The 69,292-nt window shown below is 45.5% G+C and overlaps 6 protein-coding genes across 9 annotated transcripts; all 6 read right to left on the bottom strand.

Annotated features, from left to right (window-relative positions):
- Nucleotides 1–9,758: 9,758 nt before the first annotated feature.
- On the bottom strand, nt 9,759–17,126 carry LOC137895219 (trichohyalin-like). Its single transcript, XM_068740703.1, has 15 exons — nt 17,064–17,126; nt 15,709–16,533; nt 15,084–15,509; nt 13,646–15,001; nt 13,470–13,556; nt 13,203–13,358; nt 12,888–13,004; nt 12,232–12,354; nt 12,066–12,122; nt 11,505–11,975; nt 11,049–11,292; nt 10,313–10,963; nt 10,100–10,230; nt 9,951–10,004; nt 9,759–9,866 (listed from the first exon to the last, which is right to left on the bottom strand). Exons 1-15 carry the CDS (start codon nt 17,124–17,126, stop codon nt 9,759–9,761), a joined length of 4,869 nt encoding a protein of 1,622 aa, XP_068596804.1.
- Nucleotides 17,127–18,591: 1,465 nt separating this feature from the next.
- jakmip1 (janus kinase and microtubule interacting protein 1) lies at nt 18,592–29,705 on the bottom strand. Its single transcript, XM_068740013.1, has 21 exons — nt 29,550–29,705; nt 28,951–29,283; nt 28,268–28,429; nt 27,483–27,695; nt 26,559–26,672; nt 26,254–26,400; nt 25,832–25,978; nt 25,317–25,376; nt 23,746–23,874; nt 23,538–23,666; nt 23,274–23,357; nt 22,456–22,518; nt 21,933–22,031; nt 21,024–21,125; nt 20,890–20,943; nt 20,755–20,820; nt 20,550–20,618; nt 20,383–20,460; nt 19,595–19,804; nt 18,843–18,908; nt 18,592–18,642 (listed from the first exon to the last, which is right to left on the bottom strand). Exons 1-21 carry the CDS (start codon nt 29,703–29,705, stop codon nt 18,592–18,594), a joined length of 2,532 nt encoding a protein of 843 aa, XP_068596114.1.
- A 6,117-nt stretch (nt 29,706–35,822) lies between these two features.
- Nucleotides 35,823–40,640, bottom strand: wfs1b (Wolfram syndrome 1b (wolframin)). The gene is made up of 9 exons (XM_068740417.1): nt 40,274–40,640; nt 39,931–40,010; nt 39,689–39,833; nt 39,395–39,568; nt 39,219–39,299; nt 38,908–39,056; nt 38,503–38,739; nt 38,241–38,359; nt 35,823–37,825 (listed from the first exon to the last, which is right to left on the bottom strand). The coding sequence occupies exons 1-9, from the start codon at nt 40,638–40,640 to the stop codon at nt 36,280–36,282; spliced, it is 2,898 nt and encodes a 965-aa protein (XP_068596518.1). The 3' UTR covers nt 35,823–36,279.
- Nucleotides 40,641–43,808: 3,168 nt separating this feature from the next.
- Nucleotides 43,809–57,941, bottom strand: LOC137894630 (serine/threonine-protein phosphatase 2A 55 kDa regulatory subunit B gamma isoform). Of its 2 annotated transcripts, none has more exons than XM_068740080.1 (9): nt 57,866–57,941; nt 50,551–50,648; nt 50,098–50,263; nt 49,414–49,526; nt 48,895–49,072; nt 48,054–48,218; nt 47,032–47,201; nt 44,794–44,885; nt 43,809–44,103 (listed from the first exon to the last, which is right to left on the bottom strand). In XM_068740080.1, exons 1-9 carry the CDS (start codon nt 57,939–57,941, stop codon nt 43,809–43,811), a joined length of 1,353 nt encoding a protein of 450 aa, XP_068596181.1. The 2 variants fall into 2 exon arrangements, with proteins under 2 accessions (XP_068596181.1, XP_068596180.1); XM_068740079.1 differs by lacking the exon at nt 57,866–57,941 and adding an exon at nt 55,255–55,336.
- A 4,311-nt stretch (nt 57,942–62,252) lies between these two features.
- On the bottom strand, nt 62,253–64,854 carry LOC137894563 (uncharacterized). Its single transcript, XM_068739994.1, has 4 exons — nt 64,405–64,854; nt 64,171–64,298; nt 63,935–64,037; nt 62,253–63,837 (listed from the first exon to the last, which is right to left on the bottom strand). Exons 1-4 carry the CDS (start codon nt 64,706–64,708, stop codon nt 62,873–62,875), a joined length of 1,500 nt encoding a protein of 499 aa, XP_068596095.1. The 5' UTR covers nt 64,709–64,854; the 3' UTR covers nt 62,253–62,872.
- Nucleotides 64,855–65,472: 618 nt separating this feature from the next.
- LOC137894564 (zinc finger protein 569-like) lies at nt 65,473–68,493 on the bottom strand. 3 transcript variants are annotated; one of them, XM_068739996.1, is made up of 5 exons: nt 68,293–68,493; nt 67,674–67,801; nt 67,514–67,577; nt 66,311–66,961; nt 65,473–65,670 (listed from the first exon to the last, which is right to left on the bottom strand). In XM_068739996.1, exons 1-5 carry the CDS (start codon nt 68,423–68,425, stop codon nt 65,558–65,560), a joined length of 1,089 nt encoding a protein of 362 aa, XP_068596097.1. In that variant the 5' UTR covers nt 68,426–68,493; the 3' UTR covers nt 65,473–65,557. The 3 variants fall into 3 exon arrangements, with proteins under 3 accessions (XP_068596097.1, XP_068596098.1, XP_068596096.1); XM_068739997.1 differs by having other exon boundaries at nt 65,473–66,569; nt 66,755–66,961; XM_068739995.1 differs by having other exon boundaries at nt 65,473–66,961.
- Nucleotides 68,494–69,292: the final 799 nt, after the last annotated feature.

The following is a 69,292-nucleotide window of genomic DNA, read 5'->3' as shown; positions in this document are numbered from 1 at the left end:
AGAAAACTCAGCCTGATCTCAACTCACCATCCAGGATCACGTCCAGGACTTTGTTGCCCGATCTCTGTGTGAAAGAGGCTCGATTCTCCCTTCAAGGACGCGGATCTCGTTTTGGTGAGTATTTTATAAAGATTCTCTGTTGCACGCTGCCTCCACACTTCAGGTCTCATAAACTCCACGCAGAAACCTCATTCACGTTTGTTCCGGCTCTTTAAACCGCTCGAAGACAAATTTATGCAGGATTAAACCAGTAAAGAAAACAAACACAACCTCTTCATCTGTTCATTTTACCAACTGAGTTTGAATATTTTCTATTTGTTGGTTGCCGTAACTGTTTAACAGGCAGTCACCTGCTTGATAAAGAATCTAAAATAAATTAATTATACAACAAATGAACAATCGTAAATGTCGGACATATAATGGCATTCACTGCAGCAAGGCCGGAGTTTTCTATCTATACCCCTGTGAGATCTGTGAATGGAGTCCCCCCCCCCAGCAAATGGGAGTCATGGAAGTGATAATTGTATGCAGTTTGAGGATTGATTGCAGTGTCGATGGGGGAAGAAGGGCACCTCATCCTCGAAGAGCCTTTTTCCATACGAGTCATTATGCGTTACGTTTTGTATTGAACATGCACTCCGTCCCCTATGGCACATTAAAGTCACACAGAGAGAGAGAGAGAGAGAGAGAGAGAGACTCCCTTCCACTCTGTTCACAATTCTGCTCTCTGCATACAGAAGTGCATCCAAGTCCACCTACCGGAAGGAGGTGGGGGTGAGGAGGTGTGAGGAGAATGTTTCAGGGTGAGGAGTCGGTGCTGCTAAATATTTCATAAGTACTTATGACCAAACACCTTGAATATGAGTCCTGGTGTCTCTAAATGCGCACCTGCAGTTAGAAGCTCTACCTCAGCCTCTGTCACCTCTCTTCAAGCGTCAGATGAAGAGCTGCTTCATCATCAAGCACTTTCAGACGCTGGATATTTAAGGTTTATTTGTTTAAAATCAAACTTCACTTTTCCTCTGATTTGACTCAACAAATTTTAGAGCAAGTTGTGAGAAGCGGAGGAGGGATCTGGCGCCCCCTGCTGTGCTGCGTGAGAAACGTACAAATTAGATGCGTCGGCGCCACAAAAAGAGTTTGGTTCAAAAATATCAACAATATATCAAGTCTTGACGTTACAGTGCAAAATGCTAATTGAAATGTAATGTTACATTTTAGAATAGTGGTGCCAACAGGTTGGTGTTGTTCATTTTAAAATCCCAGCAATGCTTTAAGACTCCTCAGCAGAACGCAATCCTCCAGTCGTGATCTCTTCAAATTTATTTATTTTTATTGTTAAAACTGTAAATAAATACACGGTTTGGGATAAAAGAAGAAACTTTGCATTTTATACTAGCTGCGGAAAATATCTAACATAGCATTAACTAAAAAATATAGCTTAATATATAGGTAATGTGTGTGTAGTACAGTGTATCGACTGTATTCTACTGGACTGTCTTTGACGTTGAAATTTAAAGCACTGATATTAAGCAGAATAATAGTTCTGTGGATTTGTAGTTGCTCTGAGCGTCCAGCAGGGGTCAGTGCTGCTCTGCAAAGAGAACCCTGCTGGTTTTGCCTTTCAGAATAACAACACGCAAACGTCGGTCTGCGCCCATTCAGCAGTCATCTATGCACCGTTTGTCTTACTACTGGTAGAAGAGGATGAATGTTGATGTTTCAGATAGACAGATATATAGACAGACGGATATGTGGAGACAGAATCTGGTATATTTTACTTATAATAATCAGATTTGATCTAAACTGGAATAAAAGCTTTATATGTTGGGAGTGAAGCTATTGTACTTTGGTCTTTACAGAAGTTCATCCCAAAAGGCTCCTAATCTGTATTGGATTTTGGATTCTAAAAGTGACGGTTTATCACAGACAGCAGCAGTCATTTCTGCTATACTGGTTAGATTAACTAATTGACTGGTTAACCATGTCAGCATTTTAAAGACCTCGTAAGGGCATGTGTGTTTTTACATGTGTGCATATACTGTATGTTTGTTTGTGTGTTTTGATTGTGATTGTGTAGGTTGCTTATCAACACGCCTAAAACAATATGGATGATGCTTGTTTCATCACATCAGGGAATAAAAGTCATCAGCCAATGACTTTGTTTTATGCAGGGCTCACGTCGTCTTCAGATGACTTTTGCTTTGAATTTATATGTGTTTATGTTTTTTTTTCTAAGGAGTCATTTGTTACGCAACCAAAGCACAGCAGCAGGTCCCTCATGACTTGTTTGTGCTTGTGTGTGTGTGTGTGTGTGTGTGTGTGTGTCTGCAAAATAGCGAGAGAGACCTCAAGGGCAAATCTGCCCACTGTGACTCAATGCTATAACCATCCAAGTGTGTGTGTGTGTGTGTGTGTGTAGGTGTGTGTGTGTGTAGCCATATGTCTTTGTGCATTTATTGTATGTGTGACTGACTTCTTTGATGCCTCCCATCCCTCTCGACACAATGTCATGTGGCTCAAAAACCATTATACTGTAACTTTGCGTGTACAAGTGCGTCTGTGTGTGTGTGTGTGTGTGTGTGTGTGTGTGTGTGTGTGCGCGTGCATGCGTCCCTCCAGGCTGCTGCTGTGCTGCATACAGTTTATGCAGCATGTTTTTTGTGTATTTCCTTAACTCCTTCCCTGTTTCAGAAATAAAAGCATAAAAGTATTATTTAAAATTGCTATTTTAATGCAGAGTATGCACGCGCACACACACACACACACACACCAGAATAACAACAAATCAGACACTATGCCCTTCCTCTTAGTATTGTGTGTGTATGGCTCCTCTTCTTCACTGCCACACCGACTAGTTTTATTGCTCACATTCATCACAAAGAGAGAGAGAGAGAGAGAGAGAGAGAGAGAGAGAGAGAGAGAGGGAGAGAGAGAGGGAGAGAGAGAGAGAGCAGGACTGTGCTTTTGATCAACTTTATATTTTCTCTTTATTAGCTGATCGCTCCCTTCATCTCTGTCTCCTTCACTCCTCCCTCCAGAGAACTGAACACAACAAGGTCAGCTGCAGACTACACTTCAGAGGAAAGTCGTTCTAACAGGTATTTGTGACTCCGGATTTAGTGTCACTTATGTTCATGTAAAGACAACATAGTGGAGGTACACAAACACGCACACACACACACACACACACACACACCTACAGTCAGTGACGGCAACTTCATTCGTCCACGACAATTAAAGGGTCATTCAAGACCTTACCTTTAATGAGAGTCCCGGACACGAGTTTCTGCAAGGACAAGGCAAACTTGACGAGTCCCTGTTTGCAGCGCCGGGCACATCCCATCATCCTGGCCGTGACCCGGGACACAGCAGGCTCAGCAGGGCCGGTGCAGCAGAAGAGGGTTGCAGGTCCAAATCCGCGGCTGCAGAGCTGGAGTGGTAATCAGTGCAACTTCTCTCTCTGATGAAGTGTGTATGAATCCTAACTCGTGGGGGGGGGGGGCGCTCTTCTTACTACGTCGCCTTTCGTCCTGCCGAGGGAGGAAAAAACAGAAGCCGTGATCTCCCCTCCCCCCAGTCCTCCCCCGCCTTCTTCATCCCACCTCTGAATGTGTCCAAATTAGTGACTGCTTGAGAGCGAGGAGTGCATGCAGAGAGAGAGAGAGAGAGAGAGAAAGAGAGAGAGAGAGATGAAGTGTGTTAAACCTTTCCTGTTCAATAAAACAATAAACAGCCGTTTGGAGGTTTTTCCAGAAGCCAGGTTTTCAACTTCCTCTCCAGTTGTCGACCCAGCCTCTGTTTGCAGTAATAAAGCAACCTAACCAGCTCCTCTGTTATCTCTCTTCTTCCTCTTGCCCCCCCCCCCCCCCCCCCCCCCCTTCCCCCCTTAAGTGGGGGAATCAGTAATCCAGTTTCAGCACCAGTGACAATGGACAGCTCCCTACGACAGCACAAAACGCACCAAGCTCCTTCTCTCTCCAGGAAAACGGAGATCCACTCCCCTCCAGCCACAACAAGTAAATGCCCTCCACGGCATGACGAAGCAAACCGTCTCTGTTTATGAAAGGAAACCAATGTCCTGAGAAAACTTCTTCTTCTGTGTGGAGATGGCCTGAAGCAGAGGCTGCATGTTCTTACTAATGAAAGCACGTTAGGCTCAGAGGCGATGGAAACGGAGACCGGGTTAGTGTGTGCGTCCGCTTCGCCGTTCTTCTATCAGTCCGTCATTCCTTTTTGTCTTTCAGTTCATCTTGTTTTTATCACATGGATTTCTAGAGACTATATAGCCTTAATTCATGCTGACATAACTTTGTTTATTTACCACATAGAGACAGGCTTGGAAAAAAATTTGAAAGTGCAAAAATAGTTTGACTACTTTCTGATTTTAATCTTTTACCTTCTACTAAAAGAAAATATTTTATATCCTGGAAAATCTCCAAAGTGGTCTTACTGGTATGACTAAGATAAGCAAGTAAAATGTTCTAACAGAAAATTGTACATGTATTTATTGTACTCTCTCCCAATGGAAGTACATAATTAACACTACAACGTTACAATGAATTATGTATTTATTGATTTTCTCAAGAGATCAAGATCACCTTCAGTGATGTTTTTTTTTTTTAACCCTCGGCTAAATCATCAATATGCGTCCAGCCAGAGTTCAGAGTCATCTGATTAAGTTGTATTTGGCCAAGCCAGCAATCAATCATCAGCTGCTGACCTTAAACATTCCAACTATCCATCCTGACCAGGCTTTACACCATGTTATCATCATCATCTTCTTCATCAGCTAAAACTTGCACATAACTCAGGAGAAATGCCAGTTCTGAAAGAGTGGAGTGGGAAGCAGAAAGAGGATGCAGGAACATAATCTTATCATGTCCGACTGGGCTATATTTAGCTCTAAATCACATATGGCTTCTGAACGGAGGGCTAGAATGCAAAAGCCTGGAAAAAACAGCAATAACTGCAAAGTGTGGAGGAGGAGAAATGAAGATTTAGATGTAAACAGATGCTATGGGGGAAGAGAGAGAGAAAGGAATGGAATGAAACAATAAAAATGCAAATGAAAGGCATTAAAGAAAACAGCAGGAATAGATAGAAGTGACAAAGGAGAGGAAGAATGAGCTATGGAGTCTGCATAAAGAAGACGGGGTGTAAACCTTAGAGTCCCAAACAGTCTCAGTTTATATCAAGATGAAAGCTTCCAACAGGAACTGGGATCAATGCTTTTCCTCAGTTTCACACTTCATGAAAGCAGGAGGAAGGTGGAAATAAGAAACGCAATAAAGGTGAAAAGCAAAAAAAACAAAAAGAAGAAAGAGAAAATAGGAAAGAAAATGAAGTCAAATGGTTGATGGAGAAAAAGCAGGATTGATTTCTAAGGTGCCACCACTGTTTTGGCTATTAAGGATGAAGGAGATGACTGTCGGGGAATTTGCATAAACATGGTTCTCCATCACGAGCCCCATTGTTCAGGATTAATGAGATTAGGGTTGCCTTCGCGCAGAGATTCAAGGATGTAACAGCAGATAATTGCTTGTCTCATCCCAAATCGTTTAATGTTCGTTCCAACGTGGATTTGTGCGACGTGACGAAGCTCTCGCGTTCCGCCCTGGTGGGATTGCATGTAGCTGATACGCACTGTGGATGATGAAGATGTGGAGGAGAGCTAGAAGAGGCTCAGGGTGAGGAAGAGAAGGTAATGAGGCGCAGCAGCAATAAAGCATTTCAGACTGAACGGGAAAAGCTCGAAGAGAAGAACACGGAAAACTGTAAAGTACCTAGGGGAGAAAATACTAATGAGAAATAGTGATAGACGGAAAAGGACCATGTGGACAAAGGGAGATTTAGGCGATTGAGAAACAAAACAAACAGAATAAAACGTGAAAAGAAAGAAGCGGTTGGAGGAAGACGAGCGAGACAGAAAGAGAAGAGATTGCTTTGAAAGCTGTAGGTCTGTCAGAATTGAATCGCAGGCAGCCAGCTGTACGCTCCGATAGTGCTTTGCCTCTAAATATAACAGACACTGAGAGAGACTCGTAACAACAACCAGATAGAGAGAATAAAGGAGGCTCCACAGCCCGGCGGAGAGAAAGACGGGATTCAGAACGACAGATCTGAACACACACGAGAAGCAGCATGCTTATAAACAGCGTTGGTACATTTCATAGGATGATAATGTGACTGTATACACAAGCTGCGGTTCTTATCCCCCCCACACACACACACCCACACACATACAGACACACACACACACAAACACACATACAGACACACACACACACGCACGCACTCCACAACAAATCAAAACACAAAGCCCCTCCAGCATTAAGACCCATCTGCTGAGACACAACTGTAGGATGAATCCACTTTTAGACCTCAACTCTGGCTGTGAGCAGGAGGCTGGTGGCCCGGAGGTCTGGATGGCGAGTCCAGACCCAAACCCCCCCCCCCCCCCCCCCCCCCGGCCCCCCACCTGATCCCCGAGGCCAAGATGGCGTCAGCAACCAGGATGGAGGGGTGGAGAGAGACTACCGTTCCTTCAGGGTGAATTTAAAACCTTGGCACAGTCTTTCCCTCTCTTCTTTATCACATCAACCCTTTTACGGAAAATCTCTGCTGCAAAGACACGCACACGCACACGCACACACACACACACACACACACACCTCCAGAAGTGACTCTAAACCCAACTGTTGCGCTGCCGCCTGTGTGACGTGTCCACGCTCACCTATCTCTATCTGGCCAGAGATGGTTCTGGAGACAGAGCACTCACTCGGGCTCCAGAACCAACACACACAGCACAACACAATTCACACCTGCTTAATGCAGACACTGTTACTGGCTGGGGGCCCGAACGTAACGCTGCCCCTCCTCCATCCCTCTCTGACCGCCGCTGGCCCGTGTGAAAAGAAGTCAGGGCAGCGCCTCGCATCATCCACAGCCACACGGAAAATTCATTAAGGGCAAGGTCATTAACTCTCACGAAAAAGACGCTACGCACACATCGCATGGGCAAAGCGCGCGCCCCAGGTGTGCTGGTAATGGAGGTGCGCGTGTAATGAGAGTCCTGCTGGGATTCTTTATGCTGATTCAGTTGCATCAAGACGACGCAGCAGTTTTAAAGCTGGTTTCTGCACTGCATTTATAGTTTATTCTTTAACAATGCATCATATGTATGTAGATGGTGGAACAACATTCAAGTTTAATACAAATACATATCTCTCCTTTACCAGTTAACTTTATTACTACCTAATGATACTAGGTTCATTTGATGTGAAACGGAGGGAAAAACATATTCATGTGAATAAAAGATAAGAATGAAAATATTTGTTTTTGCACATACACGATGCTCAAGGCATCTTTCTCCTGAACTCGCTCTCTCTCACACTCACACACACACACGTCATCCACCTGGTAGTCTTTCTGCTGAGTATGACAGAGGATGTGCTCTAAAAGCTGCTGAGCAGCAGTGAACACCTTTTTCCTTTTTTTAAATGTTTATGTTGCTTCTTTTGTCTCACTTCAGTTGTTTTGGGGGTTGAACCTGCTTTACACCGAAAAGGAAAATGATCAAGAAGTTTTTAGCTACTTGAGGAAACTCTTTCCACAGACATCCGGGAAAGGCTGCCATCTAGCGGTCATTAATGGGACAACTGTAAGGCTGAAGGAAAAACTAAAGGAAGACAAGGGGAAATTTAAAGATTGATGACTTGAAGTATAGGTTTAAAAAAATATATTTATTTTTTCCCCTCTTTTTGGCAGTAACGTATTATCCATGTTGCCAAAGCTGAACTCTACATTTGAACAATAAGGTTACAGACGGACACAGAAAGGACAATTAATATCATATAAACATTTATTCTCTGTACAGTCAGGAGGAATCAATATTCTCAGTTACTAATAGAAAAATACCTTTTTCAGCACCATCATTACTTCATGTTCATACATACATTAGGTAGAAAAAGAACATTGTTTCATGAGTTTTCTATTAGTGAAAAACAAAGACTACGTGGGACATTGGTGTGTTTATATCCTGTCCTCTAGATAAAAATAACAGACTCTTTTTTTCTCCGTTTTATATTTTAGATATCAAAATATGCAAAATTCATAACTTAAATAACATCTGGCTTTTGGGTTTTCGGTAACTCAAGGACACACAAGGTGAAGGAAACAGAAGTCTTTGGAGGAAATCATCTTTTCTCATCTTTGGCGAGATGATCTCATGTCGCATCGGCACACTGTCGTTTTCAGACAATGAACTTCCCTTCAGCCAGATGTTAGTCTCAGAGTCCAAAAAGGCCGATGAAGACGTGTGACACATGAACTGTGTCCTATCGCATGTCTCAGATTCATCTTGGCTTCACACAGTTTGCAGTGAAGCGACCCGTTTAATCAGTTTGTCAGGACTTGTTTCATTGGCAGCTACTCACAGTGTCCAGTCCGTTCAAGAGGCCAATCCAGAGCAGTCCTTCAAGGATCGCGATCCTCTTCACCTGCTTTTACGAGCAGATTCACTCTCAGGAATCTGACAACTCTGATTTGTTCGGATCTACAGTTGAAGGCGTTCTGATGTTTGGCAGCAAGTCGCTTCGCCTGAGCCTGAGGGCGTCCCAGCCGTGGGCCGTCTGCTGAGGAGGAGGTTAAGAGAGTCCCTCAGAGAGCTGCAGATATACATGGCTCTGCACTGGAGGACAGACACAAAAGGACATAGGAAAGAAATGTTTACGAGACAGGTTTCAAGAGAAAATATTAAGTAATTAACTAGAAAAGCACTCCGGGAGCACAGACCTCCGCCGAGCACCTCAGTCCCCCTATATTGCGATTTACACCAAGAATAATAGACCTACATTTATTTTATTTCTATTTTTAGATTCCTCAGCCATGAAAACAAACCTTTGGCAATTGGATTCACATTGATATCATTATTAGTTTAGAAGTTATTCACAAAAAGCACACGTTCAGTACTGGCGGATCCACTCTGGCAGAGAACTGTCCGGGGAGGCGGGAGCTGATCAGGTGAGATGTGTAACAGGTGCGTCCTGTTCAGTTCAACAATGTGCAGGGGGGAAAAATCAACCTGCAGCCAGTCACCATAGCAACCCTCACAAATGGGGTTTAATGTTACAATTTAATATTTTTTCCTGACCTCATTCTGGATCAGATCCAGAAGACATTCTGCATGATAGTTCATATCGGACCCCTTTGTGACTGTGTGTGAATTGAATGCATATTTTACAAGATTTCTTTGAAAAAGCCTCCATTATAAGAAAAAGGGGCGAATCCGGATCGCGACAGTATCCAAATTCCAGATCCAATCCGGATGAAATTCGGTGGTGAGATAGAGACCCCCACCCTACATGATTGTGTCAAATCCCATAAACGTCGGTCAATAATCAACCGAGATATTGAGGAACAAATCTTGAAGCTCCATTGACTGCAATGTTACAGAAATTTCAAAGTAATCTAGAATCCAGGATCTCTTCTGGATCATCACCAAAATCTAATCAACTGTTCCTAACATTTCCTGAATTATCGAGATCCGTCCAGGCCTTTTTGAGTTATCCTGCTAAAAGGAAGACAAATAAACCAACGCCGGTGAAAACATAACCTCCTCGGCGGCGGTAATAATCCTACATACCCACACACACTTAAACAGGAAATGGCGCTGTCTGACAAAGATAGATTATCACACCGTAGTGGAGCCGCGCAAGCATTACCTTTGCTGTATTAGGGACATTGTCCGTTCTGACTCAACCTGTCCACATGGTGCCGACGATGTTTGAACTGAGACCGTTACAGCCGAGTGTTTGGACACTGATGTCGACTGGGACAGTGAGATCCACGTTCTCCAGAATACACTGTAGAAGGAAAAAACAATATGCAGGCTATAAAACTGTTGTTTTGAATGTTAACAGGATGCAACGATGCCGAGAGGTTGGTACCTTGGTGCAGGCTGCGCTCAAGACAGATTTGTGGAAGTCCCCGTTGACAATCACCTGACGAGGGACAATCACAGAAAGCTTTCAACAAAAAATTAATCTGGCAAAACTCAAAGCGTCGGTCGTCCCTCTGCTGGGTTAGCTCTGCCCACCCTGTATCCATACACAAATGTGCCGTTGCTGCAGCCCAGCTCATCCAGGGACGGCCTCTCCCAGCCAATCAGGAGGCTGCCCTGTCCCACGGTTCTGATGACCTCAACGGAGCAAACCTCAGCTGGAGCTTCTGGAGGTGACCAAGCGAAGATTATTCAGATCTTGTCTTCTGCCATCGTGTTAATTATGTGACATCCTGAATAACGCGTTACCCGGTTTGGGTCCTGCCGTCATCGTCTCTTCTCGTGCGGCAGCAGACTTTCTTGTGAACTTGTAGGATTTCTCAGGAGTGCATGAGGCAGCAAATGAAGGCGCATCATAGGCAGGGTCAGCACTATCCCTTTTAAAAGGTGTGTTAAATTGACTTAAGTCTAGATCAGATGTTATATTATGGGCAGTGATTTTTGGATTTGTCTCAGAACATCTTGAGGTATCGGGGTTAGAGATGCTAGCATTAAGGGTAATAGCTGGACCTTTAACATGACATGTGTCAGCTAATGTTACAGTTGGCCCAGAAGCGGCCATGGATTTGGCTTGGACAGGAGGAGGAAGATGAGAAGAGCTAGAAAGAGCAGATGTTGTGGTTTTAGAGATCCCTTTTAAGTGTTGGCCAGTAAACATGTTGGGATTGAATGTAACGTGAGCCGATCTAGAGGCGACCGCTTTCAAAAGTGTCATCGACTTAGAGGGAACGGGTGCGGCCGTTAGAGCTGGAGTGATCGTCGCTGGGCGAGGGTTGGCATGTTGAGTGCTAGGACTGAGGTCCTGCTTTTTAGTCAGGCAGGCTTGTCCCAGGTCCACAGCCGAAGACAAAGAGAGCTTTGTCCTGGGCTGCTCTCCTCTTCCTCGGCTAACTGGAGCCTAAAAATAAAGACAGACGCGTATAATGTTATTTTTCTTTTACACACTTCCAACTCTGACCTGCATTTCTGTAAAGCTTCCCTCTCTGCACCTCGTAGACGCTCTTTAGAGTCTTGTGCAGTTGCTCGTGCAGCTTTAGGATCTTCTCAGGACTACTCATCCTCCGTTTGGGACTGACGTAAGTGCGGACAGAGGGAGGAGCCGGACAGACTGAGGACCCGGACAAACTGCTCGGATCTGGGGAGAACTTCCCTTTCAGATCTGGATGATTCAATCGGAATGGTTCTGGTCTACTGGTTGCTTGGACTGGGCCGCTGGCGGAGGAAGAGAGCTGTGGTGGGATTCAGAAACGGTAGATCAAAGTTGTTCGGTACCTAACACAGTTATTTTATTTTAAAGTATGTAGAATTAGCTCAGACATCAGTTGAGCTGGATGAAAACGCTTTAAAAAGGCAGGAACTGCAGCCTTTCTGAGAAGTATTACAGTATTACAGTCATGGTTTATTACTGTTAACATGTTAAGTATTTCCTTGCTTGTCCTACCTGTGCTGTATTGGTCACCGAGCCCTCTTTCAGTGCTGCACCAGGTAATGGCATCCCAGGTGAGTCGACATCTTTCTTCAGCATCCCTGCTAGTGAAGTTGTGACTTCGCTGCTGCGGGTTTGACTTCTTGTGGATTCAGAGGAGACACGTGGCGTGTATTTTTCTCTTTTGAGTTCTCCGTTTTCCGCTAGAGAATCCGGTGAGAATCCATTTCGCTCAGACGTGGCTCCGGCGGAGAAACACTGACATTTTGAAATAAAATCCGGCATCAGATCAGAAGTGCGGGTCCAGCTCTCGTTCCCTGGTGTAAAAGCTGCAGCGTAGTCCCGGAGGGCTGCGTCGTTGAGCAGCTGTTCAACCTGCCGTGTGAGCGCGGCGTCCCGACAGCCCCGACTGTGCATGGCCTCCATCATCTGAACCAAAACGCCGTTCCTCTGCCGACACTTCGCCACCAGGCAGGACAGCTTGGCCTGTTATTGGACCAAAGGCCTGTCAGTCAGACTCGACGGCTGTTGAGCAAAGGCGTTAAAGAGTCACGCAGGAGGCATCTCTTCGCTCACCTTTAATGGAGCCGTATCCAGCTCGTTTGGGCTCTTCTTTTTCAGGAGGGCATCATACTAGAGCACAAGCAAAACAAAGTTCCAAACACACAGCCTCAGCTTATGTGTTACTACTAACTGCTTTGACTGTCTTCGGCTACGCAGCCGGAGCTGGCTGGTTGCTCACTTTGCTCCTCATGTTGTTGTAACGCGTCCCGAGTGAGACAAGGAGAGTGTCCAGATCCTCCCGGCCGCCCCGCCCTTGTTTCAGAGCAACATACTCCGAGTTCAGTTCCTCCAGAGCCGCCGTCTGTGAAGATTAGAAACGCACACAGGAACGCATTTGTAGCTCCTTCGGTGGTTTCAGTTTTCATGTGTTTGAATCAGCCATTGTTCTTGTTCCGGTTTGCATTAAAATCAAATAGTTGAACAATCATTTAAAAAACAGTTCTTGATTAGTGGCAGCACCGCGGTGCAGTGGTTAGCGCTGTTGCCTCACAGCAAGAAGGTTTGGATCCATCTTGGGGCCTGTCTGTGAGGAGTTTGCATGTTCTCCCCGTGTCTGCGTGGGTTCTCTCCGGGTTCCTCCCACCACCAAAAACATGCTACATTTAGTGAATTGGTTTCACTAAATAGCCCAGGGTGTGTGTGTGTGTGTGTGTGTGTGTCCCTTCGATGAACTGGCGGCTTGTCCGGGCTATACCCCGCCTCTCGCCCGTTGACTGCTGGGATGGGCTCCAGCACGACCCGGTAAAGGACTGAGCGGTCCAGAAGACGAATGGATGGGTAGAGGTGTCTGTAGTTTATTCCCAGTGTGCCAGAGACACATTCTGCCGCGCTTACCTTCGCTCTGAGCTGAGCTGTAAGAATAGTGTGTTGCTGCTCTGTCTGTGCCTTCAGGGACAGAGCATCAGTCTTCTCCCTGAGCAGGGCTGTCAGTTTGCTCTGCAGCTCCTTCACCTGCAGCCAGAACAAACCGGAAAACGCCACCGGTTACAGATAAAAAGACAATTATTATTATTTACACCTGGCGGGACAGTTCCTGGAATTATTTAACGTTACCATGGCCACTGTAGGCACTGTCTGTTGAGTTTTTTCTGAACTAAACACACAAATTAACAAGCAGAAAAGTCAAGATGATGTCACAACATGAAATACCTGGGTTACGAAGGCTTCATTTTTCTTCCGGGTTCCTTCTATCTGATTGGCTACAACAGTCAGTCTGGACACCTCGTCAGCCATTTGGACGGCCTTCGTCTCTGCCTCCTCCCTTCTGGTCTCTGACTGACAGAACTCCTGCTGCATCCTCCGGGCCTCAACATAACAGAACAAAACAGAACAGGCAAATATAGAACCTCGATTCCATTTGTAGGTTCCTTCTGATGGAACCTACAAATATTACACAGTGACGTTGTGTAATCTCACATCTTCATGGCTTTTGTCCAGTTCGTCTCGAGACTTCTTGAGCTCAACTCTCAAGCTTTCAATCTCCCTCATCCGCTCATCGTTCTCCTGTTTTCCCATCAAAAGCACGTTGTATTAACCGTCAGTATTCCAACACAAGATGAGGCATAACGTTTTCAAACGGCCACTGCTCATACCTCTAAATGGTTTCCTCCGTCTCGGATCTGATGACGTCGTGCAGCAAGCTCTCCCGTCCAGAGAAGACAATCGGACGTCTTTGTCGTAGCCGCTCTGTTTGCGGCCGGTGGATGCTGACTCCTCCCCTCTCTGTGTGATTGGCTGGACAGAGTCGCTCCGGGGCCGCTGCTTTCCTCTCTCAAGCCCTGAAGGAGAAGCTTTCTCTGCTCCTCTTCCCGTTTCAAGTCGCTGATTGAAAGTCCAAGCCTTTCTTTTTCATCTCTCAGGTTGCCAACAGATTTGATCAACTTATCACAGCCGTCTTCTAAAACGTGAGATTGGCCGTGTTGCCCGGGCTCCTTCAGATGCACATGGGAACGGGTTAGTTTGCTTTTCTCCTCTTTCAAATCAAGCACTGCCCGACTTAACTGGTCTGACTCGGTCTGTAAAGTCTGTAGGGCGTGCCTGATTTGGTCTCTCTCTTCTGTCACACATGAGAGAGATTCTAGCAGCGTCTCTTTTTCTCTTTGAATAGCGGATAAAGACTTGGGGACAGCTTCCATGCTGCAGGCTGCTTTTGTAAGTTGCTCTCTCTCGTATTTTAGACTGGCCAGAGATTGAGAGACGATGTCTTTTTCCTCCTTCAGTCCCCAAACCACGCGAGTTAACTGCTGCTTTGCTTCGGTCTGTGTTTGGACTGACGCAGCTACTTCCTCTTGCTGCGTTCTGAGAACATTTACTCTTCCTGACAATTCCTTTTGTTCCACTTTGAGGCTCTGGACCAATTTGGTCAGCTGGTCCACCTCATAAGTCACTTGGAGGCTGCTTTGCTGGCTGTTCTGCAACAGATCATTTTCATGTCGTAAAGCTGTAGTTTTAGCACCTGGTTCTTGAAAGGACTGCTTTTCCTCTTTTAGCACACTTTCCACCAATCTGTCCACAGATTCCTCGAGGTCGTCCTGTTGTAATGGTCCTGGTATTGTGGTTACATCTCCACTTTGACTTTGAGATTCACATTGTTCCTGGCCAGCCTGTAATTGCTCGATATGCTTTTCGCCCTCGACCAACTTTTGCTGTAGTTCCATGATGGTATTGAGATCGTCCTCGGTCTTTTTGGTGAGTTCTGTAATCAAGCACCCTTGTTCCTGGCTCTCCTGCTCCAGCCTGGCTCTATCCACCTCAAACTTTGAGATCTGGTGCCTTAGCAGTGTCTCCTCACTCTGGATCCGCTCCTCTCTAATCTCAATGTGTTCTAAAAGTTCCCGGAGTCGATCCGCCAAGGCCCCGTTCTCCTGATTCAGGGCCTGCATAAGATCATCCTGGGTGAGGGCCAGAATGTTATCTTCAGCTCCATCATTGGCGGGTAACATGTTCATCTGAATCTACAAAGCATTTGATCAGTGATGAATAAAAACAATGACCTCTATATTTGGGAATGCTGCAATCACCGTGACTTACCTTTTCTCCTGAAGGCTGCTGCTTCATCTCTATTTCTTTTTCCTCTTCCTCTTTCCTGATCGGTAATTCCGGTTGGGTTTTCTCTTGACCCTTCATCCGCAGCTGATCCGGGGCGATTTTCAGGTTGCCACATTTTTCTTTCAGTGCTTCAGGTTCCGCCCCCGATTGTAAGCTCCTGTATGCTTCCCTCAGGGCATCAGACTCCTCGCTGGGGCATTCCTCCAGGTTTAAGAGCCCTCTGGAGCACCAAGTGCCCATTTCAAACTCATCGACTGTCTCTGTAGTCAAAGACGGTGACTGGAGGCAGAGATTGGCTTCAGAATTAAGGTGGTGAAAGCGATTCAAAGGGACATTGTTGGGTGGAGGTACTGATTTGGCAGATGAGGACTGACCCTCCTCCTTCTTCTGTGCGTTCTCTGCTGCAACCTGGTGGTGAAAAGATGAAACTACAGATGAACAAATAATACATTAACTTAAAACACATCTATGATGTCCCAGATGAGGATCACACACACTTCCATAAGAATGTCAAATCAGAAGAACTAGAGATCTAGCTGGCTTTGTTTTGTTTTTCTTAACTATTAACTAATGGCAGTTATAAGTACAGTAATCATGTTTTACAAACCTTCCCCAATGAGGAGCGTCCCATGGCAGTGGTGTATGAGAACGCGTTGGAGGACACAGGAGGAACAACAGGACTGCTACTGGGAGCTTGGTTGGCGATATCCCTAAAGATCTGCTGCAGTCTGTGGTTCTCCTCGCTCAGATCTTTGATTTCCTCCATCAAGGAGCTTTCAGACTCCTTCAGAAGGCGCACCTCGGCCTTCACGTCCTCCACCTTGCAACACATCAACTGGCTTTTCTCCTGGGCCTCCAGGAGCTGCTCCATCAGTCCCTTCCTATCCGCCGTGCCATTCTCCTCTCTCTCCAGCAGCACCCTGAGATCCTCTTGCAGGCTCAGGATGAAGTCTTGCAGTCTGGCTTCGTTAGATTTTGTTTTGGATTCTCGCATCTCCCTCTCACTGTTTTTGACCTCATCATCCACTCGATCTCCTCCTCTCTCGGTTCCATTATCGCTTGGCTGCCATAGCCCCCTCCTCTCCTCCTTTCTCTCTTCTTCTCCTTCACCCTCCCCTCTCGTTGAAGGCAGCCTCTGTTGCTCCTCCCAGTGTGTTACAGTGGAAGCAGTGATTCGAACCGCGCTGCTCGTTGCCGTGCCCACGGCAGCACTCACAGTCATGTGAAGTAGCTGCTTTTCTAAGACGTGGTTCCGGTTCCGTGAGCTCTGCTCCCTGTCCCAGGCAGCGCTGAGCTTGTGCTGGAGTTGGCTTTTGAAGCTCTCAAAGTGCTGGGATTGACGACTCATCTCCTCCTCTTTGGCCTTCAGCTGCCTCTGACAGCACTGCAGTCGATCCCTCCACACCCAATCGCCTCTGTCCTTCTCCCGAGTCTGAGCAAGACATGGGGGGGGGGAAGATGGAGGGAAAATATTACAGAGATACTCCGATGACACAGAGTCCAGATTCCTCACTAGGAAGTATTTTTCAATTTAACTCCCACAATATAATTACTTAAAGGCAGATTATAGAATGAAAAGCTTAAATGAAAAGCTTAAACCCAACCTGGCTTTAGTCTGGGGGGGGGGGGGGGGAGAATCAATTAAATAGTATTTGTTTCCTTGTTTAATATCAGTAATGTGTGATAAGGTGCCATCTTCTATGATGGTTCAGCATGAAGTTTATATTTGATCTTGTCCAGCGTGTGCCGCTAGCCCTTGTCCAGTTTCTATTTATATTAGCTCAACCAATCTCACACTGAAGGTACAAGAAGACAGACAGAAGAAAAGACTTCTGATGTACTTTGATTTATATTTAAATGATGACATTTAAAAGCATAAAATAAAAGTTCCAGAATTATTAAAGCCGCACAAACACACAAAAAAACAATTGTCCCACATTTCAAAAGATTTTCAATCCTCACCATTGTCCTGACCTCCTTCCTGAGGGTGTTCAGTCTCTGGTCCAGCCTCTGGGAGTGCAGCATGCTGAGGTGTGATGCACAGAAAACTTCCTCCCCGAACGCTCCGTCTACAACGCCACAGGAAAGGCGACAAAAACACGCATAGAAAACCTCCCACAGCGAGCTGCTCCAGGAGAGAGAGATGTTGGCAGCAGCATGCTCACATGCAAGTGTGTGGGGCACTCAGGTACACGTGATACATGATATCACCTTGATCAAAAGTGAGCAAACCGTGTGTGTGTGTGTCACTGGATACCCTCTCCCCAGTCTCTCACCTGTTCCTTCAATAGCCTCCAAACTCGAGGGTTGAAACTCCAAGACCTTCATTCTGTTACAAAGAACCCATCCATCATTCAACCCAATCCATTACCATGGTAACGACACTGCTCCTGGTTGGCATCATGTCTGATAAGGTCATGTGATCCTTCACTAGTGCACTTGCTCCCACCGGGTGAGGTTTGCCTGTGGCACAAGAACTAATGCTGTCAGACTGACTTCAGTTAACGGGAAAACCTCTCGTCAGTTTTCTACATGTCTATCAAAAGCAAAAGACAAAGCTCTCACACACACACACACGCACACACACACACACACATCAATAATTCACAGTCAACAGCTTGGTAACCAGTCGTCCAGCATGGGTATTTCTCAGGTTACCCCACCTCCTAATCATCCTGCCCCCCACCCTCTTTAAACTGTACACACATGCCCATATGTGCATTTAGAATTTTTTTGTATGTTACAACCCTAACCCCTTTAAAAACAAATCATTAAAATAAAGATTTTTTAAAATGTATTCTTGAACTTTAAAAAGATCAGAAAGTTGAGATTATTTTGCTGGAATAATAAATGTACAAAATGCAAAGTCTCAAAAAGGTAAGATGGAGGATAACCTGTTCTTTGTGCATCAACAAGCAGCTTCCAGTAAGTTCAGTCTCCGCTCTGAAAACTTGGTTGCCATGTTGTTTCCTGGACACGCCACAGGGGCTGCAAAGATCCTCTGTATCCAGATAGCATTCAGCTCGGCCACCGTTTCACTCAGCCCTGCTCTTTTGGTCTCTGCTTTTGTGTTCCCTGGCTGGGCATTCCTTTCCTCCCCCCCTCAATAAATCCAAGTTTGCTTCTCACAGAGGAGTTAAAGGACGACCATCCTAAACGTCCTCGATAAATAAATACGACTGTAATCTCATGTAAATATGGTCATCGATTACACTTTATATAAATATATATATATATATTTGCACTCCAGGTAAGTGTCTTCTGCAAAAGTGCTTGGTTATCAAAAAGGCCATAGGTTTATGTGAGCCGTCTACAAATACATTAAAAACAATTAAGTTTTGTTTCATCCTCGCTTGCCTCCACAGCACCTTAACACCTAAGAAAAGGGAGAAAAGATACATTTCTTCCTTCATTATTATTATCATTACTATTATAACTGTCTTGAATGCTGATGAGGATGCTACCTGATGTGGGTCCAAGGTCACTTTCATTAAGGCCAAAGAATAAAAGCTAAAGAGAAAAACAAAAAGAGGAACAAAAACTAAAGGAACAAAAGGGGTTTAATCAACAGGTGAAAAAAGAGAGGAGAAAAAGAGTGTGAAGAAGTTAATAAAAACACAGGTTCAGAACACGACTGTAGATGCAGACTCCCACTCTCTTCCTAATCGAGTTATAGTTTGCACTTCATCTCCTGACAATGAGAAGCTTTCTGAAATCAAAAAACGAAATGTCACCGTGTACCTTCTCCTCTATGTCCTTTATTTGTCTCCTTTGCATGTCAAGCCTGTCCTCCAGCGCTCTAATTCTCTGCAAGGCAAAGACAGATGAGGTTAGAAGGTAAAAGCCTGCTCAAATGTCATGCAAGATGATTCAGCAAGATTTGATTCCATCATTGTCTCTGTTTCCATGGTTGCAGTGTGAGCTCAGAATATTCTCAGACATATTAGTTTCTGTCTAAACGTCTTTAAGTGCGTCCAAGGTTAAAAACAAAAAGGAGAAATACACATGATGGTTTATAGTACCCTAAAACAGTCATATTATTATTAGGTAAAAGATGGGGCACAGTTAGATTGTGACCACATTTTACCACTACATGCATGCAGTAAATCACTATATTTCATGAGTAGCTGGTTAAGAATGTGTATACGTTGGTTCAGCGATTAGAAAAACCATGCTGGTGTTAACAAATGAAGTTGAGGGCATCATGGTTGATGCGTTCAATGAATAACATTGGCTGAACAAGCCATGGGTGTAAAGCTACTGTGGAGGCTGCAGAGGGAGGAGGGAGGGACAGTGAATGAGTGGGGAAATATTCAAATCACAATGACACACACACATTCACACAAAATCAGTAGAATAAGAGGCTGCACACACAGGGATACTGCATCTTTTTCATAGAACCAGAGGTCCGGAGGGTTTCAGAGAAGGGCTGAGGGTCAGAGTAAGGGAGTGTTGGGCTCAGTAGCCGAACCAGTCGTTGCTTTATGCCTTACCTGCTGGGCCTGCTGTAGGAGCTCCATGCGCTCCTGTAAGATCTGACTGTCAAACTGCCGGCTCTGCCGGAGAATCTGGCGCCGCAGCTTGTCCACGGCGAGCCTCAGCTCCTCCCTCTGCCTGTCTGTCAGCGACTCGGACACCGCCCGGCATGCTGGCTGCTCCTGCTGCAGAGCGCTATACAGGGTGGCTTCCAGCTCCTCGATCCTCTGCACAGCCGGCCACATAACACATACAGGTACACGAATACACGCACACACGCAGACAGACATGCGCATGCGCGAGCACGCACAGGCATGCACAAACACACACTACTGTGACCAAGGTATAGGGAACAATGTTCCACACCCCACTGGGAGTCATTTAGACTTTACATTAAGTTTCCTAGTGAAGTTAGGGAGCTGGGAACATGAACTAAAACTGACGACATAAGCATAACATATTCAGAAAAGATAATAATCTATTATTTTCTACAACTTGATAAACAATTAAGCTAATATGCATCAGGCCAACAGCCAATCCAGCAGCTCAGACTTCTCAGTTTAGACTTCAGTGGTAAAAGATGCAGTATCCCAGCACAATGCGACAAAGTTTACCTTCATGGAGGATGTTTCAAAATGTTTGTGTGTCATGCCAGAATGACAATGATGCAGGGGCTGCAGTCGTGAATCACATGACCAGAAATCATCACTAGCCTTGGTTGCTGTTGCATGTAAATGAGGACACTCTGTCTATTTGAGCGGTAAACTTTGGATTGGGACAGATTATAGTGCTCTTGGCTCCGTACCATGTAGGCCTGGTCCAAAGTCTGCTTCCTGTAGTCCAGCTCTTCCTCAAGGAAGCCCTTCTGCTTACTGAACAGGTCCTGTAAGAAGACGTCATAGAATATGACACAAGGCACCGCTGTAAGAACAACCTTTTACATTTAGCGTCTTTTTCTTCCGGATCTGATACCTTATCATTTTCCAGGTCGATCATCTTCTGCGTGAGGGCAGACTCTGTACTATCTATCTGCTTCAACCACTGTGCAGAGAGGATTATCAGAAGTTAAAACAAATTATTTTAACATACAGATACAAGCATCTTATGCATTGCGAATAAATGAGTTGTCATGACAGCAAGTGTCCACTAGGTGTCAGTAAAATAAAAGGATACTCACCTTTTCACACAACGAGATCACAGTCCCAGCCTGGATCACGGTGACCTGCTCCTCATTTCTCAGATTCTTAATAAAGTACAACAGAATTACTGTATTACTTATTACTTATCACAACTAAAATGTGCTAGACCTTACCCCATTATCACCCAGGATATCCAACCTCTTCATCAGCTCGGGAATGATGACATCCTGCACAGAGGTCCAAATCCAATTGACTGTACGAAGACTTTAAAGAATAATAAATTGGTTTTGTACAAATAAATTATCACCTTGACTCCTTCCTGATGGCAATATATCTGCAGGGCACTGCTGCTGTTCTCAGGGAACGCAGACATGTGCAGATTGAGGGCAGGAGATCTGCGCTCCCTCTCCTACAGGGTACGCATGTCAACAAAAACTGCCATATAAGCAAGTTCTGAAGTTGTGTTAACAGTTCCTCGTAGCATCAGCGGTGGCGCACTGAGACACAGCATGCAAATGATCGGAAGGGGAATGAATGAGGGATTTACTTACAGGGAGGCGAGAACCCAGAGATTTCAAAGGGAAAGCAAACCAAATGGGTGTTTGGAAACATGCTGGAACTACCGGTACAGAATGAATGGGATCTCAAGCAGATGCTACTCCATCTACATTCACACACAATCTTCATAAACAATGGAAACACATTTGAGTTACGGGTTATTTAATTGATATTCCGAGTGCTACATGCGTCCAAACTTCGAGGTACTAAAACCATACTTCCTTTGGTGTAAATGTATTTTAAGAAAAACACTTGGCAGATTATTATTATTACCACGGATATGAGCTTCCTTAATATGAAAATGTAACTAAATGTTTCACTCACACTCACACACACACACACACACACACACACACACTTGAGACAAAATGAACAAAGATGGGATTGGATCATGAATGTAAACTGGTTTTTATTCAACTAAAATTGCATTCATGTTAACATAAAAAAATGCATTAAAAAATGTTCCAATTCAGAGGAGGAGGTAAAATTACAGCTGCCATGCAAAACAGACACAAACAGAGGAGAACCTGAAAATGCATGAGTGAACTCTACGTATGGCCGTCAATTCGCTGAGTCACTGTATGCAGGCCTTGCATCGAGAGCCGAGATCATTGTTGTCAGTCCCGAGTGACAGTTTGACATTGGTACAGTCTCTTACTTCCAGCTCCAGGACCCTGAACTCCAGCAGCTCATTCTGATCCCTGGCATCCTGGACCTCTGCATGCAGCCTCGTCTCCGTCTGCTGCAACACGCACATCTACAGACACACACATCCACAGACCACATACCGGTGTCACAGTGGCAGCAATTTACACAAACGCTGCTTTAGTGCCCCGTAAAGTCGGCCATATTGCCCTTTGCTGTAAGATACTCCATCACTGCACTTTGTCAAATCAATATTTGTTGGATGCAATATTGGATAAAATATATCACCAGTGCTGAGTCAGCAGAGAGAAACCACCTTAGACTAATAAAAGTACATTTATCTGGCAGTACTTGAAGTATTATGTGTATATAAATACATTAATCCCAAACCTCCAGGTTAAAGTACCTTTATCGTTCATCATCAGGTCCCACTTTTATTTTTCCTTTTGAAATGGTTCCCAGTAAACATTGTATTTATAATAATAATGTTTAAGGTTATGACACATTAAAAGTTATTATAGACTATTTCAGTATACCTTTTCATGAAGTTCCTGGATGGTCCTGAGCATATACTGCTTTTCCTCCACCCATTTTGAATCCTGTATAACAATCAAACAAATCATCAGCAAGAACTGTCCCTGCCAAGAACAGGAAAGTATCCCCATGAGAGGAAGAACTGAATAAAGCAGTCAGAAACACAAAACCTCCCAAGACAAAATGTCCTGTATTTACAAAGGACACATGCAAATGCCCCACAAACACAAAGGAAAAGAGTGGCAGCATTAGTTTATTGACAAATCAAGATCACTGTGGATGAATCAAACCAAATTATTCATTCAAAGGCCCCAATAAAGACAGCAATAAACAGCAATCCGAGGTGAAAACAAGCAAAGCAGGACATCAAAACGACAAAGATGGATGAAGCAACATGCAGAGGTGAAGAATTAAACAATTAAAGGAAGAAAATGCAAAATCCAAAAAAAATTCTACTTAGACTTGACAAGATAGCAGAGCCTTTCCTCTACATAGACTAGGTTTATTTCAGAGTAAAATGTTTACTAGAATTTTGCAAATAGTGAATAAACTAAAATCAATAATAAACTGTATTGTATGATCAGGTCACATTACTGGATTAGAAGTGGTTTCTAATTTAGCCTCGTCTCCAGGCTCACCGCACTAAAAGGTCCAACAAACAGAGGCAGAGCATGCAGGCACACAGTTGGACATTACGTAAGGAGGACGTGACATCAGAGGAGTTTGTGTAGCGGCAGCCCAGAGCAGCCAGAAAGACATGCATGATGGTCAGCGAGAGCAGGACCACGGAGTTCCCGTCACTGTCCCATGTCTTTGTTACCTGCCCCCGCTCGGCCAGGGCCTTCTCCAGGTCGACGACCTTGGCCTGGCACCTGCTGAGCTCCACGTGAAGCTGCTCGCGAGTCTGCAAGGAGATCAACCGTCACATATGAGAAAAAGCAGCATTCTAAGAGCTTCCTTTGCTGTTAATACAAAACAAAAATTCAGCTAATTTACTACACTTGGAAGTTGGATAGTTTTGGAGGACAGCCGGATGATTACCGTAGTAAATATGGTGGACTTGAATAAAAAGATGTGCACGAACCCTGGCCTCCCGCTCAGCATCCAGGGAGCCTCCCGTCTGCTCCTGGAGAAGGGCGTAGGCTCGCTGCAGAGCCTGGTACTCTCGGGTCAGCTGACGGAAACGAAGCTCTGACTCTTCACGGGAAACCGTCTGGATTCAAGTAAAGAAAATAGAGATGGCGACGTGAGACAAATACAACCCTATCAATATAAATGACAGAGTTTCTTACCTCTTCCAAATCCTCCTCTGGAGTTGCAGGTGTGCGGTCAGTGAGATCAGTGTTAAAGGAGGTCAGAGAGGAGGTCTCAGAGTCGACAGACTCCTCATCAAATCCAAAATATGTCTCCACAACATGCCTCTGTGGAGAGGAAGAGCAGAGACATAAATAAAAGTCAAACCTTAAATGCTAGTCCCAAATCTAGAAACCCAAAATTCATGAATATTTCACGTCGGATTTCAGACTGAACAAATTGCAATCACTGATTATTCCACTCCACAACATGTTTATAAAAACTGCTTCCTAGTTTTAAAGGTAAATCAAATCAGATCAGCTCCATTCCATTGATTATGTTTAAGCATCAACTGATCTGCCAGTTAGTTTCACAATTGTTGACTAATCATAAAATATTGTTACAAATTCTAAAAATCACAACATCCTGAAGCCCAACATGTTTTGTCCAAACAACAATCCAAAAGTCCAAAATGAAACCCAAAAGGGGACCCGGCGAATATCTGACTGTTTAAAAGCAACTGAAGGATATTATTACAAAACAATCGACTGAGCAATCGATCATGGCAGCTCTACTTCCTTGTTGCTATGGACCTCCCCAGATCCCCGAGTAACTTACCATCGTGTTTATAAGTCATCTCCTGGCAACCAGAGAAGTAGAGGCAGACGAGAACACAGAGGCAAATGAAGGCAGAGAAGTAGAGGATGAGGAGGATGAGCTCCGTCATGTTGCTACTAGATACAAACACGCGCTCTACCCTAGAAAGAACCCCCCCCCAAATCATTCATCAACCCTTAAACTACGCTGGCTAATCCATGTAGGCTTCTGCAGGTCTTCAGCAAAGTGCACCTGCTTTCTGTTAAACTACAACACAATGGAAAACAGACAATAACGCTACAAGTTCTGGTTTTTCCGTAGGAGCGGTTTGACCATACGCATCTGCTTTAGTCTCATCTGTTCAACTTCTGTCTGAAAGTGCCCAAAAGACTCAATTCAGGATGAAAGGGCCGAGCTGCTGCTCCCGCTGCATCCACCTCGCCAAAGTGACACACGGGAGAAAGTATCCAGCAGCATCCATGAAGCTCCTCCTCCTAGCAACATCATGATCAGCGCAATCTGCCCTGATGCATTACCCGACGCACGCGCGCACGCACACACACACACACACACACACACACACACACACACGCACGCACGTCTGTACATGAGCGATTAGGTATATGCTTTGTTATCAACACACAAAGAGCGAAGAGACAATTTAGGCAAATAAATGTTGTAATGGTCCAGCAATAACACTAAATCTACAAAATAAAGTACCGGTAAAGAACGGGGGGGGGGGGGGGGGGGGGTGTAATTCTCCACTAGCTCTGGCCGTGGTTTATGTCAGAGATGCATGTGTGCACAGCTCAAAGCTCCCAGCTGAGAGAGATCCTGTCATTATTGTCCCCCGAGCCCAATTAAACATAAACGTACGAAACAGAGACCCCTCCACAGATCCGCACGCCACACAAGGGGGCGCCGCTTCGTTAGCCAGCACTGGATTCAAACAGGTTCAATCGTGCTCACTTACTTTGGCCAGTTTGATTGGTTTCCTCCTGTTCTTTTTGTTCGTCGCCAATCGATCACGTTCCTGGAGACAAACACAGCGATCATCGTCTCAACCTGCTCCAGCAGAGTCCGGCCTCACACCGGAGATCTCGGGACGACTCCACGGCTCACAGAGTTCAATGCCGGGTCTCACATGTGTGTAATTTCCTCGTTTAATCAATGTTCACCTTGAATTTAAATACTGTATATTTCTTTTACAGAGTAAAGCTCCTATCTGGATGTTTTTTCTTCCTTTATAGTCTTACTGAACTGCAGCGGTGACGTACGCCCCCTTGTGGTAAGAAACGTAAACCTATCTGTGCTCCAGAGAATCATTAGCATCCATTCACTCAGCGCTGCTTTACTTATTCAGTTACAGCATTAAATTAATGAACATGAAGACGTTACATGTTACAAACACACATTTATTCTTCATAAACCAGGAACAGATATTGTTTATTTCACATTCGACCCCGGTGGTTGGAGCCGAAGCCTGACCTGCGTGAGCGCATCGATGACGCCACGCTGCTCAGACACCTGCAGCTTGAGGAACTCCACTTCCTGCTCCTCGTGGGCGTGGCACAGGTCCGTCAGGGAGCTGGGCCGCCTCAGCTGGAGCTGAGAGGACTGTTGCTGAGGCGGGGGCTGAGAGGATGAGGTTTTTACCTTCTGAGAGAGGAGGAACGAGTTCTGGTCAGAGTCAGAATTAATCGAGGCGTGTCCTTAAATGGCCGGTCATTGTCCCGTTTCCTTTTTTTCATTAACATCTCAGCAGGACGCTCGTGAAGCCGTGCGGTCCCTCTTCCTCTGGAGAACTCGACGTTCAAACGCCAGCGGAACATCCACACTAATTTCTGCTGGTGTTTGAATGTTGAGGGTCAAGAAGAGGAATTTAAGAGTCCAGAAGGAGTTTCTCTCACCATCTCGGCATTTTCTCGGCTCAGATTCTTCAGTTTCTCCTCCATTCTCTGCAGCGTTTGGAGGAGGTCATCGTTCTTCTTAGACAGCCGCTTGTTCTTCTCAAACATTGGCTTCATCTGGCTCTCAGCCTCTCGCACCCGCTTCAACTGGACAAAGGAAACACCGTCATCTCAAGTCTCGACTTCTAGTGACGCAAAGATGGAAGACTTTTGTTAAACGCATCTTTTTTTAATGTGATTTGATTTGTGTAACAATTTGCAAACATTCGTGCGGCTGTGATATTTGTGTTTAGGTACATCCTCACTAGTTCATTCCTTTCATCTGCCAGCAGAGCATTCCTGTCCTCGAGCTTCCTGATGACCGAGAGGAGCTCCGCAATCTTCAACTGGAATCTCCTCATGTCACGCTCCTCCACCTCCTGTGAAGAAGAGGGAGCAAGAGAAGAGGAGCAAAACCAAATCTAAAAAAAAAAAAAAAGGTATTGGACAGAGGAGGGCAGGTGGGTAATTGAAGTGGATGGATAGAGCGGGTTAATTCAGACAGAAGCAGTTCTTTACTCAGGACACAAGAACAAAAGAAAGAGAATAACAAAACAGTTTAGTCTCGCTTTTAGTTCCGTTGATTTAGTTCCAAAAAAGAAACTTCAACATAATGTTGGATCAACAAATGTGGGAAAATCTGCTGGTCTGGGGTCAGGTGAGTTGGTTTTTAACCACAGCCCCTGACCTGATTCTCCGATGCCCAATCAATTATGTATTGATTGGGCTTTAGCCCAAACTAATTTTATTTTTTTTCTTAATAAGTCAGGTGCTGGTCCCACTATTCTTAGCATGCTTTATTATTGTGCTTTTATCCTTGAGTCTGACCTTACATACCGTACATCCTGCTCTCTGTTATTGGAGGGGGGGGGGGGGGGGGGGGCGCTACAAGACAACTTCCTACGAAGGCTGAGGCCAAGAAACACCCCCAACAGAAACAATAGTACCAGCAGGAGCAACAGGAAAATACAGGCACATCCAGAGTCTCAGCAGATAACTGACACTTCAATGCATGTACTGGGACCCATTTTATACCATTTTGGATACATATATATATATATGTATATTATTTTGCAGCTAGTGAAAGATCAAATTCAATCCATTTCTTTCTGCATTATTAAGGTAAAAAGGTAAATGTTGATTTGATGTATCTTTCATGTAAACACTGGGTACGCAATCAGTCCGTGTACCTGGTTGTTCAGAAAGTCGGGGTTGTCCCCCAGCACAGGAACCGCCTCTCTCTTGGGACTGCTATGGTTGTGTCTCTCAGCCTCTCGTACGTGGCCCAGCTGCTCATCCAGGGCATCCTTCTGAAGCTGGAGCCTCTGGGTGTAGCCCGCCTGCAGTCCCAGCTCCTTTTCCAGGGCACACACCACCCGGTCCTTCGACTTCAGCTCATCCATCTTTGAGGGAGGAGGACAGAGTGAAATGCAGTAATAAAATATAGTGCCTCCGCTGGGACTAATGCATGGAGCTTTGTTCTTGCTCTATGTTCACACAATGTCTTCTGACAAATTGGTCCTTGTTGTGCTTCCTTCCACATTTTCTTCTTTAGTGCTGGTATTTCCTGCACTGCCTGTACTCCATCAATCAGCCACCTTTTACCTCAAAATAAACATTCTCTAACATTAACGCCGGTCATTGTAGCCCTTCTGTATGTAATCAGGTTAAAGTCGACCTGCAGAAGACTTGGTTTAGCAGATAAGCAAGAAAAAGATCAGGAAAAGTGCAGCAATTAGGCTGTAATCTTCATACATTAGTGGAAATTAACCGCAGAAGCATGAAAGCAGATGTTGTGAGTGAGGAACTCAAATGTGGTTGGAACAAACAAGCAGCGAGTGATTTCGTCCAGATAACATATCAAAAGGAGATCACACTAATTTAAGGGTTCCAGGGTGAAGTCTGATCATTCTTTTCAGTATCGCAGCACAATATTTGATTATAGCTTCAGTTTATAGTGTGCATCTGGTCTCACCAGGCGCCGGATGTCTCTCTCACAGTCCCGTTTGATGCGGTGCACCTCATCCTGGTGGTGTTGGTAGGCGGTGCGGAGATCTGCTGCTTTGGCCTTATCTGCCTGCTGGGCATTTCCGAGTGCTTCCTCAGCCTGCTTCCTGGCTGCCTTTTGCTCCTGGATCTGCAGAAACACCCCCATACAGACAAAAAATAAATAGTAATATTAACCATGCAGTGAAACAAAAACAACAAAGTATTACTCATTTATAAACACATGTCCATTCCAATCAGATTTACTTAATGATGAATGCTCCGTGTGTCCGGAACGGCTGTAATGGAACAATAGCTTGGCGAGGAACGCTTCCCCCCCCTGCTTCCTGTTTATCAGCACCAAGTTTACAAAAGCTTTACACAGTCCTACAGTAAAAGTTGGCATATACTAAAACATAAACACATGCACGCACGTGATGATTTCTGAATGCTCTCTTTCCAATCAAAAAATAGAGATTGCCCTTACCTATTGCACAAATTTGAGATACAGTTAGAAGCAACAGAAGCGAGCCAGTTGATCGTTGTTAGAAAGTGTTGCTACGCCACAGAGAGGAAGATTTTCTGACACGCAGGCTTGCTTGTATCTCGGGAACACTCGCATGTCGAGGTATTACTGCACTGACTTTCTCCTGCATATAGGGCGGAGCCTACCTCTTGCTGTAGCTTCAGCCTCTCCCCATCAAAAGCTCTCCTGGCTTCTTCACGCGCTTCACAGAGAAGAGCGTTTTTGAGCTTGTCTGCGGCTCCGTCTCTCAGTGCATGTACGAGCGCCTGGAGTCTCTGCACCTCAGCGTCTCGGATCTTGATGGCGCGGGCCAACTCGACGTCGTGCTGCCGCGCCTGACCCTCGCGGATGGACGCCAGCTCACGTAGCTTCTCTTCGTGGAGTTTGGCGCGCAGGTCGGTGAGCGCAACGGCGTGTTTGTGCTGCTCAAGCTCCCGAGCCTGCCGCTGCTCTTGGAGCCGCTCACGGAGCTTACACACCTGAAACAGCAACACATTCATTAATACGAGCCGTGGCAGGCGTGGCACACCCTAGACAAGTCGCCAAGTCTACGCAGTGCCACACAGAAAGACAAACACCCACTCAAGCGGGTTGGGATGGTGGGAAGAAGCCAGAGAGAACCCAGAGAGAACCCACGCAGACTCGGGGAGAACATACAAACTCAACAGAAAAAAACCTCTGTCATTATGTCATTATGTTTCTGCACATAAAGCCTCCATTTCTTCCTCCTCTTCTTCCTCATTACCTTGCCCCGCTCCTGCTGCAGCTCAATTTGGACATCCATGAGTTTGCTCCTCAGCTCCTCATTGGTCACCTGCACTGAATCAGTCATAACCTCAGATTTGTCTGGCTTCCTTCCCTTCTTCAAGGGCGGGGCCGCAGTGGGCGCGGTCGAAGACATAGCACTCTGACTGGCCGATAAAGAGCGGACGCAGCGGGCCGGCCGGGGATGAGAAGGAGGAGTCAGATGCTGCTCCTCCTCCCTGCAAGCGTCATCTTCACAGCCATGCCCAGTCTACATCATCGCTGGATGGGGCCAATGGTTTCCACTGGAGAGAGACGGAGAGACAGAGAGAGTGAGTCGGCTGTAAAAACTGGGTTACAAGACGTGACTGTGCGATAGTGTTGGGCCGCGCACGTGGCCTGCTGGCGTCTGGAGGACACACACTATTTCGGGACTACAACACTCTACTCTGATGCTCTCTTCTGCCCAACACATCCCCACCTAGGAAATGTATCATCATCCTGTTCCAGTCCCAGGGCGGGACTTGGAAGACTCGTAGTGCATGAAGGCGTGTCTGCCCCACAGAGGTCATGGTCGCTGGCCTCACACACCAACAGCACGGCTGCTCTGTTCTGGGCCTGCGAGATTATAAACCTTTACATAAAACAGTTCTTTGTTCATCTTCACACGTTCTCATCATGGAATATATTAGTTTCAAATATCTGATTGATTTTTTTTTTCCCTTTAACTCTTCGGGCCAGGCGACTCCTCATCCACTGCCAATCGATCCTTCCCACTTTCCCCCCCTCAGCACGGTGCAGGCTGTCATTCTCTCACGTTGCGCATTTATAGATGTCTCCTCTCATCTCTAGACATTAGTGTAACCCACTAACGTCAGTCTCCCCCCTCCCCCAACTATAAAAAAATAAGATAAAACAAAATAAGATAAAAGAATGCTGAAGCATTACGTCATACGACATACTCGGATGGCAGCAATAGTTACCAAGGCAACCCTTGCTCGCCAATTCTCGATTCCTCTCATAGCAAAGGATGATGGGAAGCAGGATTCTCAGGGTGGATTTGAGAAACACACACACAAAGAATCTATTAAATAGAAGATGTCCAGGCGACAAAAAAAAACCTCCATATGCACAAAAGATTCTGTTATCTGGTCCGATCTGAGGCGTTGCTGCTGCTGGGGGGGGGGGGGGGGGGGGCTTTCTTCCACAAGGATTTCTACACAACATGCAGTCAAGCAATAGAACCAGTAGAGAAGGGAGAGAAAAAGAATGAGAGGAAAGCGCAGAAGGGGATTAACCCGATGAGAGAGAAGTAGAAAAGGATGAAGCACAATGGGAAAAGGTGCTCAACGAGACCTTCCAGGTGTCCCCTCGCTTCAATGGGTGATCTCATGCACAGACACAGGACAACCAGGGACAGACGTCTGACAGCTCGTTCGTACAGACACCAAAAGGTCTTTGCATTTATTCACATTTAAAAACAAATGTGCGTTTAATAAGACCCAGACTACGCCTGGCAAAAACATCTGCATAAGAACAGGCGATATATTCCATCAAAGCAGCCACGTGATCCCACGCTGGAAGCCATGAACTAACTGAGAGATTTTATAGGGGAAAATGGAACATTTTATAGGAACGCCAAGAAGCTCACAAGAAACTTTAATGTTCATGGAAGGATGTAATAGACCTCCATTACCCAGCAGTCACCAGCGTGAAGCGCCTCGGTGTTTAAACAGAAACCTTTCAGCAGAAAGACTGACGGCCACGATGAAAAAGGTTATCACCGCTCCTATGTAGCAACGAGACAATCTGTTCAAGAGTTAAGGCACTTCATGGAGGCTACAAGGAAGACGTTTTGAAACGGTCTGCAGTTGTTGAGGAGTTTCACAAATCGAGCAAATTGCTGATTAAGAAATGGTGTCAAGAACAAATCAACATCAAAAGCAAATGAGATAATGACTGTAACAGGTATAGCATCCACAGAACATGAGGACGGTACCTGGATACCATGAGCTGGTGTTCATAGTAGTACCTGTGGAGCGGCAGGCCAGGGGGCTGGTTCACATTTTCAATTATCGGGGCATTATAATGGGGGGGGGCCTCAATCTGAGTCTGAAGCCTTATTACACACTTCTAGATGGGCCTCGTCAGACCTACAAACAGCCCCCCCCACACACACACACACACACGCAGCAGATGGACTCACTGCTGTGTTTACTGAGGGTGAGGCCAGACAAACAGAAATGCTTCTGTTCACGTCACACATTCATTACCATCATTCTATGATTCTCATGTGTCTTTTATCTGAACACAGCATCAACAAAAACAGCTCGAGCCCCACTCCACTCCAGACACCCCCCCCCCCCCCCACACACACAGCAGTTTTCTAAATTCCCACTGAAAGCCTGAGGAACTGAGGTAAGTGCAAAACGAGTGAATCATGAGACCGAAAAACTTCTCAAGTTACAACTAACCCCGATGATTAGCCAAACATCAACACGATCTCTGTCTCTCATTGTGCCGCTGTCACAGTTGCTAGTTTGATTGCTACCGTTAGGGCTATAAAGACAGCTAATGAATTAACGTGGACCTTCGTTGTTGAAGTGACTCTTTGCCCTCTGAATGCAACAAACATGGAAACCCGTCTTTGTATTAATAACATGGGATGGTTTATGTCTTATAATGAATGAAGCGACGTGATGAGAGGGGCATGCACATGTGGGTTAAGGTCCCGAGGGATTAGCTGGGAGCCAACCCACAGTGGGAGGATGACAAACGCCAGGGAGCGGTGGGAGAGTCGGGATTCTGAATGAAGAACGAGTGGGAGGATTTGGGATGTGGGAAAGGAGAATAAATACAACGACCATAACGAGTGGAAAGCTGCTACGGCATCAAATGGATGTTTAACTTACATAAAGTACACTGTCAGGGTGAGGTCAGGGGGGGGGGGGGGGGGGGGGGGGTTGTAATTAAATAATAATAACTGGTGACGTGCCCCAGTAGACTCGCCTGATTACAGATACCCTTCATCAGGATAACTTCATCCACACACACAACGAGCAGTTTACGTTAACATGCCCTGAGCAGGCTGACGTGCGACACATGTGCGCGTCTGGGTCCAGAGCCGGTGAACCCGAGCCCGGTGGACACGGCGGAGGCCACGCGTGGGGGGGGGGCACGTTGCGGTCACGCTGAGGCGGCTCCACGCAGTGCGGGTCGGCTCTCCGACGAGCTGTCAGATGATTACCGGGCTGCTGGAAGGAGCGCTGTTCTAATCTGCCTGTGCGTGTCGCCAACCACACCCCACGGCGGCACGCACGCACGCACGCACGCACGGGTCTGCCGCAGCATCCTCCAGCCACAGAGAGTCCGGGTGTCCTCGTTCGTTCGTGGGGCTGCTGCTCCGGATCCGACCACCCACCGAATAATGTGTTTTTATTCCGTTTCCTCCCGTGACGTCAGAGACGACGGGAGGAATCACCCGTAGTCCGGCGGATCGTTAATTAACGCACGTCCGCGTTCCCATCCCGTTTCATACTTCCTCTTTGGCACGGCTGAGCCAGACATCAAACAAATCACGCAGGTTTTCCCCGCAATGCAGCCACGATTACGCGCCCCGTTCGGCCCGTCCAAAGGCTTGGATGAGGATGAACTCACCTCGGAGCGTCCGGAAAGATGTCGCTGAACGCAGGAACGCTTCGGGACTCCGCTCCCCGGCGCTAACGCGCACTTTACAGCAGTTTCCCACCGGGGAAACGTGACCCTCCAGCTCTGCGGGCTGCTTCCTCACGGTGACACTTCGCTCCACCACGCCCACATTCACGCAAGCACAGTGGGGTGCGCGGTGACGTCATTCGTTCCTGTACATTGAATGGATACAACTGAACAGATATCAATAAATAAAACCGGGGGGGGCAGGCGGGCGGCGCCGGTAACGTGACAGAAGCGCGACACCTGACTGCGTGTTCAAGGATGACACCGCGCGCGGTAAAAGCGTCCTTACGCTGCGGGCGGAGGAGAAACGTTACGTCATGACGTACGACGACGAGACGCCGACAGTAATATTAAACCAAAAAAAAACGATTTAAACTTGGTCCTTCTTTGGTCTGACCCATTTTAATCTGACAAAGAAAGATAACTCTGATGTATAAACAAGTCAATCACCAAAACACTATTGTGTATTTTATGTATTAATACATCTTATTAATTACTGTACTTTGTGTTTCTTTACCTTATGTCAAACTAAATCTTCGCTCTCTATCTTCATTAATAGCTTTAAATCAAAATGTTTATTTATTTGGGGGGGTCCAGTGCCTTGTAATTCACCATGAAAGCAGGTGAATCATTTCACAGCATGAAAATGGCATGAGTTTGACCCAGATTCTGGAGTAAGCGTTACTTCTGCACCGCTGCTGCGCCAGCGTGCCATTCACAGACCATCATCCAAGCTGCGGATGCAGCATATATACGCAGCCCGTTGCTGGAGGGCAACACAAACAAGCGCAAAAAAGAAGAGCACCCTGTCACGGGTATACGTTTCAGTCATCCACTTCATGTCCTCTCTTGCAGGGGTCACTCACTTTTCCGTACTCTTTACAGCAGCGTTGATTGGGAGAAGACACAATATTCGGGTTCTTGCCGAGATCATCACACACAAAAGCAAACAACAGACATTGTGGCTGCAGGCAGAGAATGAGGAGGATGCGTGTCCTTTCATTGCTGGAGAATTGACCCATAGTAAATGTGTGTCGGCGAGTGTAATTAGTGATCTTGTTAATTGTTTTGCCTGAGGATTTTTTCTGTTTCCCACAATGTGGCACTCTGTGTAGTGAGCCTGTTTTTTGTACAGTGTTCTTTCAGAAAGAATGGGAGAGTTCGAAGAAAGAAGATAAAAACAAATTGTGTTTTATATACTTCCCAGAGACTGGCCTGGCCTGAATGGACTAGTTACAGAACCATCTTAATGACTTCATGGGAAGAAGGAAACAGTGCTGCTAATTGGCAGTGATAACAGCATTATTCCAACTCATCAGCTTTGTTATGAGCAGCACAGTAATGTGAGGAGTCACTGTTTTTATTAAATTAACATAATCATCTTAGGGCTTTGGAATATCTATGAGAGAATGGATTTAACCTATTCATGACTGCTGGTGGATTCAACTTTTGGAGGCAGCATTTGGTACGAGTCTGAAGGGACCAGAGAATGGAGAATATCAGACACCTCTCATTTCATTTCTGACGCCAGCCCTTAAACTGACCTATTTTCCATCAAAGTCCCGTCTGGAGTGCGCCTGATGACGTAACACTTTCATACGGAGTTAATCAGGCTTCCTAGGCATGAGTCGGCACTGATAGTGACTAATATGAGACTTTATCCAAAAATCCTAATTCAACATATGGAAATAACATGTAAAGTGTCAGGATCAGCAGTTTTGGTCACAGTAAAAATGCTCATTCATTGAGTCTGACTCTGAGAACCGAACACATTTACTTGGAGATTTGCATAGTCAAAGGATTTGTACTATAACAAGCTCAATGCAAATATCCGTCTTGAGCTCGTTTACCTAATTTAGATAGAATTGTATCTCTCAGTGCGTCCATTTTCCAGCTCAATTAAAAGACAGATTTCCTAATGTAAACTGAAGCTGTGGATGCATAAGACTCGAACCAGTCGAAGGTTCTTGCTCATCCGTATAAGTAGATTGTGTTAATCTGTTTATCGAGAGTCATTTACATAAAACGCCTCAAAGCAGCTGCGATCACAGCCCACATTTCATTCTTTCCCCACAATGCTGTGCTTTTTATTACATTTCTTTCATCTCATTCCATTGCCTGTCCCGTCTGTCTGTTCTCCTATCCCCTTGTTTTTCCGAGTCCCGTTGATGGAACGCTGCATTGTATGTGTATGTGAGCATTAATTTACACTTAAGAACATCGTTTCTAATTCTTAGTATCTTATGTTTGCACCAAATTAGCAGACCTGCTGCAATTTAAAAAACTATGTTTGGTTGAACAATGAATCCGAGAGGATGTGAGGTTTCAGCCCTTTACTCGTCCCCTACGCTGATGGGAAGGTGGGTGTAAGAGCATGCTGAAAGAAATGGGGTTTAGAAAAGTAAATTAATAAATAGATATAGATGCAGGTTGGCTGGTAGATCACAATGTATTTATTTACAGAAAGCATTTGTAAATTATATTCACCAACCATTTCAAAATCGCATTCTGTACACACTTTGTGGTGTTACATGATTAAAACTTAACAGCAAAGGGTTCCATTAAAAGCTGTCGTCGGCATTACAGCCATGTGTAGACCAATAAACTCTGATATATTATTATTTTATATATTTATATCTGGAGGTCAGAGGCACAGGCAGGTTCAGTAGTCAGAGCGTTTAAGACGACAACAAAAATCCAAAATGCTTCATTCATAGAATCGTCGATGACGAACACGTCGAGCTTGACCTGGATGAAGTGATCGGTTTGTCTTCACCTTATCGACAGTAAATGAATTATTCTGGTATATTCGAGCTTCATTAATCTTACTGTTCTATGGAGTACATCCTCACACACTTTGGCTCAAAATATATAAGAATGCAAACACACACACACACACACAAGACGCAAACCTGTCTGATTATCTATCCGCCTTTTGCAGCGCGACAGAACCGCCAGCACGGCGTTGCAGAATCATAGATAGTGTCGTCATGGCTGTACAACTCGTGCGTATTGATTTATCCCCGCTGCTGAGGCGAGGCCTCCGCGCCCGTCTCTGGGTTTTGCTCCAGCTGGGCCGACAGGAAGGGCTTGAAGAAGAAGTCGAACCCAAACTGCAGCGCGTACCGAGCCGTGCGCCTCCAGTCGTGCTCTATCTTGCACTGTTTGCAGCTGAGCTTGTCGTCAGCGGAGCACGACATGCAGTCGATGGCCTTCAGTTCAAACACGGGCCATTTGGAGCCCAGACGGCCCTCCAGTATTGTGCTGAACTCCACCACACTCCCCGTTTTTAAGTGTAAAAGCACCGCTTTGAACTCATTGCTGGCCTTCAGAACTATGTCCTTAGTCGCATCTTCGTCCTCTATGACCGTCCCGTTCCTCGTCTTCCTTTCCAGCGGCATGCCCATTGTGACCTCAAATTTGTACCGGTCGAATCGCTTGATGTGGCATTCGTGCTTGGCCAGGTTTTGGAGCTTACACAGGGGATCCCCCGGAGGAGGAGCCGGCGCCGGCAGAGGCCGGGGCACGGCCGCGACCTTTTTGACCTCCTCGCATAAAGGATAAGGCTCCCCATACAAACACCGCATCCAGTCCCCGACAAATACAGGCAGCAGGTTGATAACTGAATGCGGCCCGTTCTCAATGTCAGTCACGCGGACGTATTTGAAGCGGCCAGTCCAGGTGACGCGATGTCCTTCGAGGTGGGAACAGAGAATCTGAGTCTGGGCCATGCTGGACTCTTTCCAGACCTGCGGGCCGCAGAGGCCGCTGTACTCGGGCCACGTCAGGGTGGAGTTATAAACCTTCATGCCCTCAGACCTGTAAACATACATCCAGCAGAAAAGCACCACCGCGCTGATCCACACCAGGATGAGCTTTACGATGCTGCTCCGTGACAAAGAGTGGAAAACCACAATGGGGTTGAGGCTGAAACGGGTCCAGAGCCTCAACACCACAGGCACGAAGCAAACTGTCACCGTGACCGCCATCTTAGTCAGCTCCAGGGCGAAGAACCACTGCAATAGCTGGACGATGAGCATCGCCGCCACGCCCAGGGAGAGTATAGGGAGGGCGAAAAGAAAGAGGAAGTAGCCGACACAGGTGCGTATCAGACCCATTGCAGTGGCGTTAGTCAGGAGCACCAAGGTGAGCTCACACCAGGTGAAGCACACCAGGTAGGGCACCAGACACAGGTAGGTGCCATGAAAGCCTCTGAGCTGGGCCATACGGAACAGGAGATAGAAAAGGTGTCCATAAAGAAGACACGGCATCCCCAGGTTCAGCGCCACTACGTCCCCGATAGGCACAGAGATGAACGTCATCCCGAAGACCCGCAGAAACCAGGAGGAGTCTGGGGGGAGGAGGAGCGTAAGGGAGCAGGCTCCACAGAGGACCTCGGTGAGGAGGGCCTTCCGAGCAAAGACCTGAGCAGAGGCGTGAAGGCTGAGGAAGGCGGTGACGGTGAAGAAGAGACCCACGGCAGCCAACTCTGAGCAGGGGATCCAGGATTTATCGGCCACGGGGAAGGAGAAAACGGCAAATACCACCGAGAGCAGGAAGGAGCTGAGAGGACAAAGAGACACACGACACACGTCTCAACAGCACAATCAATTAGATTTTTTCATTTGTTTCGCACAATACACAATTTGCCATCTAAATTTCCCTCGTGTTTTTTTTAACTGTTTATTTTGAGAATAATGCGAAACAGCCACGTCTTTTCCATTTATCTTTGAAAAGCCTTTTATGAAATGATTCACTGCCATTATTATTATCACCGTCGTCTTTGTGACCTTTTTTTAGGTCATCACAATGGCAAACATTACATTACTGCAACAAGAAAATGCTAAATTGATTTGTCAAACCAGTAAAACCTGAACAAAACCAACAAAACACTTGCAAGCGAAGAACGAGGAGTCAAGAGCGGGGAGGCGCGTCGGGGAGTCAACGCGTCTCCACGTGGATTCACGGTAATACTTACAGATAAGGCTCCAAGTGTGTCCAGCCAAAGTTGGTCTCAGCCTGCTCCAAATCTAGACCGGGTTCAAAGTGGGCCAGCAGGTCTGTCAGGGCCCGGAAGTTTTCCCACGCTTTGGAATTCTGTGGGGGAAAATTATATTTCTTGCACTTACTGCTGTTTTCTCAGATTAGTTCATATATAACTACCGTACATAACTTTATAACCTCTGGTTGGAAAATGAATGTCGTCATAATCAGCAATACAATATTCCATGACCACAAACCTGAAACACCCGCAGGGTGCAGACAACCATGGAGAAGAACGACAGGTAGAAAACCAGGAGAGGAATGGAGAAGACAAAGAACTCGATGGTGAGGTTGGAGATGATGAAGAAAAAGATGAGCGCATTGACGTGATGAGTGGGGATCAAGGTGCTGAGCCACTGCATGCCGGCCCGTGACGCCCAGTCGATGAGGTGCTCCTTGATCTCCAGCAAAGCGTAGAGAGGGAACTTCAGCATCTGGCGGGAGCCCGAGAAAGAGAGGGAGGAGCAGGCGAATTTCATCGAGATGAAATGTGAAGACGTTCAATCGTGTAGTTTGACTCAAATATTCAAATGCAACACGCATTTCAATGGATGCTTAACGGCGTTACAGAGAGATCCGGATTACGTGAGAGAGATCATTACCTTTTGGTGTAAAGGCAATTCATCTGGATTCTTCACGACCACGTCGTCGTCATCCCCTCCTGCTGCAGCCATGACCGGCGAAGGCGTGATGCCCCGAGCGTACTTCTTAGTCATCTCGACAAAGTCGTCCAGACCGACGTGGGAGCCGGCTGCAGAGACACGTGATGGAAACGGGTGTACAGTTTTCTTAAGTTTTGAAACATGAATAAATTAAAACATTTAGTCCCCCTTAAAAGATCTACGGCATTACGAGCAGGCAAAGAACGTAGCGAGCACACCCTGCATGCCGGGGTCACGTTAAGCCTACACACCCTGGCTGGTGACCATCGTCTCCAGGACTCGCCTCTGTTTCTTGGTAGAGCTGTTCAGTGGGCCCGGGGAGATTGGTTTACCTGTAGACGCACAAGGAAAGCACAATTCTTAGCCTCTGTAAAAAAAAGAATGTGACGACACATTTTATTTTGTATCTCGCACTGTGAAACCGTACCTGGCTCCGCGTGCACGTGCTCAACATTCTCCAGCATCTCGGACACAGCCATCGTCTTCTTCTTCTCCGGATTTAATTTCCAGTACATTAGCAGAGCTGCTTTCCTAACTCCTCTCTCGAAACGCGTCTCAGTACACAACTTCTTCACCTCCTCAAAGTTCTCCAGAGTGATGCCTGAAAAACGGACGCATGCGAAATGTGCACACTGAGGACGCATCGGCTAAATTTGAATTCATTTCAGCGTCGGTTTGCTGCCGGTCACGGACCGAGGGTCACAGCGGGAGCTGCCGGTACCTTTCCTGGCGGCTAGGCATCGCTGCAGCAGCTTGACTGCATCTCTCCGGCCTTGTTTAGCAGCCTGGATGAGCCAAGTGACGGCGGTACAGTTGTTCAACTCCTCGTCTGCTTCGTCCGCTAACGCCAGGAAGTAACGCCCCATCTGGACACAGACACACACTCCGTTTCTGTGGCTTATCCATCTCATGATCCATCAATCGCATCAGCATCTCATGCATCGCTTAGCCACTGGAAATAACCTTTGCCTGTGCTTTAGCATCTCCTGACTTTGCTCTCTCCTCGAGGTCCTCCAAACTGGCCTCCTCCTCCTCAGGGTCTTCTGAAGGGGAAACAGGAAATGAGTTAGCAAACACTGAATGTCATCGGTCGCTGTCCTGAGTACAAAAATACAGCGCCGATTCAAAATGAACCAAAAAGATTCAAATCCAGCGGTAAAGAAATAGATGCTGATAATTTGGGAAAGAATTAGGTGATCATTCAAAATTATCCAAATTACACGTTCTTGTGGGACAATAAAGATTTGAACAGAAATTGAAAAAGTTTAAACTGTTCAATAAAGATTTTAAAGTTGTGAAAGGCCACCTGGTTCTGGTGTGAGAGGAGGAGGCTGCGGAGCCTTGGCAGCAGCTGTAGATCCAGGGTGGGGGTTGTCTATTGCCGAAGCATTAAGTTGAGACCTGCCAACTTGAGAAGGGGTCCTGACGGGCTGGCAGAGAGGGGGGGCAGGCGACGTGGATTGAGATGAAGAGCAAAAAGAAAGACCTGGAGATTTCTGAGGAGAGGCAGGAGAGGATGAGGATGCTGTTGGCATGGAGAGTTTTTGTTTAGGGGTCAGTTTGACTGGGGAGGATGATGAGCTGGTTGTGGAATGGTCTGGTCTCAGAGTGGAGGAAGAGGAGGAGGGAGTGAGGTTTGGTCTGGCGGTGTTGCCAGTCATTGTTGGTTCCATGGCTGAAAAACAGACGGGAAAAATGAAACGTAATCACAATCACAGTCATGTTTGAGAAGGTCTGAAAACAGCAACGATACAAGTCTAATGATATGCTAGCTCGTCTGCAGTAGCGCAATGTGTTCGAGGTGTAAGCGCTGAGAGAATCATCATCCAAATAAAGGTTCGAATAGATTTAGTCACTGACAACCTGACTTAGTGCAAAAAAAGGAGAAACCATTGCGTAGTTAAAAATAAGCTCTGATCATGTGATTCGTTCCAACCACAACTTTATGTCTTCGTTAGAGAAAACCCGGATTTGTAACCTGGTGTTTACATTATTACAGGATTGTGCGAGCCCTGAAGCTTTACATTAGCCAGCCAGAGGAGGCATCAACTGGTGGAGTGGATGCGAAAATGATCCTAATATAGCGACACTTTATAAAAATAAAAAAAAGGTTTCCATTAAAGCGTCTTTATAGAGCTGCGTGATTTGCATGTAAATATTACATGAATAAAAGTAAAGAGGCAGGTAGCTGCGCAGAATAACAGTTTTTGTTGCTTATGCTAGCATGCGTGTTCTTTAAATGTGTCACCGCTGTTGTGCCGCTCACCTTTATGGCGACGAAATCCGGTTTAGTTTGAATCTTCCAAATAAAAAAATAAAAAGTTAGAAAATGGAGAAATCTTTCTTTGACAATGACTGTCTCCAAATCATTCCTCCTGTTTTTCTATCATATTCCTTTTAGCTGGCACTTTTACTGTTTTCCTAAACCTAAAGCCTACTGCTCCATTCGACAGCCCACTTCGTATTTTGCGTTCTGTGATTGGACAAGGATGAGGACGCGCTCGGAAAAACGTGCAATTTCATTGGCTTTCAAAGTGAGGAAGTAGAAATGATTTCTCTCAGTCAAAATCAATCAATTATCGAAATATGTTATACTTTAACTGTATGATTTAGTGTGTGTCTGATATCAGTAATAGCTTACTGATAATAAAAAAAAACACGCGTGCAATATAGGAAATTATAATATCTTACAGATCTGTTTCTATAATAGAGCTAAAGAGTAATTTTAACCCCTCCTCTTTTTAAATCATCAATCGATTTTTAAGACTGTGGAGAGCTGTGGAGCTTTCTGATCACAAGCATGATTCCAAATTAATCAGAATATTTTTCAACTGAAAAAAAAATTGAAATCATTTTACTCCTACATTGCGGGCACATTTTAAAATGAGAAAAAAAACTTTTTTTTCTTCCATTTTTCTGATATCCGTTTCTGAAACAAAGAAGGAAATGTCAAAAGATTCGCAATCTAAAGTTTGTCAGTAGAGCTGTAATAATAGCGTACTGACACTAGGTGGCGCCTCCGACCGCATCACTACAGCAGTATCAACGGAATATGACGCCTTTCAGGCAGAATAAACTGAAGCAATTACGTATTCGCCTTTTTATAATGGTCCTGGGACTATATCCTCTCATTCCAAGAACTAGTACACTCAGTGTAAACCTACCCTAAAGAAGCTGTTCAGTGGTAACACAAAAATGTAAGCTCCTTGGAGGAGGTAAAAAAAAAAAAATCAACGATCTATATTCATTGGATGCAATTTGTTGAAATATTTATTCCCAAAAAAAGAAAAAAAAAGCATTATTTATAAATGTCCATTTGACAATCAACATACATTAACACAAAATGTGACATTAGTCGGTTGGGACAAGGATTATAATTGGCATTTTTATAAAGAAAAGGAGAAGAAAAGAATAAATCTCAAAAATAAAATCTTCTGCACGTCAGCAAAGTATAATGAGTGAGGAAGGCTGAGGAGACCGACGTCCCATCTCTGCTGCAGCCTCAGAGGCAATCAATAGTCAATACAGAGAATCAAGTCCGCAGTCCATTACCGATATTTAAAAAAGAAACGCCTCAAATTTATTTAAACAGAATTGATATATACAGACACGCCCTTCCATATATTTTTTTTGTCTTTTTTTATTTAAGAGAACAATAATGTTCTGGCTTCCAAGTTTCCGTCAAGTTAGAAACTGATTCTTGGACAGCTTCATTCAAAATGTACATTTAAGTGTGTGAAATGAACATTGGTAAACATGCTTCAGCGTCCAAAGACACAAATGCGGGTAGGAGAGGTTTGTCCTCTATGGTGACTCGTGCTGCATGGGGCCCCTGGGGGGGGCCTGAAGCTTTTGTACAGCTGGGTCTAAATGAAGGCAACCAAGTCAGTCAGTCAATTGATAAAACACCTATAGTCTAAATTGGTTTGACATGCAGCATCTTTTTTGCTCGATTGTTAAAGTTATTTATTTAGTTCGTTTATTTAAATATATATATAGAACTTTTTTTCCCCTTGATTTGACTTGTATTAAAAGGCAAAGTGGAACACAATGTAGCCCCAGACCAGGAGCAGAATCCACAGTCTGAGATGTTGAAGGCCAAAGAAATCACTGATGGTTGTGGAGCAGATGTTCGGGCAGTGCGTCCTCACATCTGTCTGCTTCTGTCTGCAGGACTAAATGTGTAACCTCAACACTGACCACGATCCATTTGAGCTCAGAGGTGACTGGCTGCACTCAAGGAGGGGGGGTCCTGAGTTCATCCTTGAAGAGCAGGTCATCACAGCTACCATCATTAACATGATCAACAAGCTGTAAGAACAGAAGCGGGGGCTCATTGATCTGTAATCAAACAAACAGCCACTTACATAAATGACCCATTTTTCATTAGTGTTTGTGTTAAACAAAATAGTGAAGAAGGGATTATAATTTGCTTGAGTAAACAAAGAAAGGAGAGGAGGTGGAGAAAGCACAAAAAAAGATTTAAGGATAAAAATAAGTAAACACGCACATGTAAACATCTCTCCAATCTATGCAGCTGAGCTGCAGCAATCAACAAACAACCGAGCACAATCCAGGGATTAACAATCAAGAAATCCACTATTTTATAATCCGGAATCCATTGTGTAATCCAGCCTGTTCCCCTTCTAGCCCTTTCTAGGTCCGCTCAGTCCTGGGAAGCTGGGGAGGAGGTGATGGAGCGTGTCAGAGTGGACCGAGAGGCGAGGACGTGTGTTTATGGGTACGGTAGGCATATTCCTGTGGGTACATCTGTACATTCTGGCACAGCCGTGTGAGCAAGCGTGGACTCGTTTGTATCCCCCCCCGCTGGCGTTCGCCCTTTAATGCATGTCAGAGTTGAGTTTGTCCTGGAAGATGTACAGGTTGTTGGTGGCGGCGATGGCGATGATGTTCTCGGTCGGGTGCCAGGCTGTGTGGAGGATCTTCTTTGTGAAATCCAGGCTGTCCACGCTGATGTCATCCTTCCGGCGCTTCCCTCCGGCGGCGCAGACTCTCCTCGGCTTCAGGACAGCTCGGGGTTTGCTGCTCTCCCTCGAGGCCTCCAGAGTCACGTCGCGTTTGGTGTTTCGATCAAACATTCGGAAGAAGTTGTTGTAGGCTCCCGTCATGATCACGCTGGGTGGAGGAAGAGGAGATGAAGAATTACTCGCCGCACTCTGGAGGCTTCCATTGTGTGTCTTCATCACGTGCTAAACTGGTAAAAACCTGCATTAGCTAACCTTAAACTCTCCTTAATTGTTACTTCTTCCAAATTCTACATCATTCAGATAACTAGTTTAAATTTGACTGGATTAAATGTATTATCAGGAAATTATTTTTCACTTACTCATTATGAACAGTGTCCCCCCGAGTGACGAGCGACTTAAGCTGTTAAAATACATTTTATAGGAGGGATTACATGTTCTGAAAGTTAAATATGAATCTGGAAATTGATTGATGTATCATTTAAAAATCCAGTGCATTCAAAGTTACAATATTTGATTCCGAATTCTGGAGAAGTAGAAGTTTAAAATGTGATCAAATGTAAAGACAGTGAAAATAAAGTACAGGTAACTTGAAATTGTAATTTATTATCATATTTGATTAAAAGCACTTGAGATTTGTGCAAACATTGTTTCACAGTGTTAAAACTTGTTCTTTTAAGAATACTACACGCTAAATCCTTTTTTTCTTTTTAACAATTAATAGCTAAAAAATAAAGTCTGGATCCACCAGAACAACAAGGAAGCTATAAACCACCCTGTAAAAGCTCTTATTGCGGGACATTCATTTAGGTCTCACAGGCAGAGGAACACAATGGCGTACCTGTCGGACCCGTTCCAGGCACACTCAAACTTGTCAAAGATGCAGTCATTTTCGTAAAGGGAACACAACTTGCTGCGCAGGTAATCGTGAACCTGGAGAGAAAACGCAAACAAACACAGACGTGAATGTGATTAACGTCCACCGAGGCTTCACTCCCAGTTATAAAAACCACAAATAGAAGACGGAGCAGGAGACACAGGCGCATAGTACGCTCGTCTCAGACCACAAATCTCCCTGAAGACAACTCTAATAGAATAAAACACAAGCCCTCAGCAGTACGAGGTCTGAGAGTATATTTATATCCCGGCTACTTTCCCAGATCAGTTAATATTCAGACTCACCATGATAATAGCACCGCCGATAATTATGTTCCACCTGCCTGTGTCAGCACTGTGTCTGCCTGATGATGCAAAGGACTGAAACAGACACCTTCCTCCAGCCACCATGCCTGCATTAAGCCCCCCCCCCCCCACCCCCACCCCCGAGTTTCACAGTCTGCATGAAGTCAGCAGTCAACAGTCACGTCAGAATCAATTTATGGCCAGGCTGAGGTCAGCTCGTGGTCGTCCATCACCCCCCCCCCCCCCCCCCCCGGGACACACGCTTGATTCTGCTCAGGAGGAAATGACACGCCGTCCGGCTGCAGGTGAACCTGCATCCCCGCCAGCAGGATTTCTGCTTGAGCAAACGTTGTGTCTCATCCATCGTGTGTTTTGCATAATTTCCCAGTTCCAGAAGGAATACCGGTGTTTTAATAAAACAAGACCAACTCCGCTTTTGAAGTCCTCTTAATGCCCTCAGCCCCTCCGCAGGCCGCTCTGCTCAACCCAAGCCATTACTCTGAGTCTTTCCCTCCTCCTCCGCCGTCACACCATGTTCACCCCTCTGTCTCACTCCCTTCCTCCCTCGCTAGTCGCTGGGCTGCATTGCAGATCTAGTTATTGGGCACTGTGTGAGGTATCCCTCCGTCCCGTTTCACTTCAGGAGTAGAGACTCAGCCAAATATTAACAGCTCCGGCGTGTCTGTAGCCTCCCACGTCAGGTGGGTACACACACACACACACACACACGTTCACCCATATACCCGCAGCAGGAATACTAAACACACACATAAACAGAGGCTTGCCTATAGTAATCACTTAGAAGTGACAAAAGAGATTAATTGAGCGCGGCTGTCAGCAAGAGGAATATCAAGAAAGCTATTTTTATGAGCGTATCCTTTCAAGCCCACGTGAATCTGCATCCCACACACACACTGCACGATGAAAATAAACTAGGCTCCAATGAGGGTTTCTGGTGGTCCTGCTATGACGCGCGGGTCGAAACCAAAACCAAGGGTTTAGAAGAATGTAATCGTCTGTGAGTCCTGCGATTGTAAAAGTAAACTACCTGCCGATATTTATTTTCTGTCTCCAGTCTTACGTTATTTCCAGGATGACAAGTCAAACAGTTCCAAGCAAAGCATCGACTCATCGACTCATCGTCTGCAACCTCGTCTTTTTGCAGAACTGCAAAGAGGCTATTCCAGCCGACGTTCGGCGAGGCGGGATTCAGCCTGGACCCTTACTCACGAGGTTGATCCAGAGAGAGAAACATCTGTTCACATTCGCATCAACACCTGCAGACACCATCGTCACCAGTTCATCTACGCTGCATGTTTTCGGACATTAGAAATACATGGAAAATACGTCTCCAGATCTCCTGAATGATTCGAGTCCATCGTCCTGCTTTGAGGCTGAAGACGCATTTTTACTCACTGACCTTTCTGGCCCAGTAAACCTTTAATCTTTATCTCGTGTGTAACTTCACTTTTTTGGGGGGCATTTTGCATGTAAACTGATCATTTAAGACAGGCTGTTTAGTTACTTTAATGTCATCTCCTTGGCTTGAACTCCTCATATTTCAACTTTAATTATATTAATCTCTGTTTAAAGGTGCTCTCGTCATAGAGTGGACTCCATCAGAATATTTCTGTTGCACTGAGCTGAATACCAACACGCAGCGACTGGGATTTTGAGCTTAGACTGAGTTAAGGTTGTAGAAAGGGGCTTATCGTTTAACACCATTATATGCGCAAGCTCAGCAGCCGTCTGGAGGATAAGTGAGTCAAAGAGTAAATATTTTAATGCTTCCTTAACTACCGAACAGTTGTTCTCCGCTAAAGGGGATTCCATCACAGCACCTGAAACCTGAAACCTGAAACGAAAATATTTTTTCCACAGGTGTTCAACCAGTCACCTGGTATGTCTCGAGGGGTTTATTCTCCATGTTGAGGTCCCAGACTTTGGCTGTCAGGTAGTCTCTGGTGAGCAAGTAGCGCCCGCTGTGGCTGAACTTGACATCCGACACTGAGGAGATGATTTCAGAGAAGAAGGAGCGGGCGCTGGGGTCCTCGGGCTCCTCGAACACTGGACAGGAAGAAAGAGCATAAGAGAGACAGTGCTGCTGAGCATCTCATTTACACACAAGGAAATATCTTACATATAATACATAAGCACACACACACATAAATATATACACACCATGTGTATATATAAAAGATGAGTAAGTATGTTGGAAACAGAAGACAGCTGCAGTCCCAAAATGATTCCGCCTGCACTAAGACTTCACAGATCAGCTTCTTTGCTGCTGTGACCTCCTGCAAACGTGATTCACAGCCAGATAGCAGCTTTTGGCAGCATTCCTGATAAACTTTAATCTATTTCTCACCGGCAATCCATTTACACACCTCCATCTATGTGATATTCCTTGGTTTCTACGGGATTAAGTCAGGCTACTGTGAAAACCACCGTGGACATTCCAGGACGACCCCTGAAACCCAGCCTGTGGACTTTGAGGAATGTTTGGCATCATTCCTAACCGATGGACAGACATTTCTGTTGTAGGATTCCCCTAAACTTGATGGAATCTATTTTACACATTACGTGCTGCAGCTTTTCAGCATACGTTTCATTCTGCCTCCTCCGTACTGTTGATCCAGAGGCACTAAAAGTTATTTGTCCTTAACTGCTTCATAGGAAGCCATCACACAACTCATGTGTCTCATCTCGATGGCTCTGAGCATCTTGGAACTTTTTCCTGATTTTAAATAACTATAGCGACTGGCTGGCGTTACATCCAGGCCACGAGAATTCTGTGTGGGTTGAAAATCATACTGGAGCAAAACGTACTTTCTTGGATTCTGCCAGTCTAAGAATGTTTCTCTTCAAGAAGCATTCGATATTTCCATCCACGGCTCTTTTGTGTTGCCGTTTACTCACATTTGGAGTGTTTGTCACACAGCGCTGCCTCTCTCATGTCACACAGTCGCAGGGTGCCTTTGCTGCTGCTGTAGACGAACAGGTTACAGTGGTGGGGGTGAAACTCAGCTGCCGTGATCACCTCTGTCAGATCCTCCATGTTGGCTGGCTTGATGTCAACGATATCTGAGAGACAGCATCACTCAGGAAAACAATGTCCCAGGGTCCGCGGCTTTAAGCCGGACCCGCTGGGGTCCATGATAAACTCAGTTAATAAGAATCCGATGTTTGTGCTTGAGCTGATGTGGAAAACCGCACAGGTTCATGATCAACATGTACAAAAAATAAAAGTGTATGTAAATGTGTTCATAACCAACACGTTAATAATTTACAGGAGAAATACAGCAAATCAATATAACTGTCTATGAATATATAACTGTGTATAAATACATCCTGGGGGTTGCTAGGAGACGAGTATCCACTGTGATACTGTAAATCCTGTCTGGGTCACTGAGCTGGATTACAATTGAGAGGATCTGGAATATTAATGCAGTTTTTGAATTATTCATTAGGTTACATGTTCACTCCCCAACAATAACATTCCCCTCCCCCGACAGTGTGTACAGTAAGCCATATTTATAATTTAGGAATTTATTGTGAATGTGTATATGTATGGATGTGTGTGTGTGTGTGTGTGTGTGTGTGTGTGTGTGTGTGTGTGTGTGTGTGTGTGTGTGTGTGTGAGGGGGGGGGGGGGGGGGGGGTAATACTTGATATATTCCTGCTTTCATGCATGTCTTCATGCCTACATGCCAGTCCTCTACACACACACACACACACACACATCACAACACGAGGATACTGAAGCTGCGGTCAGTGATGTCCAGATGCCAGAGGTTGACCCTCAGGTCATCAGCTGACATGTACGTCTCATAGTCGGAATTGACCGATATGGAGTTGACATGGTAGGTGTGGGCGTTGGCGAACACTCTGCGTGGGCTCACCTCCACCATCAAGTCAGTAGGCCTCAGCACGGGTACCTGGGAAAGAGCAGTTTAATATCCCAGATAAGTGAACGGAGAGAACAGTCGGACCCCAGTCATCATCATCATCATCATCATCATCATCATCATCATCGCGCACCTATATATGCTCTACAAGGAAAGACACAGCAGCTCACACAGATTAGCACGCATTCAATTCAAGTGAGAACACTGATCCTTTGCCTGAATTAGACTGGAGAGGTTTTACACTACCCACACACACTCATGCAAACACACTGGAGCCATTGTGCCACTGACCCATTTATGCGCATGAACACACATCTTTACCCACTAACCCAGTTGCATTGCACAATGGATGGACAGACGCACAGACAGACCTGTAAAGAGGTGACTGTGGAGATGTCCTTGATATGACCCTCCTCATCCTTCAGGTTGTAACCCTCTGGACATTTGTCTCTTTCACTCACCTTCCACAACTTAATGGTCTTATCTGGAAAACAGACATTTTTATAAAACGGCAATAAAATCTGTTATCATTTAAAAGTGAAATGAATAATTAATGAATAGAAATTAAGAGAGAGAGAGAGATTTATTCAAATACTTAGAATGTTTTTTTAAGGAGACCTGTTTTGAACAAAGACCCACTCAAATGAGACATGAAATGAAATGGTAAAGCATGCAAGATAATCCCCACAATTCAATCTGTCAGCTCTGCAAGCACGGAGGCTGAAATTCAGCGGGGTTTTACGCTTTCACCACTGAGGGACACAGAAACTCCGCATTATAGTGGAAAAAACGAGAGTGACCATTTCAGCAGCAATGCTGCAAAACCGCTGATGTAAGCCTTTCATTTTTCATACTCTTAAATTAAATCAATTAAATTAATCAATAACAGGGCGCTCAGGAAAAATCTATCAGACAGACCATCTCCTAATGCACTGATGTAATGCATTCTGACCCGAGAAAGTCCAATATCAGTGATTTTCCATAAAGTATGCACCAAGCACTACTACTACTACTACTACTCCCACAACTCCCTTGTTCCGTGTCGGCTCTCTCACCATTGGTGGAAAGCAGAAAGTGTGCGGCGTTCTGCTGAGGCAGCCACCGAATCTTATTGATCTTCTCCTCGATCTCCAGACTCTTAAGGTAGTCAAACTCAGGCTCGTGGCTCTGAAAGGTGCTGTAGACGTTGTACTCTCCCTGGGAGAAGGGCTCAGTCTTGCTCTGCGGAAAGAAAACGGAAGCATTTGAAAGATATCAGGGGGGGGCTACATGCTCACATATCAATGCAACACCCCCGAGCATGAGCTTCAGTCACTTTGACCATGTAAAGAAATACCATGCCATGGACTGGGCAGAGGTACGATGATAGACTCTCTGACACAGCAGAGACGGCGACTATTGATCAATCATTCTGGAGAGTAGCTGGAGGGGATCAAAGTGCGTTCATCGCTGCTCTCAGCTGGGATGATGAACGCTTTATTTGTGTGTGTGTGTGTGTGTGTGTGTACCTCGGGTTCTCTCTGAAAGATGACCACTCGGCCCCCTTTATCCCCCGTGGCCAGGAGCTCTCCAGTGTGGTTAAACTCAACCGTGGAGATGATATCAGCTGGGAAGAGGGGGGGCAGAGACAAAGATGGAGGAGGGGGGGTGTGAGAGAGAGAGAGAGGGTCAGAAGGAACAATAGAGAGGAATAGAAAGCCATTAGCTAATTGTCCGTGCGCCATCATTCATCTATTTAATCAGTTTACCTGACGTTAAATTATTGAGCCAAGTCAACAGTTAAAAGCATTAAAATACAAAATGCAAATGCCTGAAACAACGTCTGGCCACAAAGAAAAACATTGTGAATCTCTCACGATTCTAATTATAAATATACACACACTTCATGCTAGTATACAGGGTTACAGTATAATTCATGCATCATGCACTCTAACATCCCCTTAGAGTGTAATAACAAGTATATTTGCATTAAATATCACACCAGTACAACTTTTTGGGACTCTCATTTGCATATTTGTGACAAAGTCTCCATCTCTTTGTTCCGAGACATCAACACAGCCCGACTCATTGTCAGCTCTGCAAAATGAGGATTAAATAACTACTGAACCTTCCTGCATAGCTCAATCAATATAACATAAAATGGAAAGCACTTGTTGAGGGCATGTCAGTGATATAATTCTGGCCTAACATAATCTCTTCCCCGTCCTCAGTACAAATCCCAAATTGCACTGCACTCTGTGCTGCTGTAGCTAACCCTGACTGAAGTTGCATAAAATCATTTCAGATCATCAAAGCTCCGACTACCAACCAAGAATACAGCAAGTACGAAATGCATACATGTGTAAACATATTTACATAGATCAGTTATTTTTTTGTTCCGTCCTACATTCAGGCTTCTTATTCTAAACCCCATTTATTCAAATGTGCAAAATAATAATAATAATAATAAGCAAAAACCCGCCAGTTTTACTGTGCCCGATGGTTGGAGCAAAGAAGAAAAATAAGTCCTTCTTTATGAATGTAAAACCTATAAAACTCTTTACTCAAAACACAGAACCTTCCAGGCAAAACAAGCATTTTAATGTGGTGTACTTTGACTGACCTAGATTTCTATGCAAGATTCATCGCAGACACTCAAATATTGAGTCCACTGAGCGAAAAAATAAAAAAGCCGGGTACTGAAGAAGCACTGACTGTAATAAAAATAGAGTATATTTACTCAGAGTTGGAGTAATTCAAATATCTGAGATGTCCTTACAGTTCAAAATAGGGCAGCACAGTGGCGCATAGGTTAGCGGTGTTACCTCACAAAAACAAGGTTCTGGGTTCAATTCCTTAATCTGTATGTACTCCCTATGTCTGTGTGGGGTTCCTAACCCGTGACCTGCAAGGTGGATAAAACAGACAAGAAAATGGATGGATGGATCATTTTAAAATAAATAATTACAATAAACACCGTTTATAATAATTCTTGTCCTTAATGAGTTTCAATTCCTTCTCCTAATTTCCCTATTTTTTCTCCCCAAGAGGCTTCTTTTGTCATCTTTCAGCTCATGTTCCCCAGTTCCGTTCCTCCATCTCCTCTCTGGTTGTCCGTCCACATTGACTTCACCCTCATTTCCTCACCATGGCTCTCTGCAGGTTAGCGGTGGCGGTGGTAGAAGAATGAGAAGGATGGAGGTGGGGGGGGGGGGGGTTGTGGAGGGAAGTGGTGCTGGGGCAGAAGCGGTGGAGGAGGAGTCGTCATGGTAACAGGCTGAGCCAATCAGTGGCAGCGGTACTTGTAAGCGGTTAACCGTATATGGCAGTCCGGTGAAGGAGGAAGTAGGATTCATCAATCCAATCCTCGGAGGAAGAATGAGCATGGTAAAATAATTATGCCACCGAGGTTCATCCACAGATAAATATTGCTAAAGCAGCAGCACGATGGCACCCAATCAAAAGCAGACCGCTATAAGATAGTGAAATCCATGAACATGAATGATTCAGCCACGTAAAGATTAACAGCTAATGTGGGTTAGCTTGTTGCTTTGTATCTGTGCGTGTGTGTGTGTGTGTGTGTGTGTGTGTGTGTGCCTGTGTGAGACGTCTACAGACATTTACAGATATCCGTGTCTCCACTGAAGTAACACAGAGAACGAGCTGAGATAAGCAGAACCACAGGAGCAGCATGTTCCTGAATAAAATAGGGAGTGCAGATTCTCCACGCTCATCCTCTGTGACCTGTAGCCTCTTTGTCTTTCTGTAACACACACACACACACACACACACACAGCGCATAGCCATTTTTTACTCTCTGATATTATGTACTGAAAAATCACTTCAGAAGAATAAAGCTCTAAGAATGGAAACAACCATGCTCACCGATGCTCTACTGAAGAGGATAAACTGGTCTCTGTACTGGAGTGTGTGCATGCTATGATATAGCGAGCTAGCTGTGTCTGTCTACCACAGACATCCCATTAGCATCGGCAGGTCTGTCTGACTCATCGCCACATTGCACGAGCTGGGAAGAAGGCACACTGTGAGGACGAGTGCCTGTGCCCACACACACAGGCATGAATGAATGTAATGACACAGAAAATGCACTGCAAAAAAGACAGCAGCTCCGAGACAATCAGACAATGCTGAAGAGAGAAATGATCCGTTGTCACCAGAAAATAAAATAATAATATCGGCAAATTATTAATGCTCTAAGAAACTGATTGGAGCTGAAGATTACTGATGAATGTATGCAGTGATTAACAGAAATACTAAAATCCAACAAGTTCAGAAACAATCTGAGAGGATTGGCTTTTTCCTTTTTTTTTTTTAAGTACACGGACATTATAAAATGCAATACAAATACATCTCATCTTTCTACGATTAGCTATGAGTTTAAATTTAAACAATTCACTTGATATTTTATGTGGGGGAAAAAATAATCAAATTATTGAAAAATGTATTTTAAATCATTCCAATCATAATTTTTATTCACATTAAGATTGATGCAGTGCCCCCCCCCCAAAAAAAACCCACTCTTTATGAGAGCTGTCTGGATGGATGAGAATGGGGATGTAGGCTGGGAGACGTGGATTTCCTGGTATATGTCTTCTTTTTTGCTACAGTTAGGAAGGGAGCGCACAAGGAACCAACATCCTGTATTCCCAATTACAGATGTCTTTGTTCTGGATTGACATGGTCCATTAAAGCCATGCCAAATACTCACCCTCCTTAAAAGCAAAGACAAGCCACCACTCAGCAGGATATTTATGTGTCCGTGGGTAGGTGTGTGTGTTTGGAGAGTGTGTGAATGCTGAAGCGCAAACATTCTGCATTTTCTGTGCATGTGTGTGCGCACAAGTGTGTGTACTCAATTACTCTGCCGGAAAATAAATGGGCTGAAGGCGGAAAGGGAGAGGGGAGAGAGAGGGAAAGGAGCGGAGAAGCAGCCGGAGGGAAATGTTAAATTGATCCCTGTCCTGCCGTTTCTGAGCTATCTGGAAAAAGAACGGTGCATGTGTTTGTGTTAGAGGTTCACATGTGTGGACAGGAGCGACATAATCGGAACACAGTAGGGAATCTGACATCTTTACAAACACACACTGGCAAAATCGAGCAGAGCTGGGGAAAGCATAATCATTACAAACACGAGGGGCGATCACAAACCATGTCAGTTAGCGTCATGTGTGGAAAGGCAACTTCTAGATGAATTAATCTGTGATATGTGAATTTTTATTGATAAGAATCAATATAAATACATAATAATTCTATTAATAAACCTGACTATTAGATTAAGCAATTTGCATCCAGTGAAACCAGCGCAAACTCAGATTAGGAATTGGCACCTTATTTATATATTTTCCTTTTTTTCATGACTCTTATCCTTCTTTTTTTTTTTACATTGCAGTACTTCAGTTTATTGCAGCTGTATATAGAGCTGAAATGAAACTTATACATGTTACATAATATCTGTCCTTTTTGTTGCTAAAATGTTCCTGAAGTTTACTTCTTCCACCTCTTCAGATGTTAACGTCACCTGTATGTGTGTGACTTTTACGACAGCAAACAAATCACATTTAAGCTACACTTTTTAACTACTTGAAACAAAATGGCGTACATGAAGAGTGAACCTATGCTTAAAGGTTTGTGTATGCTTGGCTTGATGGATGCGACAGCATTTGTGCATTTGTCTCTGTATATTTGATAGAAGTAGAGCTAGCTGTGCTTTGAAGAAGCTGTCTGGTCGAATTATTTAAAGTTATTAATCACGCACACACACACTGAAAGAGGCACACGAGGACAAAAACAGCAATGCAGGGGGGAAAAAAAGCTACAGCAGACAGAGACACGGTGATGTTCAGGATGTCTATAACACTTAGTCGTGTGAGAATAAACCCGACTCAAACCTCTCACTCACATACCTAATGAAACACACTCAAACCCCATCAGTGCACAAGCACACACACGCACAGAAGCTCTCGTAGGTCACACTGGGGTCACACTGGGGTCACATGGCCTTCATTTTCTTTTTTTTTTTTTTTTTTTTTTTCTTTTTTTTCCTTTTTTTTCTTTCTCCTTTTTTACCTTGTCTGCATTCGTGCTCCACAGTGACGGACATAACGTCAGTCACTGCTGGAGTTCTATGCAATTTTTATTCTTATAGTGATTGTGACCGTCACCTGCCCTCTTGGCAGCCTAGCCTTCATGATAGGAGAGGACAGAGCACACACCTTCAGTGTAAGAGGCAAACGGCTCGGGCTCCAGAGAAAGGGTGGTGATGTCGGAGCACAGGACCTGGATGGGACTCAACATCCTGGGGGAGGACTCCGGGGTGGAGAGGGGTGGACAGGGTGGGCGGAGCTCTTCAGGCTACAGCCAGGAGCAGCCCTGCAAGAGGAGCAAGGAGGGAGGGAGGGTGGGATTAAATTAAGGGGGGGGGGGGGGGGGGGACTGAGTTACTGCATCACCACATTTGGCAATGAATATCCAGCAGAGAAAAAGTACTGATGGTGTGTATGTGATCAATATGCATCGACACAACATGCATTCACATGCTGCATTTAGCATTAAGCTTAGTGAGGTGTGCAGGATGGGCAGCTTGTGGGACAGAGTCTTAATTAAAGTACCGGTAGCTAGATCGCGCTCATATTTCAGTTACAGCAGTGAGAGCTTCGAGCTCACTTACTTACGCACAGGTATGATGACTACCAATTATTTCCATTATTGATTCATCTGGCAGTTCTTCCCCGGTTGGCTACAGTACACATACATGTCATGGAGCAACAGTTGAATGAAGCTGAATGTTGGCAAGCAGGTAAATAAATATTGATGTCTGAGATACGAAGATCAAATTTCTGAAACTCCTCATCCTCATCGCTCCAGGCAGTGATGAGGTTGTAGCAAAGTGGGACGTTGCGAAAAAGGGCAAGAGGAGTTAGACGGAGGGGAGGGAGGAGAGGAGGGGCGTTAAGGCATTGGAGGTCGGTCAGGCATCCCTTCCATGCAGGAGTTAAAGCGCAGGGAAATCCCCACAGTAACACCGACGGCCACAATGATATGCATGCGCTAACACACACACACACACACTATGTACTCAAACACAGAGCCCTTGCAGACACACTCAAATACACACAGACCTAGAAAAGGAAAAGGCAAAACGGCATGTCCTCAAAAGACAAAGACATAAATAGGAATGCAATACAGGACAAAAAAATAAAGCGTGATGGAGACACACGGGAGATAACAAAATACACCCAAGCATGAAATCACATGCACACCTCTCTGTGCCTCCGTCCTCCAACAAGCACATGGAGAAACACATTGTGTTGGAGCAGCCTCCAGAGCACAGTTAGATCATTGTTTGGCAGAGATGCCACTTCAGCAGTGGGCAATGCAGCGAGTTGCAATAGAGGGGCGATGGGGGGAAAGAGAAGGTTGGGGGATGGGGGGGGGGGGTGAACATGGAGAGATAGAGGGGCTGTGGAAGACGAGGTGGGTGACGGATCATTTTATTCATTTGTAACAGCAAATCTCATTTGAGATGGTGACTTTTACAGTCGCCTTTGAATCTCTCCCGTTTTCAGGCGGTTCGTGTGACGCACCAATCACAGCGGCGTGTTCACCATGCCGTGAGCTCATCAGCAATTCACCCTGAATAATGTCTGTGTCTCTGTGGAATAATGAATACCCCCATTATTGGTGGGCGGAGACCACCTGCCAATCATGTTTTGGTCAGGCTTGACAAGCAGCACTGTTGCTATGACAATAAACTATGGTTGAAGATGGATTTTTCTATTACTTCATTAGAAAATTATTTTCTGAAATGAGCAATCGCACAGAAACATTTGTGTGTGTGTGTGTGTGAGCAGACAAACGCCTTCACAACAGCGACAGAGACTCACACGCAGATCTCCTTCAATCCCAGCAATACAATACGTACACTACTATTAACACAATCTACAGACAGCCCTCCAGGGGCCCCCTGAGAAGGGAATGATATATTACAGTACAGATATAGGAAAATAATTTCCCCTCTGCAGTTACACAAGGATCTCCAATAGACCCGTGGTGAGCGAGTCCAAAAACTCCAGATGACATTTCACGTCTCTCGTATAAGAAGCTTGGTAAATAATGAAATGGCTTTAAGAAGCGGATTGGGAGAACGACTGGCAGCATGACAGACAGCGGTGGAACTAGTGGGAGTTTTTCCAGGGTAGAATCCATCCCATTAGTAAGCCAACACCGGGGGAATGTAGACGTTTGCAAGGATTGTGCTGCTGGAATTTTTATATTTTCCCCACATGAGATTTGATACTAAAATATTCAAACTGGCACCTGAACCAGTTACAGTCCAGAGTAAGCAGCAAAGTGCATGTAAATGACTCAATCCCCATAAGAGACTGCAGATATGGGGGAAATGTATGGTTTGTTTGTTTTACGTTTTTTGCCATTACATAAAATGAAAAAGCCTCCCAGACAGAGAGAAACACACATTTAGATACAGGTCAATTCCAATCTGTAACTGTACGATAACATTAAATTCCAGAAGCACAACATTTAATTTGTTAGATGCAAAGACGTTTAGATTTGCAGAGGAGACAGTTTTGCTCCCTAGTTCTTTCTGCTCCGTCTGCAAATCCGTCTTAACTCCGGTAAAACGGAGATAGAGAAGATTAGCGAGTCGTTGCGAGCTTGTTTTTACTGACAGATAGCCAGACACACGTTTTGTCAGACACATGCATTTTCCAGACATCAAAGATATACGCTCAAAGGTGGGTGCATTTAGACACACAGATTATAACACGTGGATGTACGGCTTCTCCTGCCCTCCTTCTTCCTTACCTTCAGTCACATAGTTGTGGTCGGGGAGGAAGCCGAGGTTTTTGAGTGTTGAGGTGGCGTCAGTGTCTTCGCCCATCAGCGGGGCTGGTTTGAGTGCCCCTCTCGGTGGGACGGCGTTGCGGTGGCAGATCGGTGGTGGAGGGGGTGGAGGGGATGCGGGCCAGCACAGCGCCCATACTGCTGTCCGCCAACGCCTCCTCAGCACAGGGGCGCAGAGCCAGGCATCCTATCCTTAAATGAGGATGAGGGGCAGGTAGGGAGGGAGTGGGATGTCCCCAGAAAAGGGACGCGTGGGTGTAGGGGTCCGCAGAAACCGCTCCCAAGAGCCAAATGCGAGCCTGCTGGAGAAGAATTTCAGATCACACATCACACACACGAGGGGAGAAGAATCCTGCACACTTCAGGTTCAGCCTGCAGGGGCTGACGTGTCCAGGTGTGGCCAGACCAAATCTACCTTCACAGATTCAAAACATACACAGGCACTCTACTCTGAGAAATAGATCAATCCCTAATTATTAGTGGATATACCAGCAGAAGCGAGGGGAGGAGATGAATGGGGGGGGAGGGGAGAAAGGTATGAGCAGAGCCGCTGGACGGCGTATCTGCAGTGCTGCTGCGGTGAATTCATACGAATGGACAGACACACACAAACATACACGGTTGGTTAAACACACACACACACACTTACACACTCTGTAGCTTGCGGATCAGGAACTCGGCAGATCCTCCATGAATTACGCCTCTCTCTCTCTCCAAATCGGCGTAGCTGTCTCTCTGGTTTCTCGGCTGCTCCGATACGAGGAGGAAAATCCTACTGACCCCGCGTTCTGCTGCAGTCTGTACTCAGTGATGTGAGAGGGAGAGAGAGGGGGGGGGCGAGTCAGAGAGAGAGAGAGAGGGAGCGAGGACGCGCTGGTACGTGTGCAATGCATCAGAGCAGACACCAACCATTCAGCCAATCACAGAGCTGAGATCGGCTTGACCAGTGGCAGCAGGTGATTAAATATGATCGAGGAATAGCGAGAGATGGAGGGGTGGGTGGCAGAGCAGAACCTGCTGAGCGTCTCATTAGGTTGTGACTAATGGGGGAGAGGGCAGGGAGCAAACGAGAGGAAGAGGACAGGACTGTTTCACCTGCCTGAGTGCTGAATGTAAAACATGGAGGAGTGACTGCAAGAGGATTTACCTGGAGACATTATTCAATTAGCACAGGTGACACACACACACGCACGCACACACACACACACACACAGATTTTAATTCATAGCAGAATCTCTTTAAAGGGGAGGGATGGGTAATAATTTAATGACTGATTACTGATTACTGACTGATCAAGGCGTGGCCTTATTAACTTGTGATTTACTTTGAGATGCTTCAAGGTTTTATTATCCGGTAAACGAATGTGTCACAGGTGCCCTCGTATCATGCGTGATAAAATTACACATTCCTGATGTGACTTCGCTCTCTCGTGTAAAGATAGATGAGAGGATGACAGCATTTTCATATCCAGGGCCACAGCTCGTCATAAGGGGGGGGGGGGGGCAGAAATGTCCAGTGGCTGTAAGAGAATTTCTTACGAGCACACACAGAGGCGGTGGGGAGAGAGGGGCTGCCAGTGACAGTTGGTGCCATCACTGGTGTTGCTGGCTGTCTGCCACCAGGCTTTAAAGCCCCCCCCCCCCAGCAGGGAACAAGAAGAGCTGCTTATTTGACAAACTCCACGACTGCCAGCATCGCTGCCCCCCCGCCCACTGGTGGGCCATGCTCCACACACCGTACCATATCTGCCCTTATGACTGCCCCCCACCAGTCAAACATCCACCACAAAGCTCCACTTAGCCCACCCATTGTCCCCCCCCCCCCCCCCCCCCCCCCCCCACGCACAGCTACTGTTCAACGTGGACGTCTCCACCTCTTCACCCAAACCTTATCAAACCAAGATGCCCCCCCCCCCCTGGTCGAATCTGTAAACCCATGAGGTTGAGCTCTGCCAAATCCAAATGGGAAAGAAGGGATTTATTTTTCCTGTTTCCAGATTTCATTGATGTGCTCCATTTTTCTTGGAATTTGCCAGAATTTAACTGGTAAATATGTAATAACATTTAAACTTAAATAATTGACCAGTGGAATATTGAAAATCGAGCCCATGTGGTAATAAAATTTAAACTGAAATCAGAATCAGAGTCAGTTTATTGCCATCGTCAATGAGGGTTCACAGACTAGGAGTTTTTCTCTGTAAAGTCGTGCAGCATGTAACAGTAATGACTGAGATACAAAAAACACAAGTACAGAACACATCACAAAACAAAAAGAATTGACCAGTGGATTATTGAAAATCGAGCCCATGTAGTAATATATATTTTTTAATTGCTAAAAGTTGATACATTTTAATTTTGCTTATTTGCAATCACTCAGGCATGTTAGCGTTGGATAAATTATATCTTAAACTATATTGGCTTTATGACAATATCATCTTGGACTCTCTTAATTTGTAATGGCGTTCCTATTATGTTCTTATGAATTGTAGATTTTAAAAAAAGTGAACTGATTCTTAACAAATAATAAAGCTGTTAAAAATAATTTTTCATCAAATTCAGCTTGAATGCTTTGGATTTTTCAACAACGCAACGTCATCCCGGATTAGCATGTAGCCAGAAGGTCCCATCGAAATAGTGTTTATCGCCAAACAAGGCAATTATTTTAATATTTTAATAATTTAAGTTCTCTCTCTCTCTCTCTCTCTCTCTCTCTCTCTCTCGCTCTCTCTGTGATGCACAGTTTGTGATGCAGACGGATTACCTCCTGTGGAGAGACAGAATGGACCTAAACACAATTCACACACACAGCCAGTCAACATGATTAGGATCCGCATCATTCACGAGGAGCATCAATGTGTCCAATCAGATGTGCTGAGTGTTTGTTGCTGTTGACCCGGTGCTTCTGTTCATTCCCACCCCCCCACTCCAATGTGCAGACAGAGGGTTGCTTAGCAACCCCAGAGCAGACAGTGGAAACACATCCTCTGAGGAGACGTTCACCTACGCACACACATACTTGGAAAACCCAGAAACTCTGAGGGAAGAAGATAACGTGACCCTCCCAAAAATGTAAAGAAAAACTGTTAATCCCATTGGAGGGGAGCCACCCTATACCTGGAAGCAGACATGGGAAATAATGCACACAGAAGGTCCACACCAAATTTGGTGATGGGGATTGATAGCAGGTGTTTAAACCGTCAGCCATGAAATCAGCATTTCCAACGGACAGAGAGCTCAAGGACATGAAAGTTAAAAGGTCTGCAGGGCTGACCCAGTCTAACACGATTAGCTCATTAAGTGACCACTTAGATACAGCTATCAGATGATAAATCAACTCAGTGAGCAGGAGAAACACTGTAATCCCCTGAAAGGGGGTTTCACTGCAGTAATGGCAACCAGACTGCAACCCACGAGGTAGATCATGAACAGCCTCGGGGCAGCGCTCATCCCCTTAGATTCTGTCACACACAGAATGGAGCTGATAAGGGTACTCTCTCTATATATATATATATAATACTTACACATACTGCACATCTCCAGCTGAGAGAAACGGAATATTTGACATGTTTGGAGGAATGGGTGCAGTGATTTGCAGTCAGGTGGATACTTTTAGTTCTGGATTTTTATAACAGGATTGTGATATATTGGGGCAAGAGTAAAGAGATGGCAAAATTAAGATCATTTGTTACAAATGTCATTAACCTGACAAAGGTTTCCTCTGTTGATAAATACAGAACCCTAGAAGACCCAAAGACTGCAGCTTTCCTCACCTCAACAGGAGTCCACTCATCGCCATTGACTGACCCATAAAGCCATTGATTTAAAACCCTTGAGTCAGAAACACCCCCCCCCCCCCCCCCCATTTGCCTTCCTGACCTCTATTATAGCCAAGCGTGCAGGTGGCACTTCTTTGTCCACATTGCTAAAACTGCCCCAGAGAGACGGGGAAAAGAAACATACCACCCCTGGGGCTGGGGGGGGGGTCAATACATGTGCTCTTTCAATGAGCACATGTATTGGGGCAGTTTGCCTCTTCAATTCCTCAGCAAGGCTCGGCTAAAGGCCGTAGTCTCGCTGACTTACTGAAGAGGGTCTCTCGTCCGTCATTGTAGAAAGCGATCGCTATAAAAAGGCAGGAAAACGCTCGTGCGGGTGTCGGAGGAACAAAATGTTTGGAGCAGGTAAACACAGAGGACAAAAGGATGTCTCAGCCACCATACAAATAACCCACCCTAAAAAGGGGGGCCGCATGCTGACACTCCCCCCTGGTGTCTGCGAAGACGCGCTGCAAAAAATGCATGAACGTTTTAGGTAGGAGGAGAACAAATAGTTTGGAGACAATTGTTCGTTGGTTTTTTTTATTCACTTTGCAAAAACAGAAGTAAATAGTGGTACATTTCTTCTTTAACAAGGGTTATATAGTTGTTACCTTATTTCCATTTTAGCACACAAAGCTTTGAGAAGAAAGAAACATGTCCTGCCATCACATGCTAAATATAATTTTAAAAAGAAAGTTGAAATTCTAACACATTTTAAACACATCAGTGAAAGACTTATTCATCTGACAAAACTTTCAGGTGGCACATCAAACCATTTACAGGACAGGTAGATGCAGTGATGTCCCTTGTCATGTGACCCGTACTTCTGAACCCGAATCACACATTAAAACCAGAAGTGCTCTCAGTAAAGTGCACACCTAAAGCCTAATCTAAACGATCCAGACCCGCCGTTAAGCGATTCCTCATTAAATCAGCACGTTTCATGTGTGTTTCTGTAATAAAAACACTCAAATAAAACAACTGTACATGGCATGTAATGAAATGTGTTGATTCATTCGACTGTTTCTCCAGGAATAAAAAGAACACACCAAAAACCAAAATTCTGAAGTGTTCAATCCTTTTTTTTTTTTTTTTTGGCAAACAAAATATAAGTAAGCTGTAATCCATGTTTGTTTTATTTATATCTATCTTTAAATGGGATTGGGGACAACGCCAGGGTCCTGCTGATCCTCCATGTAGTACTGATCCCCTTGATGGACTCGGTGATTGTGCACTCGCAGGTTCCCCCTGTGGGCAAATCTCTTCCCACACTCCGTGCAGGCGAAGGGTCTTTTCCCCATATGGACGTCCCGTTGGTGGGCTCTCAAATTCCCGCTGCGAGCGAAGCGTTTGCCGCACTGAGCGCACCCGAAGGGCCTCTCCCCCGTGTGCGTGCGAATGTGCACGGTGAGCTCGGAGGGCGTGAGGAAGCTCTTGTCGCAGAACTGACAGGGATGCAGCCTGACTCCGGTGTGGCGTAGCAGGTGCCGGCGCTGATGAGACGGGTAGGTAAAACACTTGCTACAGTACGGGCAAGTGTAAGGACGTCTGTTGCCCCCAGCAGGAGGCGCAGGGTGGCCGAGGCTGTTTGTCTGTCTCAGCGTGAGAGACTGCGAATTGGACTGTGGTCGGAGAGGGTCTCTCGTCCCGAAAGACGCGACGCGCCTCGCGTGGCTGACGGGACCTCTCCCACCTCTGTCTTCTCTCAGTCGCCACGGCGGCTCTCCCGAGTGGGCTTGCGGCTGAAACGGCTGGCTACCCCTCTGGCCGACTTCCTGACCGTGGGCTGACTTCTGATTGGTGTTCTGGTTCTCGGGCTCCGGGTCCAGGAACGGGAACGAGCCGCCGTCGTCTTCGTTGCTGTTCTCATCAGACACGAACCCAGGCTGGAAACAGGACACGCCTGTGCCGTCCGTCCGCAGGTTCTCCATGCTGGACAGCCCACTTTGATGATTGGTATCCAGCCTCGATAGCCACTCCCCTGGGTGAGCCGGGCTCAGATCAGACCGAGCGGCGCAACAACCACTCTGGGAAACCGGGTGGAGCGGAGGAATGGAGGCTTGATCCTGGCAGGGTCTGTGGTCAGCGCTGTGGCTGCTCTGATTCCAGAGAGACACTACATTATGGGGCAAAGGGACAAATATAATAAAATAGACGCGAGACAATTCCAGCCCATCTTTCTTGAACTTTGATAGAATGCACCAACTTCTTACATTTGTCCTTGTTCTGTGTCGCAGACTGAGACTCCGTCTGCCTCTGGTCCACAGAAGCAAGGCTCCCCTCCGGAGTCCGGACCGAGCTGGACCCCGGAGCAGGCTGTAACACAGCATGGCATGAAGTACAGCAGGCCTATACGACTCAGAGTGCTCAACGGCGAGACACATGAAACGTCACTCATCACTGAGAAGATGGAAAAGCTTCATGACGTGACTAACGGCGAGCGTCTGACCTCCAGTTTCACCGAAGCACCGGCCACATCCCCGCCCGTGTCCTCTTCTTTCAGATCCCCGCTGAGACTTGGACTGAGTCCCTCTGCCGGGTCTGGGTGAGAAGGCGCGTCCTCTTCCACGTGTGAGCCTGTGCAATCAAAGTGTGTGAAAAACAAAAATCAGCAAATATATATACGCGTTGATTTTAGTTCAAGGGTCAAAAACGACAAGTTGAGAAATCATCAGTACATTACCCGGTCCTGAGAGCGGCTTCAAGGCGCCTCCTCTGTCGCCTCCTCTGTCTCCTCCTCCGTCTCCTCCTCTGTCTCCTCCTCCGTCTCCATCCTCGCCGCCTCCGCTCTTCGCCCTCTGCCTCCTGTCCAGTTTCTCCAGCTTGCTTCGGAGGTGAGAGATCTCCCTGGTTTTGTGCGCTAGCGCCACCTGCTGTTCACAGAGGCTGCTCTCGAAGATCTTGGCGATCTCGCACACCGCGGCTGCCAGCAACGAGTCCATGACGGTGGCCAGCTGAGCGTGGAAAGCGGTCCGCACAGACTCCATGGCCCCTCGTCTCAGTGATCCGTGTGCCTCCCGACAGTCAACGTTTGGTTTTAAGCGAGTTCACGAGACGCTGTCCCGTCGAGCTTCCATTTTAGCGACACGTTATTAGTATTCAGTAAAAAAATACACGTCTCGTCATATTAAAGGGTCGACGCTGCGGTTAGTTCCCTTTGGTTACTCCGCATCATTCACATCAACAGCCAGGCCTGCTCGACGTGTCGGATCACGTTACTGACCGCTAACGATAGCATAGCCTAAAGCTAACGTGTAAACACAGCCGCCGGAGTCTATGCTAGCCCGAGCTAGCATATGAGGTGAATGTGTGAAAACAGCGGGGATACGCAAAGACGCATCATTATTTTTTTTACCGGCAGCTTTTTCGACAGTCGTTGCCCGATATTCTTCTGTTAGCTAATTAATTCAGAGTTAATTCCACGAGATCGCGTTCAAATGAGGCGACGCAACAGTTCCGTTCAGCCGGCAGGTTGGTACGTAAAACCGTGAATGTTCCAAGTCTCGCGATAAGAAGGCCGAGATTCATGCATTTACTGCAAATACATGCGTGACGCTGCGTCATGCTCTACGCACGCGGGGCGATCTCCGATTCTCACTCGTAAACAAACTATGGGTACTACAAAAAAAAACAACTATGAGTACTACTACTAGTTACGGAATTTATGGTGAAAACTATCTCATTATCATAACTGAAAAATATGATAAATGTATAGACAGACACTTTATTAGTTTAGTAAAACATGGACTTTATTTAGGCAATGATGAAAATGTTAAAGATTTCTTTAAAAAATAAATACAAAATGGGAAACATTTTGTTCTAGCGTAGTCCAGAACTCAAGTATTTGATTTGACTGTTTTACTCCTGCTCACCTTCATTCCTTTCTTTTCTAGAGCAGACCTCCACTTCTCTGAATTATCATCTACCTGCTCGCTGCAGATCACCTCACCTGCAAACATCACATTCCTAATTGGCATCAAAATATTAGCTATTACAAGTGAACTGGGCCAAGCGTGCACATATAAAAAAAAAGTTATAACAGAAAATGTATCTTGCTGATTTATGAGCAGAAACCCATCCATTTTTTTATTACAGGTTTTACAGTAATGATTCCATATTCGACTTAAATGTGGAACAGAACAATGACAAAACAGAGCAGCTTAACGCCATCCACCTCAAGATAAATGCATAAAACTCCAAAAACACTGACATCACCCGGCAGTAAACAGTAACCCGGTAACCGTATACCCGTTACACATGGAGCTGCACGTGGTTTCTGAGGCGTCCTTTAAGGATAAAGCCTTTTCCGCACACTTTGCAGACATGAGCCCAGTTCCCATGGGATTTATGCAAATGTTTATTACACTTTGTCTGCGAGGAGAACTTTCTACAGCACTTCACACACGGGATCAACGGTTTGGTGCACTTCTCTTTGCCGTGCTGCGCACGAGAACAAAGCTTCCCGGCACCGCAGTCACGTTTCATTGGCTCCTCTTGCGTGTGGGTGCTAAAGTGTTTAATCAACAAGGACTCGGACGACAAAACCTCCGGACACAATAAGCAGATGAAACCGTCAGCGCAGCGCGTACCCATCGCTTCTAACGTCGGATGCAGCCCCGCGTCTCGATCGTGTTCCGCCTCGCGTTCGTTGCGATCGACTCCTAGATCGGTCTCTGCGCCGGACGAAGTCAAATCCGCTTGATCTTCGTGGACTTCTAAAGGCACGGTCCACGAATGGCTCCCGCTTCGTAAACGGGAAGCCACAATGTATTTGCTTCCTTCCGTCGCAGCTCTGTGAAGAGCCCCAGCCCGCGTCCTTCTTGCCGTTGAAGCTCTTTCATCATCTGCCTTTGCACATAAACGTTGATGGGTTAGAAAAGCGCGCGGATAACTGAACTGTTTTTTGCAAACTTTGCACTTCATGTGTGATCGTGCGTGCACACTTAGCTCGGATGGTGCGTCAAACACCTCCGTACAAAAACTGCAGTAGTATATTTTCTCAGGCTTGCTTTCCACTGCCTCCTGGTCCTTACACTCAGCCGCTGGGACACTTGTGTTCTTCGGTCTGTTTACTTCTCTTACGAGCCTTTGAGGGCTGCGTGCTGCGTCGGTATATTCTTGTTTGATTCCTCGCAGAAGTATCTTCATGTCTTTTCTTTTGACCTGCCGGTTCGTCGCTGGGACAGTCGTTGGTGTTCCTCTTCCAGGACTGTGTTTGTCATTCTCGCTTAATGTGGAAACTGTGAAAGAAAGCAATAGTGAAAATTCAACTGTCTTATTATTTAGTATCCCCAATTCCACAGAGCCTTAATCATATGTATAAATAAAAGTGTTTTGCTTTTACGAGCTGCCATTAAGAACACTCAGTCAGTAATTCCTGCATTTACTTGAGATGGAAGGCCAGCCAAAGAAACTGGATATACGACTAGAAGCAATAGGCCAGGTGCCAGACTCAAAGCCGAAACTATTAACACCGGCAGCACAGGCGCACCAGAAACCTAATGTAGGCGTAGCCAAAGGGATATTTCCTGGTATAATATGTAAATGATTGGAAATAGGACGAAAGGGGCAGATTAATGTAGTCGTTAATCTAAAAGCAGATGACTTTGAAGATAATTTTAACAGTATTTCAGATCACTTTCGTTACTATTACTCATCACGGTAACCCTTTAGTTGGTTTTATAAAGAACCTGCAAACTGTATTATTATTATTATTACTTTAAACATAAGATCCTCATTCAGACATTTTCTCATATCATTTAAAAAGGAACTAAACAAAGAATGAAACTCACTTCTTCCGGATCTCCTCCGACCCTTCTTCTTCTGCTTGTGGGAATCTATGGCATAATCCTCCACCTAAAATATAAACGCAAACAAAACAACACCGTGTAAAGTCACCACCGGTTTCATTTTACAGTCGCCACACCCCGAGTCGCCTCTTCGGTGACAAACCTCCTTCTTAATAAGCGGAACATGACTCAGCGGGATGTACAGCTGGCGAAGTCGGACGCTGGGACACGCGGCTTCGTCCATCTTCACTGTTGTCTCGCAGCCCAGAGGAGCACACCAGTCGTCAGGCACTGCACAAACCCAACAGAGAAACGGATAAAGCTGCCTGTGAATACAACAATACTGCAGTCCTGAAGGAGTTACTGAGCTCGGCCATCCCGGTGTAAACAGCGTATAGACACAGCGAGTAATCAATATTAGTATTTAACTAACCCTTGAGCAACATTTAGCATGTCCCGAGTGTTCTTACATTTTCAGGATGCAGATGGATCAGGTTTAAAATGACACTTTTCATGTTACCCATCTGTTACTGTTTTTAAAAAACAAATGGAACCTTTTCAACCCCTATAAAGTTTCAATTAGACTTTACATTGGATTTTGAGGAGATGCAAATACACCATACCAAAATGACACAAAGGATTTAAAAAACACGACGATAATAATTGCCACAGCCTGAATGTTCTGCTCTGTTCTCCAAAGTAGTCTCGTACTTCATACTATACTATAGTCTAGTACTTTATACTATAGTCTGTTACAATAAAGCAGCAACTCTTTAACACACCTTCAAACTGAATCTCAGGAACATCAGATGTTTGCTCACACGGATTCACACCATCAACCTCCGGCTGCGATTGATTCATCGGAGTTTTGGCCGTGTACTTTCCTTGCTTGTTTCCAGATTCACCATCAGCCATCTTGACTTCCAGCGTCTGCAACTTCACTCTGAGATGAGCGATCTCCTCCCCTTTATGGGCCAGCTCCAGCTGGTGGTCCTGAAGGGTGTTCTCAAAGATGTTCATCACCTGAATCAGGGCGCTCTTCAGCACCGAGTCCATGACGGTGGTCAGCTGGGCCCTGAACGCTCTGATCGGAACGTTGGACATCTTTGAAACGGATGCGATGATGTGGTGTCAACGAGTCTTTATTTCGGAGCACCTTGAGAGACAGAACACGGTAAAGTTAGTGGCTCATAGAAACCAAAACTATGATGCGTTTTTCATTTCTGTTGAGGCTAAACAAAAACAGCTCGATCTACGCACACACAATGTTATTTAGAACATTACAGCGCGTTACAGTAACGAAACACACCAGCGGTTCAAGTAACGCTACACATGTCGGGGTTGTTGTTGTTGTTGTTGTTGTTTAATGGCTGTTCATTAATATACAGGTACTGACCTTTGGGCGCGGGCAGCTCCTTGCTCTTCGTACAAGATGGTTAACGCAGAGAAGATACTTTATGAACAGCGAGCTGCCGTCTATTTGTTTCCTGTTTGTCAGTCAGGAAGGGTTTAGCGGCTGCACCGTCGTTATACGCCCGCCATTTTCCTGAACAAGTAAAGGTTCCGCCGAGGTACGTGGTTCCGTTGTCAACAACAACTTTACAAGAACACTGAACAGCCTATTTCGTTTTATCGTTTCACACTCATTAAAACAATATATAAAAGGACAAAAAAAATAAAAAGTACGTACTGGAGTAAGTAGAAAAATACTGCGCTGAGCGCGCGCTTTCGACCACACTATTCCGCCTCCTCATTGGTTGGGATGGGAGCTTGGGCATGAGT

Source organism: Brachionichthys hirsutus, chromosome 6, assembly GCF_040956055.1.
Source record: "Brachionichthys hirsutus isolate HB-005 chromosome 6, CSIRO-AGI_Bhir_v1, whole genome shotgun sequence".
In the NCBI taxonomy this organism is placed as follows: domain Eukaryota; kingdom Metazoa; phylum Chordata; class Actinopteri; order Lophiiformes; family Brachionichthyidae; genus Brachionichthys; species Brachionichthys hirsutus.
This window is presented reverse-complemented; position numbering and strand designations above follow the sequence as displayed.

Coding starts and splice junctions, on each gene's coding strand:
- LOC137895219 (XM_068740703.1), bottom strand. CDS start 17,126: ATGCTGCACTCCCAGAGGCTGGACCAGAGACTGAACACCCTCAGGAAG. Junction 15,510..15,708: donor GACGCTCCTCATTGGGGAAG/GTTTGTAAAACA, acceptor TTTCACCACCAG/GTTGCAGCAGAGAACGCACA. Junction 13,557..13,645: donor ACGGAGGAAACCATTTAGAG/GTATGAGCAGTG, acceptor ATGGGAAAACAG/GAGAACGATGAGCGGATGAG.
- jakmip1 (XM_068740013.1), bottom strand. CDS start 29,705: ATGTCTTCGACCGCGCCCACTGCGGCCCCGCCCTTGAAGAAGGGAAGG. Junction 29,284..29,549: donor TGCAGCAGGAGCGGGGCAAG/GTAATGAGGAAG, acceptor TTGCTGTTTCAG/GTGTGTAAGCTCCGTGAGCG. Junction 28,430..28,950: donor GGCTGAAGCTACAGCAAGAG/GTAGGCTCCGCC, acceptor GTGTTTCTGCAG/ATCCAGGAGCAAAAGGCAGC.
- wfs1b (XM_068740417.1), bottom strand. CDS start 40,640: ATGGAACCAACAATGACTGGCAACACCGCCAGACCAAACCTCACTCCC. Junction 39,834..39,930: donor ATGCTAAAGCACAGGCAAAG/GTTATTTCCAGT, acceptor GTCTGTGTCCAG/ATGGGGCGTTACTTCCTGGC. Junction 39,569..39,688: donor ATGCCTAGCCGCCAGGAAAG/GTACCGGCAGCT, acceptor TCCGTTTTTCAG/GCATCACTCTGGAGAACTTT.
- LOC137894630 (XM_068740079.1), bottom strand. CDS start 55,336: ATGTTGAGTCCCATCCAGGTCCTGTGCTCCGACATCACCACCCTTTCT. Junction 50,264..50,550: donor TCTTTCAGAGAGAACCCGAG/GTACACACACAC, acceptor TTCTTTCCGCAG/AGCAAGACTGAGCCCTTCTC. Junction 44,886..47,031: donor AACCCCTCGAGACATACCAG/GTGACTGGTTGA, acceptor TTTTCTCTCCAG/GTTCACGATTACCTGCGCAG.
- LOC137894563 (XM_068739994.1), bottom strand. CDS start 64,708: ATGGAGTCTGTGCGGACCGCTTTCCACGCTCAGCTGGCCACCGTCATG. Junction 64,038..64,170: donor GTGCTTCGGTGAAACTGGAG/GTCAGACGCTCG, acceptor GCTGTGTTACAG/CCTGCTCCGGGGTCCAGCTC. Junction 63,838..63,934: donor GACACAGAACAAGGACAAAT/GTAAGAAGTTGG, acceptor CCCATAATGTAG/TGTCTCTCTGGAATCAGAGC.
- LOC137894564 (XM_068739995.1), bottom strand. CDS start 68,425: ATGGCTGATGGTGAATCTGGAAACAAGCAAGGAAAGTACACGGCCAAA. Junction 67,578..67,673: donor TTCCGCTTATTAAGAAGGAG/GTTTGTCACCGA, acceptor TTTATATTTTAG/GTGGAGGATTATGCCATAGA. Junction 66,962..67,513: donor TCGGAGGAGATCCGGAAGAA/GTGAGTTTCATT, acceptor TTTCTTTCACAG/TTTCCACATTAAGCGAGAAT.